The following is a 64273-nucleotide window of genomic DNA, read 5'->3' on the forward strand; positions in this document are numbered from 1 at the left end:
TGGAAAGGACCTTAGAAACCAAACATTGCATATGGTGGTGAAGAAGTCTGGGCTGATACCAATGACCCAGTCTGGAATGCCTGGCTGAGTGCTGCTGTCCCTGTGAGGAACTTCCCAAGCAGGAGGGTGACATGCTTGGGTGGAAATGAAGCTGGAGTCTCTGGTGGTAAGGCAGGAAGTTGTGTATGATTCATGGTCAGGACACAGGAGACAGAGTCCTTGCGCTGAGGGGTAGAAGTCAGTGTATACATGCAGTGTAGAGGAACCACTCTCATGAAAGGTCTGGCAGTAGTAAGCACTTGTGTAAGTCCCTCACAGCATTGGTTTGGCTATGGTATAGGCAGGGCTTATGGGGTGGGGGGTGGGAGTGCTGAAGTGTTAAGATGGAGGTGTTCTTTTAGTCCCCAAACTTAGCGGTGGGGAGAGGCAGCAGAGGAGTGAAATGACCAGACTCCTCAAATCCTGAACCAGGCAACACTGAATCCCAGATCCATATCCATTGTGCCAAGATCGCCAAGATCACAAACAGATGATTCTGTGTCTCTGTGCTTCCTCTCTAGAAAGGGTCCATTTGATGCAGAGATTCTTTGCACCTTCTAACAACCAGTCCATCCTAAAGGACATCAGTCCTGGGTGTTCATTGGAAGGACTGATGTTGAAGCTGAAATTCCAATACTTTGGCCACCTGATGCGAAGAGCTGACTCATTGGAAAAGACCTTGATGCTGGGAAAGATTGAGGGCAGGAGGAGAAGGGGATGACAGAGGATGAGATGGTTGGATGGCATCACCGACTCAATGGACACGGGTTTGGGTGAACTCCAGGAGTTGGTGATGGACAGGGAGGCCTGGAGTGCTGCGATTCATGGAGTCACAAAGAGCAGGACACGACTGAGTGACTGAACTGAACTGAACAGCCTTAAACTCCTTCAAAGTCACAGCCAGCCATATTTGGGACATTCATAAGGTTCTTTCTCCAATGTGAAATCTCTGATGAACAAAGAGACTGGATTTACTAATAAAAGATTTCCTGCATTCACTGCATTCATAAGGCCTTTCTCCAGTGTGAACTCTCTGATGACAATGAAGATTTGAACTACCAATAAGACATTTCCCACATTCACTGCACTCGTAAATTTCTTCAAGATGGATTTTCCTATGGAAACTGAGGTGGTGGATTTGGTAAAGGATGTCCTAAATTCTCCAGGCTTATATAGCCTTTCTCCCCTGTAAATGCCCTGATGATAATGAAAACCAGGCAGAAAAGTGTATGATTTCCCACATACTTTACACTCATAAGGCCTTTCTCCAGTATGAGTTCTCTGATGTTCAATGAAAGAGTACTTACTGGAAAAGATTTATCATATTTCTTGAACTGATATGGCTTTTCTGCAGTGTGGATTTTCCTATGGTTACTGAGCTCCCAGCTTTGGTAAAATGTGCTTCAACTAAAAGATACTAAGTGTCACAACTAAGACCTAGCACAGCCAAATAAAAAAATATATATTTTTTTTAATGTGGGTCTGCCCATATCATATTGGCAGGATTTCTCCCCAACATGCTGCTTCTGGTGCTGCTGAATGTTGGCAGTGAAACAGAATTGTTTCCCACATACACATACAGCAGTTTTCTGCCTGCTGTTTGTTCCTTGTTTTTCAGCCAAATGCAAAATGTCTCTCAAGACTAGAATGCACATCTTACAAAGCTGGACCTTCTCAGGAGACAAACCTGTGCTGGATGTCCTCATCTGTGAGACTCCTTCTGCAATTCACTCTGTTCAAAAGGTGTCTCCTTATCCTGAACTTCATGCCAAGAACCTGAAAACAAAGAAGTGGTAAAGAAGTCCTTGTTGACTTTTTTGGATGGAGGGATGGCATCACAAATCCATGTCGGACACGTGAAAGAACCACTGCCCAGGAGTATGTTCGGAAATAGGCTTGGAGACAAATTGAGGAAGCGCCTGCAAGAATCGTAGGCTGCAGTGAAACTGGGAAAACTGGGAAGTAGTAGAAATGACAAATTGGCAAAAGGTCAAGAATAGACAAAGATGAGAGAAATGATTTGTAGCCACTGACAATGGCACCATGACGCTTGTCCAAAGGAAGAAAGTCATTCTTTCTGGTATGACTTGAACACAGACCTGATATCAAGCCCTCACCCAGCTGCCGTTTATTTCCCCAGGGTACCTCTGAGCACTTTATGTTGAGACCAGAATGATGTCCATACCATGAAGCCCCAAGGACTCTCCATTGCAAGCTGAAAGGCTACATAGGACACAAACGATACAACTTCTAACTCAGTCAAGATGGGTGAATGGTAACACTGGCCCAGAGGAACTCAGTAACACAATATACGGCATTTAAATATTACATTAAAAAAATCCAGTGGATCCAGGGAAAGGGATGGACAGTGGATAGAATTTAGGAATTTTAGGAATCTATCTCCACCAAAACGTATTAATAATTGTACTGCTGCTGCTAAGTCGCTTCAGTCGTGTCTGACTCTGTGCGACCCCAGAGACGGCGGCCCACCAGTCTCCCCCATCCCTGGGATTCTCCAGGCAAGAACACTGGAGTGGGTTGCCATTTCCTTCTCCAATGCATGAAAGTGAAAAGTGAAAGTGAAGTTGCTCAGTCGTATCCGGCTCCTAGCGACCCCATGGACTGCAGCCTACCAGGCTCCTCCGTCCATGGGATTTTCCAGGCGAGAGTACTGGAGTGGGTTGCCATTGCCTTCTCCGAATAATTGTACTAATAGAGTCTAATTTATCTAACACTTTTGCAACTATGGAGCCTACTGAATATCTGCAGTGTCCCACGAAACAGAGTTTGAAGAGATAAAGATTCACAACCAGAATCAGATATCACATGGAGGTTAAGATGATCACATTGGGAATATAAAATAATTATGAATAAGCTAATTAACCTCTGCTAAAGAATAAAGAAAACAGCATACAATACCAGAAGGACCATGTAAGTTGAGAAATGAGAATTCTAACAGAGGACCAAAAAACAAAGCTACAGTCAAGTACACTGTAACTGAAATGAAGAAGGACTGTGATGCACATATTATTCATAGGCTGAACACAACTGAGAAAAGGATATTTAAGCTTGATTTTCTCTTAGTAGAAACTTCCAAAATTAAAAAGCAAACAACAACAACAAAAAACATGACAGAAAATAAAATGAAAAACAGCAGAACATTCAAGACCTGTGGGAAAACTGCAAAAGGTTTAACATACACATACAGAAACATGTCAAAGAGAAAAAGAAAAAAGAACAGAAGAAATTATTGAGGCAATAATGATGAAGAAATTTTAATCAAATTAATGTTAGATACCAACCCATAGATCCACAAAGCTCACAAACCACCAGACAGATTGAAAAAAAAAAAAAAAAAAACCAACTACAGGTAAGTATATCACATTCAAATGCAGGAAATAAAAAAGAATCCTCAAGGAAGCCACAGGAATAAATGGCTTTTAGAGAAGCAACAAAAATAATGACATTTGAATTCTCCTCAGAAATCAGGCAAATAAGAATGGAATGGAGTTAAAATATTTAAAGTACAGTGGGTGTGGTGATTATGATGGGGTTTGGGGGGGTGGACATCCCCAATCTAGAGTTTAATATCCATAACATTAATCTTTAAGAGTGATGGTGAAATACTTTCTTAGACACAGAAAAATTGTGGGAATATAGTAAAGGAAATCCTTTAGACAGATGAAAAATGACATCAATTAAAAATCTGGGTTTCAGACTTCCCTGGTGGTCCAATGGCTAAGACTCCATGTTCCCAATGCAAGGGGCCTGGGGTCAATCCCTGCCTGGTCAGGGAACTAGATCCCACATATTTCAACTAAGACCCTGCGCAGCCAAAATAAATAAAAATAAATACTTAAAAAAAAAAATCTGGGTCTCATAGAGAAAGTAAGAGCCTCAGAGAATTAAAAAATTTCACTGACATATAACTGCAATGGAACACTGTATATCTTCAAACTGTATAACATGATTTGATCTTGGCTTCCCTGGTGGCTCAGATGGTAAAGAATCTGCCTGCAATGCAAGAGACCTGGGTTCAATCCCTAAGTCAGGAAGATCTACTGGAGAAGGGAATGGCTACCTACTCCAGTATTCTTGCCTGGAGAATTCCATGGACAGAGGAGCCTGGCAGGCTACTGTCCTTCGGGTCACAAAGAGTTGGACACAACTGAGGGACTAAGCACTGCATATATACTGCACTAACTAACAAATTAACTTTAGTTACCAGAGTTACAACTTTTTTCCCATGATGACAACTTTTAAGAACCACTCTCTTAGAAACTTCTGAATATACAGTATAGTTTTTGGACTTTCCTGGCGGTCCAGTGGTTAGGACTCTACACTTACACTACAGAGGATGAGGATTCGATCCTTTGTCAGGGAACTAGATCCCACAAGCAACCCATCTAAATGAATAATTAATTAATTAAATATAAGATACAGTTTTGTTAATGAGTCATCATGCTGTGCATTACATTAAAAAATGCATTCATCTTATAAGTAGAAATATATAATTTCTCACGCCCTTCACTTATTTTATCAATGGACCTTCCCCCTCTTTGGCAAGCATCAATTGTTAGTCTGTATCTAAGTTTGGTGTTGTTGATATTATTTTAAATATTCAACATGTTAGAATAATCATGCTGCTACTGCTGCTAAGTCGCTTCAGTCGTGTCCGACTCTATGCGACCCCATAGACGGCAGCCCACCAAGCTCCCCCGTCCCTGGGATTCTCCAGGCAAGAACACTGGAGTGGGTTGCCATTGCCTTCTCCAATGCATGAAAGTGAAAAGTGAAAGTGAAGTTGCTCAGTCGTATTCGACTCTTAGCGACCCCATGGACTGCAGCCTACCAGGCTCCTCCATCCATGGGATTTTCCAGGCAAGAATACTGGAGTGGGGTGCCATTGCCTTCTCCTAGAATAATCATACAGTACAATTAATCCTGGATCTAACTGGGTTAGAACTGCTTGGATCCACTGATATATGGATTTTTTTTAACATGGATATTTTTCAATAAATACAGATGACTATAGGATCTATACTTGGAAGAATCATAAATGCAAAAACTTCAGAATCGGAGAGCTGACTATGGGACTTTAGCATCCAATGATTTCAGTATAGGCAGGGGCTCCTGGAGCCAATCCTCTGTGAAAGCAGAGGGACAATTGAGAAAAATAATAAAAAGGAAGAGCGAAAGCAATTAGGAGTTTTAAAAATTATAAGGTATTCAAATCACCCAGGAAGCCACAGAGTGTTACATGATAGTGGATTTCAGTTCAGTTGCTCAGTTGTGTTTAATGTAACTGGATATATGGACACCTATAGACTACTAGTTTACTCCATCCAAAAACAACACGTAGTCCTCTCATGCTGCCATATATAACATTCACAAGACAGACCACATCCTAACCCAGAAAACGTACCTTTAACAACTTTGAAACAACAGAAATCATAGAATGTCTTTTCTCAGAGCACAGAGGAATTAACACTAGAAATCAGTAACACAAAGATAGCTGGAAAAAAATCCCAAAATACTGAGAATTAAACAATATACTTTCAAATAAAACATGAGTCAAAGAGACATTCCCCAAAGAAGAAATTTTGAGATAAATTTTTAAGTATTTCAACACTTCAAAATACATGAATACAGTGAAAGCAGTGTTGATAAGGCAATTTATCTATTTTTTTTCTTCTTTTTTCTCAATATATATATAATTTAACCACTGGACCAGCAGTGAATTCCCAAAAACATTGTAAGTACAGTTGACTTACAATGTTTCAAGCATGCAGCAAGATGATTCAGTTATAGATATATACATACATTATTTTTGCAATTATTTTCCATTATAAGTTATTATAAGCTATTGACTATAGTTCCCTGTGCTATACAGTAAACCTTAGTCACTTGTTGCATATCTATTTTTTAAATTAGAAATCTAGCATTCCAGCAATTTATAGCACTGAATGCAGATATCAGAAAAGATCCAAAATCAATTAGCTGTGCTTCTACCTTATGAAATCACAATAGGAGAAAACTAAATCCAAAGGAAGAAGAAAAAAAAAATACTTAAAAATCAACACAGAAAAATCAACAAAGCCTCCCAAAAGTTGGTTCTTTAATATGACTGACAAAATTAAAAAATTCTATTCACTGTAAACATGAAAACAAGACAGGATGCAAACTACTAATGAAGAAGGAATTCACAGGGCCTGGACTCCATCTTAGGCCTGTTCATGCTGATCATGCTTGGCCACCTTTCCAATGGACTCTGAACTCTGTGTTTAGTGCCTATGGAAACAACAACAGAAGGATAAGACCCCCCTCCAGACAGGGGAACCTTGAAGATCGTATCTAGGTTACTCATCGCCTAAGAGAAAACATGCACTAATCACCCCTTCCTCCAGACAGGCCATAAATTTTTCTGTATCTATCAGAGTGTAACCTCAGGTTTATTGATTATTGGCTAAATTGTTTGAGCACATGAGCACATAGCACGTGAATGATGGGGTTATTGGGATTGTATTTTCCTTGGTTTATGTAAGTCTCAAGGAATTTGGAGTGGTGGGTTCAGACAAGTACACATGGGGTATAAAAGATTTTCACAAATGCTGGTCGGGGTCCTTGGCTAAGAGGAGACTCTGCCTTGGGCCCGCCGGTGTAATAAACTGCACTCCACTATCTGCATTGTCCTTCTGAGTGAGTTTCTTTCCCGGAATGCGTGGCTACAACATTTGGTGCTTGGGCTGGGAAACTCCTCACTTTGAGAAGACAGGTCTCATTTGAGGCCACCCTGAGGCTTTGTGGCTTGAATCTCCTAGAGGAGGGAAGGCCCCTCGCCCCCCAGAAGAATTCAGCCTTTCAACGCCCGGTTTCTTCTCTTTGGCAGGTAGTGAAAGGCATCAAGGGAACTGAGCGCTCAGGTGAGGAGGAACCCACCTGGCAGGGTGGAAGATGGGGCCTGATCACCCCCCTGGGAGGGACTAGAAGGGGCACGGACCCACAGGGGCCTGGAATAGGCAGGAAGCAGCGATCGCTTGGTACACAGGTCAACGAGCGTGCTACGGTTTAGGAAGGAAATTTGTGAAGGTCATCTAGGAGTTGTGTCCACGCTGTCTCAGGGACAATTATTACCAGCGATCGCCAGGGGATTTTTAGGATAGGAAACTGGTCCTTGTATGCTCGTATTCTGCCCTCCCCCAGGAGGTGTCCCGTCTGCTGTGAAATCCTTGACCCCCTCGGAATTGTTAGGCTACAAGGAGGGGGATACATAAGTGAGTATGAATTGGCTTTCCCAGAGATGGCCTGGGACATGGGATATTTAACCCATCTGTGTTTACATCCGCACCTGATCAAGCCCACCAAGGCAGAACGGACTTTAAGGGAGAAACAGTCTTGGACTACGTGGTGGTGTTCTGGTTCGGCTGTCCTGACCGGCAGGTGAAGGCATGCCTATCCCCCTTCTCCTTCTGGGATCTGGCAGGTAAGGCCCTTCTCACCCCAATTAGGAAGGAGGCAGAATGGCAATTTAAGTGTCATTGAGTGGAAATATCGGAAGTGCATAGGGTACTGAGAACTTCGTAGACAGAACGAAAAGGAAAAGTAGAAGAAGGTCTGTGAAGGTAAGCAAGATGGGAGGAAGTGAATCTAAGGCAACTGTATTGGAGCGCATGATTAAAAATTTAAAGAAGGGATTAGGAGGAGACTACGGGGTAAAGATGAAGCCTAACCGCTTCCACATACTCTGTGAGGTCGAATGGCCCCCTATGGGAGTAGGATGGACGCCAGAGAACACCATGAACTTAAAAATAGTGGAAGCAGCCTATACAGGAGTCACAGGAGAGCCAGGACACTTGGATCAATATCCATATATTGACTCATGGCTAGGGTTAGCTCAAGACCCTCCTACTTGGACAAGGTTCTGTATCCAGAAGGGAAAGGGAAAAATATTAATGGCACAAAAATTGACTGATAATAAAAAAGGAAATTCTACAGGATTTGGACGGGGACGACCTGATCCCTTCCCCATACTGGATAATGATGCGCCTGCCTTTCAGTGCTCCACCAGGACCGGAGGCCGCCTTAATGCCCAATCCAGGGCCAGGTGAAGTCCTGCAGCAGCCGCTGCTCCTCTGCCAGCTCTCCCCGAGGTCGTAGAGCCGCCACCTCGGCAGGCTCCGATCCCAGTGACAGAAGCCTCTGGCCAACACTTCCAGGATCCGGCTCCAGCCAAACCGCCCAAGCTATACCCGCCTCTCCCGGTGAGTACTGACAAGAAGAGGAGGGAGAAGTTGGAATTAAGCAGAGACTGCGCTCTGCCAGAGAGCCTGAGGGAACGAAAGAGAACACACAAGAGATTTGCATTGCTAGCTGCTGCTTTGGGAAAGTCTATCTCGGGCCCTCCCGAAAACCTCCTCTGCCCCAGGGACAGGACGGTCCTTCAACCGATCCCAACGGAGGTCTTGGGTCTCGTTACAGCCAAACCAGTGTGCCTGGTGCCAAGCTTTTGGCCACTGGAAGAATGAATGCCCTAAGGCAAGGAAGGAAGAGGAAGCTCCCGCAGTTGTGGGGCTTGCTCACTTGGAAATTAAATAGGGCTGCCAGAGGTCAGAGATATCAGGTCCCCAAGAATCCATGGCAACCTTAAAAGTGGGGGACCGAAACATTGACTTCATGGTGGATACAGGAGCAGAACTGTCGGTAGTAACAAAACCTGCGGCACCACTGTCCAAAAAGACTACCGCTGTAACTGGGGCATCGGGAGAAGACATGATTAAATCTTTTTGCCAGCCCAGAAAATGTCAGATGGGGGTGGGGGGGACACCAAGTGATTCATGAATTCCTCTACATTCCTGAGTGCCCAGTACCCCTGTTGGGAAGAGACTTGCTCTCCAAACTAGGAGTACAAGTGACTTTCTCCCCTGAGGAGAGGCCCACCTTCCAGATGGACACTATGACTTATTTGCTCTCTCTCTCAATATCACCCCAAGATAAGTGGAGGTTGCATGAGCCTCTGAAGGAAGAACTGGTGGACCGGAAGAGCATAAGAGCGAGCTAATTCAATTATTCCCTGAGGTCTAGGCGGAAGACAATCCCCACCTCCTCCCTCCAGGCTGGCTAAACATCAAGCCCCAGTGATAATAGAAATCAAACCAGGCACCATCCCTGTTAGAAAATGCCAGAACCCGATACCGATAGAGGCCTGGGCCAGCATACTGCCCCACATCAATAGATTGAAACAAGCGGGCATTCTATTAGAGCCAGTCGTCTTGGAATATGCTGATCCTGCCAGTCAAAAAGGAAGGAGGACAGGACTAGAGGCCTGTACAGGATCTCAGGCTAGTCAACCAGGCTACTGTGACTTTACACCCCACTGTTCCAAACCCCTATACCTTACTTAGCCTCCTCCCGCAGAGGACTAAAGTTTATACTCGCCTAGATCTCAAGGATGCCTTCTTCTGCGTACGCCTCGCCCCAGCGTCACAGCCCTTCTTTGCCTTTGAATGGGAAGATCCAGTCAGGGCACCAAGCAACAGCTCATCTGGACTCCCCCACAAGGGTTTAAGAACTCCCCAGCTGTCTTTGGGGAAGCCTTGGCTTCTGACCTGAACTTATTCCATCCAGAATAGTATGGATGTTGGCTCCTACAGTATGGGGATGACCTGCTGCTGGCTGCCGAGACCGAGGAAAAATGCTGGAAAGGGACAAACGCACTGCTCCAGCTGCTGATGGAAGCAGGTTACCGGGTGCCGAAGAAGAAGGCACAGGTCTGCAAGGAGGAGGTAAGGTATCTGGGGTTTGTTTTAAAGCAGGACACAAGGTTCCGGACCCTAGTTGGGTCCTATATACTGATGGCACTAGCCTGATAAAACAAGGACAATGGCTGTCAGGTTAGCCAAAGCGGAAGGGGCCATCAAGACTGAAAAGGGATGGCGGGAATTGCCAAGTGGCAAATTATTGGTACCGGAGGAGCTGGCACACAATCTGGTAAGCCAAACACACCAAGTGACCCACCTAGGCCATGCTGCCTGCTCACAGGTTAATGCTGCCTCTCGGGTATTCAGACAGAAACCTCTAGGTATTTAGCTGAAAGGCACGCTGCCCTTTGAACACCTGGGAGTGGACTTCACTGAAATGAAACCTCACCGACACTACCGTTACCTGCTGGTCATGGTCTGTACGTTCTCGGGATGGGTAGAAGTTTTCCTACCTGGACTGAAAGAGCATCAGAAGTAGCCTGGTGCCTGCTTAGGGAAATAGTTTCCAGATTTGAACTTCCTACCAGCATTGGTTCAGACAATGACCCAGCTTTTGTAGCTGATTTAGTACAACAAGTAAGCAAAACTTTAAACATCAAATGGAAACTGCACACTGCCTATAGGCCCAGAGTTCTGAGATGGTAGAATGAACCAACCGGACATTAAAGAGACTCTCCAAGTGGATCATAGAGACTGACTGCTCCTGGGTGGACTTGCTTCTGACGGCTCTGCTCAGACTCAGTGGGATGACCCCACAGTCCCATGGCTCTTCTCCATAGGAAATTGTGTATGGGAGGCCCTCTCCCATAATAAAACAGGTGTCAACAAATTTGCCTCAGGTAAGGGGGAATACTATTCATGGGGTTCTCAAGGCAAGAATACTGAAGTGGTTTGCCATTCCCTTCTCCAGTGGACCACATTCTGTTAGATCTCTCTACCATGACCCGCCCGTCTTGGGTTGCCCCACGGGCATGGCTTAGTTTCACTGAGTTAGACAAGGCTGTGGTCCTAGTGTGATCAGATTGACTAGTTTTCTGTGAGTATGGCTTCAGTGTGTTTGCCCTCTGATGCCCTCTTGCAACATCTACTGTCTTACTTGGGTTTCTCTTACCTTGGGCGTGGGGTATCTCTCCACGGCTGTTCCAGCAAAGTGCAGCCATTGCTCCTTACCTTGGAAGAGGGGTATCTCCTCACCTCCCCCCTTCCTGACCTTCAACGTGGGATAGCTCCTCTAGGCCCTCCTGCGCGCGCGCAGCCACGGCTCCTTGGACATGGGGTTGGTCCTCCCGGCCACCGCCCCCGGCCTCGGGTGTGGGGTTGCTCCTCCTGGCCGCCACCCCTAACCCAGATAATCACGATGGTGTGATCACTGACCTAGAGCCAGACATCCTGGAATGGGAAGTCAAGTGGGCCTTAGAAAGCATCACTATGAACAAAGCTAGTGGAGGTGATAGAATTCCAGTTGAGCTATTCCAAATCCTGAAAGATGATGCAGTGAAAGTGCTGCACTCAATATGCCAGCAAATTTGGAAAACTCAGCAGTGGCCACAGGACTGCAAAAGGTCAGTTTTCATTCCAATCCCAAAGAAAGGCAATGCCAAAGAATGCTCAAACTACCACACAATTGCACTCATCTCACACGCTAGTAAAGTAATGCTCAAAATTCTCCAAGCCAGGCTTAAGCAATATATGAACCGTGAACTTCCAGATGTTCAAGCTGGTTTTAGAAAAGGCAGAGGAACCAGAGATCAAATTGCCAACATCCGCTGGATCATGGAAAAAGCAAGAGAGTTCCAGAAAAACATCTATTTCTTCTTCATTGACTATGCCAAAGCCTTTGACTGTGTGGATCACAAGAAATTGTGGAAAATTCTGAAAGAGATGGGAATACCAGATCACCTGACCTGCCTCTTGAGAAATTTGTATGCAGGTCAGGAAGTAACAGTTAGAACTGGACATGGACCAACAGACTGGTTCCAAATAGGAAAAGGAGTTTGTCAAGGCTGTATATTGTCACCCTGTTTATTTAACTTATATGCAGAGTACATCATGAGAAACGCTGGACTGGAAGAAACACAAGCTGGAATCAAGATTGCTGGGAGAAATATCAATAAGCTCAGATATGCAGATGACACCACCCTTATGGCAGAAAGTGAAGAGGAACTAAAAAGCCTCTTGATGAAAGTGAAAGAGGAGAGTGAAAAAGTTGGCTTAAAGCTCAACATTCAGAAAACTAAGATCATGGCTTCCGGTCCCATTACTTCATGGGAAATAGATGGGGAAACAGTGGAAACAGTGTCAGATTTTATTTTTATGGGCTCCAAAATCACTGCAGATGGTGACTGCAGCCATGAAATTAAAAGACGCTTATACCTTGGAAGGAAAGTTATGACCAACCTAGATAGCATATTGAAAAGCAGAGACATTACTTTGCCAACAAAGGTCCATCTAGTCAAGGATATGATTTTTCCAGTGGTCATGTACGGATGTGAGAGTTGGACCGTGAAGAAGGCTAAGCACCGAAGAATTGATGCTTTTGAACTGTGGTGTTGGAGAAGACTCTTGAGAGTCCCTTGGACTGCAAAGAGATCCAACCAGTCCATTCTGAAGGAGATCAGCCCTGGGATTTCTTTGGAAGGAATGATGCTAAAGCTGAAACTCCAGTACTTTGGCCACCTCATGCCAACAGTTGACTCATTGGAAAAGACTCTGATGCTGGGAGGGATTGCGGGCAAGAGGAGAAGGGGACGACAGAGGATGAGATGGCTGGTTGGCATCACTGACTCGATGGACGTGAGTCTGAGTGAACTCTGGGAGTTGGTGATGGACAGGGAGGCCTGGCGTGCTGCGATTCATGGGGTCGCAAAGAGTTGGACACGACTGAGTGACTGATCTGATTTGATCTGAAGGGGGAATAGGATTTCACAGCAGATGGAACTGAGTAAGGTAATAAATTGAGTAACTAAGTTTGTACAAGAAAGGGTGCCGTTCCCCCTTGAGGAAGAGATTCATGAGTTTACGCTTGGTGACCAAGTATGGGTCAAAGATTGGAAACATGATTTGCTAGCCCCTCGGTGAAAGGACCCTTATGTTATTCTAACTACCCCTACTGCAGTTAAAGTTGCAGGTATTGTCCTTTGGATCCATCATACAAGGGTGAAGAGAACATACCATGCAGACCCAAAAACGCTGAGTGGACTGCACAGAGGGACCCCGCTGACCCTCGAGAGACTAAGACCATCCTTAAGAACAAGGAAAAGAAGATCACACCACCGAATACACCACCCCAATTTCCTTGAAACGTACATAAAACAAAGGAAGGATAAATACAATCACAATAACCCCATTATTCAAGTGTTATCAAGTGTTAGGTGTTCAAACAGTTAATAATCCACAAGCCTGCGGTTACACTCCCATAGATACAGAAAGAATTTATGACCTGTCCGGAGGCAGGGGTGGTTAGATTAGAGTATGTTTTCTCTTCAGTTCAGTTCAGTTCATTCACTCAGTCGTGTCCGACTCTGCGACCCCATGAATCGCAGCACGCCAGGACTCCCTGTCCATCACCAACTCCCGGAGTTCACCCAGACTCACGTCCATCGAGTCAGTGATGCCATCCAGCCATCTCATCTTCTGTCGTCCCCTTCTCCTTCTGCCCCCAATCCCTCCCAGCATCAGAGTCTTTTCCAATGAGTCAACTCTTCGCATGAGGTGGCCAAAGTACTGGAGTTTCAGCTTTAGCATCATTCCTTCCAAAGAAATCCCAGGGCTATGTGATCTTCAGGATTCCTCTGTCCAGAGCGGGTCTTACCCTTCTATTGTAGTTTCCAGATCTGATCTGATCTATATAGTTACTAGCAGCCTGCTAACTAAAGAAAGGAAATGTCTCAAAACTCAGAGAATGCCACCAGGCCCCTCACCCACAACATGCATTTTGAGATAATGTGGGCACCAGGTGAGTCATCCCGGGCCACAAAACGATGGATATGAATCTTGAAGAAAGGCAGATTTCCATACATATATAAGTTTCATTAACATAGATTAGGAGAACAATGTATGAGTATAACATGATGGCTTGTCAAGTTGGTTCAGAGCCTTTGGGGGAACCGACTTGAAGACAGAGTCTAGGGTAAATACACAGTACATTATCATAGCTTAAGACAAACATTTCCATAAGAAAAATGCTTTGGTTAGCTCAAGGTTTGAGAAAAGTTAAGTTCAGGTGGACCCAGGTGTCATTCTGGCAACACAGAATTTTAAGAGAAACCTTTTTTCAAATTTGTATAGAGAAGGAGAAAAAATATAACACTGGTTTGCTTCCTCCTGCCGCTTAAAAGAGATTAAAAATGTCTGCCACTTGCAGCCTATTTCCTCCGTTTGGAGCTCCCTGGCTGCCTGTTACCCTCTCAGTAGGGATGCAACTCCATAGCCATACTAACCCCAGTACATAAGTCAGCTCTTAAGAAAATGGTGCCCATGGTCCAGATGTGAGAAGGATGGAACTGCCCTTGGGGAAAAGGAGAAAGGCAGAGCCCAGCTCAGAGGACAGAGGTAGGTGTGCAGATTGTATGCAACATATATACAAGTGTAAGTTTTTCCAGAATGACATCAAGGTACAGGTGTTTCTAAGCCTCATCAAGAAGACACCATTCTTCCCAGGAGAAGTACATGGCCCATCCTCAAAGGTCACACTGCCCTGACATAACAGGAACAAATAAAACTATGAACAGTCTCACTTCTGAAAATCCACCTTCCATCTTCCAGTACATCTCCTCTACTGCCCTACCAGATCAGTTCAGTTCAGGCGCTCAGTCGTGTCCGACTCTTCGGGACCCCATGAATCGCAGCACGCCAGGCCTCCCTGTCCATCACCATCTCCCAGAGTTCACTCAGACTCACGTCCATCGAGTCAGTGATGCCATCCAGCCATCTCATCCTCTGTCGTCCCCTTCTCTTCCTGCCCCCAATCCCTCCCAGCATCAGAGTCTTTTCCAATGAGTCAACTTTTCTCATGAGGTAGCCAAAATACTAGAGTTTCAGCTTTAGCATCATTCTTTCCAAAGAAATCCCAGGGCTGATCTCCTTCAGAATGGACTGGTTGGATCTCTTTGCAGTCCAAGGGACTCTCAAGAGTCTTCTCCAACACCACAGTTCAAAAGCATCAATTCTTCGGTGCTTAGCCTTCTTCACGGTCCAACTCTCACATCCATACATGACCAATGGAAAAACCATAGCCTTGACTAGACGAACCTTTGTTGGCAAAGTAACGTCTCTGCTTTTGAATATGCTATCTAGGTTGGTCATAACTTTCCTTCCAAGGAGTAAGCGTCTTTTAATTTCATGGCTGCAATCACCATCTGCAGTGATTTTTGGAGCCCCCCAAAATAAAGTCTGACACGGTTTCCACTGTTTCCGCATCTATTTCCCATGAAGTGATGGGACCGGAAGCCATGATCTTAGTTTTCTGAATGTTGAGCTTTAAGCCAACTTTTTCACTCTCCTCTTTCATTTTCATCAAGAGGCTTTTGAGTTCCTCTTCACTTTCTGCCATAAGGGTGGTGTCATCTGCATATCTGAGGTTATTGATATTTCTCCCAGCTATCTTGATTCCAGCTTGTGCTTCTTCCAGCCCAGAGTTTCTCATGATGTACTCTGCATATAAGTTAAATAAACAGGGTGACAATATGCAGCCTTGATGTACTCCTTTTCCTATTTGGAACCAGTCTGTTGTTCCATGTCCAGTTCTGTTGCTTCCTGACATGCATTCAAATTTCTCAAGAGGCAGATTAGGTGGTCTGGTATTCCCATCTCTTTCAGAATTTTCCACAGTTTATTGTGATCCCCACAGTCAAAGGCTTTGACATAGTCAATAAAGCAGAAATAGATGTTTTTCTGGAACTTTCTTCCTTTTTCCATGATCCAATGCATATTGGCAATTTGATCTCTGGTTCCTCTGCCTTTTCTAAAACCAGGTTGAACATCAGGAAGTTCACGGTTCACATATTGCGGAAGCCTGGCTTGGAGAATTTTGAGCATTACTTTACTAGCGTGTGAGATGAGTGCAATTGTGTGGTGGTTTGAGCATTCTTTGGCATTGCTTTTCTTTGGGATTGGAATGAACACCGACCTTTTCCAGTCCTGTGGCCACTGCTGAGTTTTCCAAATTTGCTAGCATATTGAGTGCAGCACTTTCACAGGATCATCTTTCAGGATTTGGAATAGCTCAACTGGAATTCCATCACCTCCACTAGCTTTGTTCATAGTGATGCTTTCTAAGGCCCACTTGACTTCACATTCCAGGATGCCTTACCAGATGGAGCCTCTTAAAACCTGGGGTGAGAAACCTCCCTCCTCTGAGCTGTAGCTCCCAATGCCTCCAGAATACACAGGTAATCATTTCAAGCATAAATCCTGCTCTTCCCTGCTGTTTTTCTTCCACCAGAAGAAAAAAAAAAAAGAGCAAGAAAGAGAGACCTTCACTTACCTAAACCAGCTAACTGTCACCTTAAAATGGGATATACTGTTACTGATTCCACACTTCCTGCCAGTGGTGGTGGAACTGGCAACAACCTGGCCTGCACTCAATCAAGACCCTTATCATGTGGTTCTCCAAGGGTCTGGGAGAATGCCAGGTGAAGAGCCCCAAGACCCTTCTCAAATATAGAGAATGTGTGAATGGGGGTGAGAACAAGTGAGGTACTGGGACACCCTCCACCTATCAAAGGTGTTTCTCCACTCCTGGGAGTGTGTGGGAACAGGCAAGCCATGGAAGAAAGTGACCAGGGTCATGCTCCAGGGACTAGGACTTGCTGGGACCGCTGCCTGACACCAGAGCCAGGTAACCTTGATGCTGAGAAGGGCCCTGTGGGACTCCTGGGCACAGAGGCCTTTTTGTCCTCCATTTCTTATAGCCTAGACTCCAGTCTCCATGACCTTCTCTCATTTCCATATAACAGAACAGTTGCTAATCAAAAGAGGAACAGCAAAGAAACCACTTGAAACAAGATTAAAGAACCAGAGAATCTCATCAAGATTAGGAGACTGGATCACCTAAGATCCTATACACATCCTAATCCTGTCAGCAACCCTACTACCCTTTTGAAACTTTGTGGAAGAAAGAATACAAGACTGTTACTGCCTTGATCCTTACTACATATACCTGCCTGACTACATGCGTGCATGCTCAATCACATCCGACTCTTTGTGACCTCATGGACTGTAGCATGTTAAGCCCCTCTGTCCATGGGATTTTCCAGTCAAGAATACTGGAATGGATTGCTATTTCCTTCTCCAGGGGATCTTCCCAACCCAGGGATTGAACCTGTGTCTCTTGCATCCCCTGCATTGGCAGGTGGATTCTTTACCACTGTGCCTCCTGGGAAGCCCATCTGACTACATAACCTTTCTCTACTCACCAGGAAGCAGGGGCACACAGTTCTTTAAGTGCTAGGTACTGTGTTCCCCTTTTGCCTGGAAAAGTAATAAAGCCACTCTTTCTCCTCCATGAACTAAAAAGATGCACAATGTTGAGAGTCACACGTTAAACTTTATTTGGGGGCAAAATGAGGACTGCAGCCTTGGAAACAGCGCTTCAAATAGCCCTGAGAGAATGCTCCAAAAAGGCAGTGGCAGAAGGTCAATATATAAGATTTTGGTGAAGGGTGAGTTCCATACAATCTGGCACTTAAGAAAGGTTTTCTGCTAGTCATGAGGAACTGATGTCACCATGAAGGGATTTAGTGTTTTTCTAGATATGAAGAGATGCTAGGATTGGGATCATGAAATCAGTTCCACAAAATATCCAGCTATCTAAAAGACCTGTTCCACCAGTTTCCCTGGAGCACAAAGTGCCTCACTGTCTACCCTGAATTCCCCTCAGGGGGTGTTGAAGCTGGGCAGTTAGAGCAGCACAGGGTTCAGTCTCTGCAGAGGCAGAAGACAAATGCTTTTGTTGTTGCTGTTCAATCACTGGCAAATGCTCTTGTGCATGCAAGCTAAGTCGCTATAGTCGTGTCTGATTCTTTGTGATCCTATGGACCATAGTCTGCCAGACTTGTCTGTCCATGGGATTTTCTGGCCAAGAATACTTGAATGGGTTGCCATTTCCTCCTCTAGGGAATCTTCCTCACCCAGGGACCAAACGCTTGTCCTTTGCATCTCCTGCATTGGCCAGCAGGTTCTTTACCACTAGCACCACCGCTGAAGCCCACCAAATGCTCTTGCAAGTGCCAATTTGTAGCTGACGCTGCCATAACTCAGTATTCCTGTTTGGCATTGGTGCCCAGAGCCAAGATTCTGGCAACAACCTCAGGTCGACTGGCTACCCTCTCCTCTATGTCTCCGTCCTCAGTGCTATTGCTTATCAGTTGTGACCTTGAAAAAGCCACAACTTCCCTCTCCCTCAAATTCTTATAGACTTTTCTTCCGCTGAACAGGTTTTCCAGAGTTTTTAAACACCTAACTTAGATTGTGTTCTTCCTCTACTCAAAATTCTCCTCCACTCCCATGGCCCTGAGAAAAAAGTACAACCTCTCATCTGCCACTCCATGTGCAGCCTGGCCTCAAATGTGACTTGCAGAAGCAGGATGGACTCAGGATTCCAGATGTTCCTGCTGCAGTTCCATCTCCAAGCCTCACCCACACAGCACAGTGGTGCTCAGAAATAGGGACACCATTCCTGAAGGCCTCACTGTCCTGGGCCAATAAAGCAATGTGAGCAGGCGCCTCTCACTCGAGGCATTCATATTATGGTGCTGACGCAGGCAGGGGAGAACCCTGAGCACGCAGCATTTACCTGTGGTGGGGGCGTCAGCGCAACTGCTGCCATGGGAGCCTCTGCAGGGACCCGAGTGGTGACATTAGGGCGACCAGGTCGGATTCCGCATGGTTATTCCCCGCCAATGGCGAAGTCTAAAACCTTGTGCAGTACGAACAAAACCTCCACTTCCGCCTTTGGCCCCTCACCTACCTCCCAACATCTCACTGCAGAGTTTCTGACCAGATCCACAGTTTCAACAACAATCAAATCTGTGCCTAACGACAAAAAGGCTACATGTTCTAATGGTTCCCCCTCTCCCTTAGGAAGGATGAATTCCTTCTCCAGCCCTAGAGGTCACTTCTCAGCTCTCCTGGCAATTCATCTTGGCATTTTCTGCCCCAGTGTTTCAGGTGTGGACCATGCTTCCTTGAGGCCTTGGAACTACATTACCCAGAAGTGTTGCGTGGTGGAGCAGTGACGTTTATCCAATGAAAATACAGAAAAGGAGCGTTTCCGGGGAGGGGCTTCAGGTGTCTTCCTGGCGGACATTTTGATTCCTCTCAAGTCTGTGGAGCAGGACGGAAGGTCTGAGCGTGCAGCGTTGGGAGGCCTGTTGCAGGCCGAGAGAGCGCAAGGGGCGTCTTCGAAGGCACCGCATAGGGGACGGCGTAAGAGCTGGGGACACTGCCGCCTGCAGGGTGTGTCCGCGCCAAGTCCGACCTGACGAGGTGGAGGGTCGCCGCACCGCTCTGTGGAAAGAAGCTCTGATGGCGGTGCCTGCCCTGAAGGACCCCGGTCAGGTAAGTGCAGTGAGTTCCGGGTTCTTCGCTGCCCGTTTCCCCACCAGAATGTGAACACCCCAGGTGAGCAGCTTCCCTTAAAAAACGTACAGCTCAGAAGTTGAGTTGTGTTTTATTCCGTGGGGATTTTTAGGATTTCCAGCCCAAGAAACATCTCAAGGAACCCTGGGAGGTGAAGGGAGAAACTGTTACAGGAATGGGGACCCCCTCCAGGACCCGAAAGTGGGCTCTAACACTGGGAAGTGAATTGTTCGAGGACACACTTGTGCAGGCAAAGCAAGAGATTTTATTGGGAAGGGGCTCTGGGGCGGACAGCAGTAGGGTAGGGGAACCCAGGAGAGCTGCTCTGCCACGTGGGTTGCAGTCTGGAGTTCTATGGTGACGGGATTAGCTTTGGTTGTCTTTAGCCAATCTTTCTGACTCAAGAGTCCTTCCGGGTGGTGCACACCTTGTTCAGCCAAGATGGATGCCAGTGAGGATGATTCTGGGAGGTGTTTGGACACCTGGTGTCACTTTTTTACCTTTCCTGAACTCTCTGTTGGTGTGGCTTATTAGTTCCAGTGTTCCTTACCAGGACCTCCTGTTGTAAAACAACGCATGCAAATAGTTACTATGGTACCTGGCCAGGGCAGGCGGTTTCAGTGTGCTCCCCTAACAAAGCCAGCGTATATATAAGTTTTGCAACAAAGGGCAAGTGTTTGAACATCAATAGATTATTGTTAAGGAAAGTCAGATAACCCAAGTTAAGGAATTAAGCACTTTTCTGTGTATGGAAAGATGTGAGTCTGGGCTCACTGAAATCATTTCTGTCGTGGCAGTCTGAGCTGTAGTTGAAAAATAATTGCCAGACACAAAGCATTTTAGACTAGAGCGAATTTATTGAGAACAAAGGGGAGAGGTAGAGAGGGGTGCTGCAAAGACAGAGGGCGGACTCCCTAACTGACCAGGGAGAGCCACCAGGAGACTGTTAGAACAGCGGGTGGCTCAAGGGCTTGCCGACTATTTTTATAGCCTCAAGGAAAAGGAAATTCCTGTGGAGAGGGGTGATGTTAGGTCAATAGTCAGGATTCTGTATATTATGTCATATGGAGGCTGGAGCTGGCTGGTTAGGAACAGAATGAACATGACAGTGGTTGCCCTGGAGCTTGGCTAATCATGGAGATATTGTCCTATCATCTCGGTATAGGGCTCCACAACTCCTTTGATATGCACCTCGGCTATCTGGGGCCAGTATCCTGTGTTTTCATATCCTGAGGTTCTCGGGATTCAGCACAGGAGTGACTGTAGTCTGCTGGCTGCTAAATGGCAAGTATTCTCCTTCCGGAATTCCTAGGGCTCGCTGGCTCACACTGGAGGGCTGCAATCGCTGATCACTGTGACATCTTTTTTGTTTACCTATATGGCAGGAGGTGTCCCATTTTTCACACTTTATCTCATGTGCCGGCCCAACCGCAGTGAGGCCTTCACGGGTGGTGTCCCTCTTTCTGACCACAGGTGTAATGTGGTGTGGGTGAGGCTTGGAGATGCAACTGAACCAGGAACATTGGGGAACCTGGAGTCCATCGTGTTTCTTCAAAAAACAAAGTTTGAAGCCAGGCTGCACGTGGAGTGGCAGATGAGAGGTTGTACCTTTCTTCTTAGGGCACTGGGAACGCTGGAGAGTTTTGAGTAAAGGAAGCATATGATCTGTGGGCTTTTAAAAGTTCTCCAAAATAAATAAATAAAAGCTCTCCAAGGCCTGTTCAGTGGAAGAAAAGTCTGTAGGGGTTGATGAGGACTTGAGCAATGGAAAGTATGGCTTCTCAGAGCTCACAGCTGATAAAAGGTAGTACTGAGGATCTAGTCATACAGTAGATGTTAGCCAGTCAGCCTGAGGTTATCGGGCTATGGTACCAGGCAGCTGCCCTGGCAAGTCCTGAGCCCCTGGAGCACTGCCCTGGTCACTTTCCTCTGTGGTCTGCATGTTCCCACAGATTCCCACAGCTGCAGAAGAACATTTAGTAAATGGAGGTTGTCCCAGTCCCTTGTTCACACTCTCACGCACACATTTTCTGTATTTGAGGAGGGTCTTGGGGCTCTTAACCTGCTATTCTCCCAACATTTCGGTTTGGGGACCTTGGCAACCCTGTGCCTGGGGTAGTGAGTGCACACTGGTTCTATGGAGGAATTATGGAACATTGAAACCCATACCAGTATGTTGAAGTGCTTTGAGGTAAGGCTAAGCTGGTTAAGGTAAGTGGGGGTCTTTTTTTTCTGGTGGGAGTAAACAACAGGGAAGAGCAGAATTTCAGCTTGAAATTAAATGCCTGTGTGTTCCAGAGGCAACAGGAAGTTCAGATCAGAGGAGGGAGTTTTTCTTCCCCAGGTATCAGGAGACTCCATCAGGTTGGACAGTAGAGGAGATGTGTGAGAAGATGGAAAGTGTGAGACTGTTCATGATTTTATTTGTCCCTGTTACACCAGAGCCATGTGACCTTTGAGGATGTGGCCGTGTACTTCTCCCAGGAAGAATGGTGTCTTCTTGATGAGGCTCAGATACAACTGTACCTTGATGTCATGTTGGAAAACTTTGCACTTGTATGCATGCTGGGTAAGGCCCCACTCCCTCCTCTATCCTCTTGAGCTAGGCTCTGCCTTTCTTCTTTTCCCCAGGGACAGCTCTGTCTTTCTTACATGTGGACCATGGTTACCATGTATCTGATATTTATTTTGCCTGTCTGTACAGAAGAGTGTTGTCACTGACATGGGCACTACTAAACAGATGGTGAGCTATTCTTCCCACAACCTTTTTCAAGGTTCCTACATGTATGTAGTTTCCCTACATACATACCTGCAGCTTTATTTTTTGTCTTTTGATGACTACCATCTAATGGATGTGTAGTGGTATATTTTTACCATTTCCATTGCATTTACCTTATGGTGTGCTTATTGGCCATTTGTATATCTTTTTTTTTTTTTTTGGTCCAAGCCATGTTGACTTCTGGGATCTTAGTTCTCCGACCAGGGATTGAACCTGGGCCTAATGGCTGTGAATATGTAGAGTCTTAACCACTCTACTGTCAGGGAATTCCTGTGTATATCTTTCAAAAATATCTATTCAGGTCCTTTTCCTATTTTTTTCATCAGATTGGTTTTTTTTTAGTTGTTGAGTTCTAGACTTCATCCATATATTCTGGATATTAATTCCTTGTTGTACTCTGTGGTTGCCTTTTTACTATGTTTATAGTTCCCTGTGATGTACAATAGGTCAGTTTTTTCCTTTTCCCCTATACCTTTCTTGAGGTATAATTGACAGATGACATTAAGTTAAAGGTATGAAACAAACAAAAAAAAAAGTTCTTTTTTTTTTTTTTTTTAGGTTCAGTATCTCATTTATTCTTTTGTCGCTTGTGCTTTTGTTGTCATAGACAAGAAATCATGCCCAAATCCAACATGTTGAAGCTTTTGCCTTTTGTACATGTCTTGGTAGATTTATAACTAAATGTCACTTTCTTTTTCTCTTTTTTTGTACTAATGTACATGGTATTTAGTTTTTAGCCTCAAATTTCAGTTTTTTGTGGGGCTGGTATGTAGGTCAGTGATTGGTTTTTATATTGTAACTTTGTATCCTGAAAACTTGGTTGCTTTTTAGTGAAAGCAGGCTTATTTAGAGAGATACACCCAGAATGTGGGCCATCTCAGAAGGCAAGAGTGGCCTGTAATTACTTTTTGTTCTAGGATATTTTTGGCAGGGTGTCTATATTGGGGTTTCTAACCTACCTGATCATGTCATCTGAGAGTGAAGACAATTTTCCTTCCTTCCCAATAAGTATACCTTTTCCTAATTAAACTAAAAAGCTTCTAAACAGCAAAAGAAACTATCAACAAAATCAAAGGGTAACCTGCCTAATGGGAGAAAATATTTGCAAGCCATATATTTAAGGAGTAAATATTCCAAAATATAAGAACTTATATAACTGGATACCAATCAATATATATTTTAAGTATTGATAGGTATTATGTTAACTGACTTTCAAATGTTAAACCAGTTTCACTTGCCCAGTTGGTCATGGTATATAATTCTTTTTATATAGTTTTTTAATCGATTTTTAAAAGTTGTTAAATTTTTTGTGTCTGTGTTCATGAGAGATATTATTCTATAGTTTTCTTTTAATGTTTTTGGTTTGGTATTAAAGTAATACTGGCCTCAAATAATGAGTTGGGAGCTATTTCCTTTGTTTCTGTTTTCTGAAAGAGATTGTAGAGAATTGTATAATACATTCTCTCATTACATGTTTGGAAGAATTTTCTTTTTGGCCACACTGCATAGCTTGAAAAATCTTAGGCCCTGACCAAGAATTGAATGCATGCCCCATGCAGTGGAAGCACAGAGCTTAACCACTGGAACCCCAGTGAGGCCCCCTGATTCATCTTCTTTAATTGATGCAGACCTATTCAGATTATCTATTGTGTGGGATTTGGTAGACTGTCTTTCAGGAAATTGATCCCTTGCATCTAGGAGATGCAAGATGGAGAAGGAAATGGCAACCCACTCCAGTATTCTTGCCTGGAGAATCCCAGGGATGGGGGAGCCTAGTGGGCTGCAGTCTATGGGATCGCACAGAGTCGGACACGACTGAAGCGACTTAGCAGCAGCTTAGCAGCATCTAGGTGATCAAATTCATGGGGTTAGAGATTACTCATATTTTTCATTATTATTCTTTTAATCTCCGTGGTATCCACAGTGATGTTTTATTTTGAATTTTTTGTTTGTGTTATTAATTTGTGTTCTCTGTTTTTATCCTCATGAGCTTGACTCGACTGCTGTGAACATAGGAGTCTATATCTTTTTGAATTAAAATTTTTGGCTGGATATATGCCCAGGAGTTAAACTGCTGGATCATAATGGCAACATTACTTTTAACTTTTTGAGGAACATCTATACTGTTTTTCATAATGGCTGCCCAACAGCATTTGTTATTTGTAGACTTTTGTTTTTAATATGTGTGTATGTAAGTATTTATTTGGCTATTCTGGGTCTTAATTGGGACACCTGGGAGCTTTTAGGTGCTACATGCGAACTCTTATCTCGAGCTTGTGGAATCTTAATTCCCTGACCAGGGATAGGATCTGGGCCCCCTTCATTGGGAGCATGAAGTTTTCTTTTCTGTTTTTTTTTTTTTTTTTTTTTGGTAAGCAGGGGAGCATGGAGTCTTAGCCATTGGACCACCAGGGAAGCCCCTGTAGACTTCTTAATAATGGCATTCTGCCTGGTATGAGGTGGTACCTCACTGTAGTTTTGATTTGCATTTCTTTCTTTCATTTTTCTCTTTGCTTTTCAGTTTTGGAAGTTTCTACACATCAAGCACAGAGATTCTTTCCTCAGCTGTGTCCAGTGTATCAATAAGCCCATCATATTCATTCTTCATGTCTGTTACAGTCTTTTTGACTTCTAGACTTTTGAGTTATTTCTTTGAATTTCCATTTCTCAAATGTCCAACTCTTTGAGACCCTGTGGACTGCAGCATGCCAGACTTCTTGTCCATCACAAACTCCCAACTCTACCAAACATTAATCAGCATATATATCATACTTGTTTTGTATTTCCAGTGTGATAATTACAACATCCTTGTGATAGCTGATTCTGGTTTTGAAGTTTCCTTTGTCTCTTCAGATTGCTTTTCACTATTTAGTATGCTGTGTAATTTTTTCTTGATAACTGGCATGATGTATGGAGTAAAAGGAACCACTATAAATAGGCCTTTATTCATGTGTTGGTAAGATGTGGAGAAGGGAAGCCTCCACAGTACTGGAAGGATTCATAGTATGTTTACTTATCAGTCTTTTAATGAGCTTGTGTGTCTGGACTATGAACTTCACAAGTTACTTTCAATTTATTTTCCTCCCATTAGGTGGGACAGCCATGTGTAGAGAGGGCTGGAATTGAGCACTTGTTTTTCTTGTCAGTTACCTTATTAAGAACAGAATGTTCTGGCTATTTTATTTGTCTGATCTATATCATTTCCTTTTTCAGAATGCTTTGTCTATTTAATATGTGTGGGGTTTTTTTTTTTTTAGTTCATCAATTTGTAAAGATTATGATATTTCTTTTTTTAATATGAGCATTTATTGCTGTAAATGTTCTCCTTAGTACTGCCTTTGCTGCATCCTGTAGTTTTAGTATGTGGTGTTTTGTTTACATTGGTCTATTAAATATTTTCTGATTTCCCTTGTGATTATTTTCTTGAACCTATTTATTTCCAGAATTTTGTAGATATTTCAGTTTTCCATATGTTATGTTATGGATGTTCATTCTGTTGTGGTTAGAGAGGATAGTTGGTATAAACTTTATCTAATTAAATCTATTGTTCCTATCCATTACTGAGAGTAGAGTATGGAAATTTCCAAATATTAAGGTAGAACTGTCTGTTTCTCCTCTTGATTGTCAGTTTTTGCTTCGTGTATTTCAGTGATCTACTATTGAGTGTGTGACTATTTATACTTACTGCATCATCTTACATTGAATCTTCCCAAAATATATGTCCTTCGTAGTCTTTTTAGATTTAAAATCCTTATTGTTTGGTATGATTTATAGCTACTCCTGTGTGCTTTTTGTTACTATTTGCCTGAAATATCTTTATCTACCTTTCAACTTGTGTTTTGTCGACAGCATACAGTTGTTGTTGTCTTGGATTGTGCCACACAGCCTGTGAATTCTTCCTTCTGTGACCAGGGATTGAACCCATGCCCTCAGCAGTGAAACTGCTGAATCCTAACCACTGGACTGCCAGGGAGTTTCCTGGATCGTTTTTTTGAATCTATTCTGCCAGTCTGTGTTTTGCTCTGAGAGGTTAATCTATTCATGTTATAGCAGTTATTGATGAGAGGTTATTTTTTTCATCTTGCTCTTTGTTTTCTATATACGCCTTGGAGCTTTGTCATTCCTTTTTGTTATTTTCTCCTTTGGTATTTAGTTGATTTTTTGTTGTTGTTTTGTGTGTTTTTTTGGTAGTGAAATATCTTAATTCCCTTTTCATTTCCTTTGTGTACATAATAAAACTTCTTCTTTATTTTTTTGTATTTACCATGGGGATTACATTTATTATCCTAAAGCTAGAGCATACTAATTTTAATTTATACCAGTTTACCATCAGTAACATTACAAAATTTTCTGGGAATTCCCTAGTGGTCCAGTGGTTAGGACTCTGCAGTCTCACTGCCATGGGCCTGGGTTCAGTCCCTGGTCTGGAACTAAAATACTGAGAGCCGTGCTGGCAGGCCAAAAAAAAATTTTTTTTTCTGCTTCTATACAGCTTTATCTGTATCATTTTACTCATTAGTGTCTTTTCGGTTCAACCTGAAGGACTCCCTTTAGCATTTCTTGAACTTCCTCATCTTTTATTTACCTAGGTATACTAATTTCTAATTTACCTAAATATGCTAATTTCTCCTTCATTTTTGAAAGAATCTTGGTTGGCAGGTTTTTTTCCTTCAGCCATCTGAACATATCAGCCCACCGTCTTCTGGTTTTCTCAGGTTTCCCATAAGAAATCTGCTAATGATATTGTTTGAGACCCCTTGTCTGTGATGAGTCACTTCTCTCACTGATTTCAAGATTCTCTGAGTTTCCGCAGTTTGATTATAATGTGCCATGATGTGGGTCTTCTCGTTTATTCTGCTTGAAGTTCATTTATGTTCTTGGATGTTTACATTCATATCTTGCCTCAAATCTGGGATGTTTTTCTGCATTGGATTTCTCTAGGGATTTTTTTTTTTTTTTCGCTTCAGCAATTGTACTTTTCAGCTCCCAAATTTCTTTTTTTTAAAATACTATCAAAAAAAAAAAAAAACAACAAAGCAAAACAACTTGCTGTATCTTTTATTGTTAGTTCCATTTTGTTGAGGCAGCTTTTTAAAATTTCTTTTGGTTCATTTGTTTACCAATTTGAACATCTTTTTCAGACAAATCTTTTTCTAGTCCCTATGGGCTCTACTGGTGGCCCAGACAGTAACGAATCCACCTGCAATGTGGGAGACCTGGGTTTGATCCCTGGGTTGAAAAGATTCCCTGGAGGAGAGCATGGCAACCCACTCCAGTATTCTTGCCTGGAGAATCCCCATGGACATAGGGTTGCAAAGAGCTGGACATGAGTGAGCAACTAAGTATGGTTACCATCTATTCTTTTTGTACCTTTTCATAAGGTACAGCAGCTGTTGATTGTTATTGTCCTTTCCTTCTTTGTATGCCTTGTGAGTTTTGTTGTTGACAACTGAACATTGGCATCTTATGGTTGTAATTCTGAAGATACTGTGCTTGCCATTAACCAGGGTTTGCGGGGTGGGGGGTTCTGGTTTTTGATGTTTTTAGAGTGTCTCTTTCCTGTATATTGACATGAGATGTAAACTGACAGGCTTTTCAGTGTGCCTTTCCTTGGAGGTGCACCATGACTTAAAATTCCACAATATAAGCAGTTGTCTTTTATGATTTTTTTAATTATTATTCATTTATTGTTTGTGCGGGGTCTTTGTTGATACATACTTTTCTCTAGTTGTTGTGAGCAGGGGCTATGCTCTAGTAGTGCATGGGCTTCTCATTGCTCTGGCTTCTTTTGTTGCAGAGCACGGGCTCAAGGGTATGTGAGCTTCAGTAATTGTGGCACATGGGCTCAGTAGTTGTGGCTCCCAGGCTCTAGAGCACAGGCTCAGTAGTTGTGGCACATGCACATAGTTGCTCCAAAACGTGTGGGATCTTCCCAGACGGGAGGTTAAACCTGTGTCTCCTGCATTGACAGGCAGATTCTTCACCACTGAGTCACCAGGGAAGCCCAGTGTTTGCTTTTGATTGCCTTAGTCCTCAAATGTCTCACTCTCAAAAGGGAAAAACAAAAAAATGAAGAGCAGGAGGTGAGATGCTGGCCCTTAAAATCTTCAGCCAGAGGGGGAGGAGATTTGTGTATCGGTGGTACCATTTACAGCAATGGGTGTACACCTCTGTATTACTCACATGCATTCAGGAACAGCAGTCAGGCTATAGAGCACTGACATTTGGAGGACTAACTAGGTCCTTATTTTCCATGCTGGCTCATGAAAAGTATGTGCAGTCTGCTCTAGAAACATGTACATAGTAGCCTGCCATGGGACTTTGGGTTGGGGAATGGACAGCTCCAGAGGCTAAGAACTGAACTTGCCTGAAATAAATTTAACTTGGGAAACTGCAGATCTTCAGTAGATTCGAGTTCCAAGAGCTACCGTTGGATTCTGTCAGCACAGTTATTGTTAAGGCTAGGAGATGGAATCCTAACATTTTGTATTCCATCTGCTGCACATCCTTTCATCTGGTTCCATCAGAGCTTCTTTTTGCAGTATTTAAATATTGTCCCTTTTTGTGTGCTGAGTTCTTCTGGGCTGGTGTTGGCCACTCACCTGACCTGCTCTTCTATTAAGAGTTATATCATTTGCCTTCCATGTAGTTGTTGAACTGAGAGTGGACAGTCCTTCATGATTCGCAGGGTGGACATGACGCTGGTCTCAGCACAAAGCACTCTCAGGTAGTCTGGCCAAGTTGAATGGCAGCTGGGATAGCTTCATGTCAGGTTTATGTTCAAGTCATTCCAGGAACCTATCATGTTTGACTAGTGCTTTTAGTGTGATTGCCAGTGGCCACAAGTCATTTCTATAGTCTTTTCTCCATTCTTCACACTACCAACTTACACTTTCTTCTACTTCTCATTATTTATTTATCCATTAATTTTATTTTTGGCTGGATCTTCATTGCTTTGCAAGGGCTTTCTATAGTTGTGGCGAGTTGGGGCTACTCTTTGTTGTGGTATGCGGGCTTCTCATTGTGGTAGCTTCTCTCATTGCAGAGCATGGGCTCTAGGCCTGCAAGCTTCAGTAGTTGTAGCACACAGACTCAGTAGCTGTGCATGGTATTGGTTGCTCCACAGCATGTGAAATCGTTGTAGACCCAGCCTCGAATCCATGTCCCCTCCATTGGCAGGTGGATTCTTACCCACTGTGGCACCAGGGAAGTCCTACTTCTCATTTTTATTCTGACTCCAGCCTGGGATTAATTCCCTACCACCTCTCTAAACCGTTTATCTCATTGGTCTTCACAGTGTTTCCTCCAGAGTATTTTCTGACACTGTTTATGTCCTGAAACACAGGAGTATCCCTTAATATTCCTTAAGCACTAGGTACCTGTCCAGTCAGATTCTCTGAGGCCTGGACATACAGTTCTGCAGAGAAAAGGTCACCAGCAGTTGTGGTCCAGGCAGAAGCTATCGATAAGAGTGAACTGTAGAAAAGGCGTTTCACCCTTGCTCCATACCCAGTCCTTGTGTCCTGTGTTTGCTGAGACCTCATCTGTTCTGTAACCTTAAAGCCCTGTAACACAGAGCAGCTGCTTCCTCAGTCTGACCCTAACTGGACTTGTTCTTTCAAGTGTCAGATGTACAGTTTTAACAGTGGCATTTCCCTGTACTAAACTCAATATGGACTTCACTATTGTTTTCAGGTTCTTGGCCTGGAGTTGGGGATGAAGAGATACCTTTTGAACAGAGCAAATCTGCAGGAGTGTCACAGATTGGGAGTCCCAGGACAGATTCATCTGCTGAGAAGGTCCAGCCCTGTAAGATATGCATCCTGGTCTTGAGAAACATTTTGCACTTGACTGAAGAGCAGGGAACAAATAGTGGACAGAAAGCAAACACATGTGGGGCACATGGAAAACGGTTCTGTTTCACTGCAGACATTCAGCAGCACCAGAAGCAGCACACGAGAGAGACTCTTTTACAATATATTATGGGGAAACTCTCATTTTTGAAGAGCTGCACAATTCATGCATCAGGAAGTCTCTCCCCATACAATGAGATTGAGAAGGAATTCGTGGCCAACCTTGGAGTTCAGCCACAGGCCAAAAACACCAGGAATCAACAAAACAACAGTAAGGAGTGTGAAGTTGTTTTTCACAGTGGAAAAAGTCATCAGCGCTCGGGAGAAGGCAAGAAAGCCTCCAGCCGCACAGACATACTTGTTCAAGATGAGAGAATCCTCACTAGTGAACAGTCTTGTGAGTTCAAAGGCGGCACTCACCAAAGTAACCATGTTCAGCACCAGAAAGGTCACATTAGAGAAAGGTCTTCTGAGTGCACTGAATGTGGGAAATCCTTTGGCCAAAGAAAGTATCTCAGGATTCATAGGCGAATCCACACTGGAGAAAGGCCTTATCAGTGCAAGGAATGTGATAAATCTTTTACCTATAAGAACCGTTTCGTTGGACATCAGAGAATTCATACCGGAGAAAGGCCATATGAATGCACTCAATGTGGAAAATGTTTTACCCATCAATCCTCTTTCTATGTACATCAAAGAATTCACACTGGAGAAAGGCCTTATAAGTGCAATGAATGTGGGAAATCTTTTATCAACAACTCCAATTTCCATAGACATCAGAGAATTCACAAAGGAGAAAGGCCTTATACCTGTAATGTATGTGGGAAATCTTTTATAACTCTGGCTGGCATCCGATATCATCAGAAAGTTCACAACAGGGAAGTGCTGTATAAAGGCAGTGACTGTGGGACATCCTTTAATCAAATGCACCACCTCAGTTCCAGTAGGAAAATCCACACTGGAAAAAAGCCCTATGAGTGCAGTGAATGTGGGAAATCTTTTACTGCTAGCTCTAGCCTTTGGTATCATCAGAGAATTCACAGTGGAGAAAGGCCTCATGAGTGCAGTGAATGTGGGAAATCTTTCATTGTTAGGTTGAGCCTTCGCAATCATCAGAGAGTTCATACTGAAGAAAGGCCTTATAAGTGCAGTGAATGTGGAAAATGTTTTACTAGCAGTTCGAGCCTTCTTCGTCATCAGAGAGTTCACAACGGAGAAAGGCCTTATGAGTGCAGTGAATGTGGGAAATCTTTTACTGCTAGCTATGGCCTTCGGTATCACCAGAGAGTTCACAGTGGAGAAAAACCTTATGAGTGCAGTGAATGTGGGAAATCTTTTACTGCTAGCTCTAGCCTTCGGTATCACCAGAGAGTTCACAGTGGAGAAAAACCTTATGAGTGCAGTGAATGTGGGAAATCTTTTACTGCTAGCTATGGCCTTCAGTATCATCAAAGAGTTCACCATTGAGAAAACCTTTATGAGTTCAGTGAATGCAGGAAGTCTTTTATTAATAAGTTCAGTCTTCTTAATCATCAGAGAATTCACACTGGAGAAAGGCCTTTTGAGTGCAGTGAATGTGGGGAATCTTAATAGTAGATCAGGTCTATTTGGTTATCGAGAGTTCACACTGGAGAAGGGGCCTCACGAATGCAGCTAATGAGGAGAGCACTAGCGTTGGAGTTGGGATAGTAACGGCGTGGGAGGACATAAGTACAGTCACCAGGCAGCAAATGGACCATTTCTAGGGAGGGATTTGAGGCACAGAGGGTGTGTTTTCTAATTATCTCCCAGCAATGGACAGGTATTTGGAATTCAGTGTCAGGTTGCCTGTTTTCAGGACAAGGGGAGTCTGGTCACTGTGATCCTCTTTCCCTTCCAACCCAGCTTTGGGAACTCAAAGAATACCTAATCCATCCTCTGTCCCTGCACCCCTCCTCAAGAGTCTTGCTCATACACTGCACTCCATGCTCAGTGGTCATGACTATCCACTGGAAAGCAGCATTCGTGGTTTTCCTGTAAATAAATGATCCTGTTATCTACCTGGTAATGCTCTGTTCCCAGCACCTCCGTGCCACAGCATTGCACTGGGTTTAGGGCAGCCAAGAGTGGAGAAGAGACTTGTATGATACTGTATGATATCTCTTATGTGCAACTTAAAAACAATACAAAAGAATACACGTGCAAAACAGAAACAAACAAGCAAAAAAAAAAAAGAAAAAAGGTTTAGGGGCTTCACTGGCGGCTCACTGATAAAGAGCCTGCCTGCCAGTGCAGGGGGTGTGGGTTCAATCCTGGCTCAGGATGACCCTCTGCAGGAGGAAGTGGCACCCCACTCCAGTATTCTTGCCTGGAGAATCCCATGGACAGCGGAGCCTGGCAGGCTACAGTCCATGGGGTCTCAAAGAGCTGGACATGACTTAGCAACTACACAGATACAGAAAACAAACTAATAGTTATCAAAGGAGAGACAGAAGTGTGATGGGACAAATTATGTGTATGGGATTAAGAAATTAAAAATCATTTATAAAACAGCAACAAATTTATATTGTATCAGATAAAGAATTATAGCCATCATTGTATAATAACATTTGGTAGAGTATAATCTGTAAAATACTGAATCACTGTGCTGTACACCTGAAACTAGTAGAATATTGTAAAGCTACTGCAATTAAAAATTAAAAAAGGTGAATTTTCCACAGAATTGTTAAGATTGTATTTTCTGGATGGTACAAACCACCAGATGTTTAATAAAGGGAGTATCTATGAAAGTGATTTGTATTATTTATGAAAATGGTCAGTCAGGTGTGGCTACAAGAAAAAAGGAAAACAGTGATGCTCACAAATCCTGGAAACACATGGGAAAGTTATCAGGGTAGTCATGAGACAAGGCAGGAGTGGGGAGTGTTCAGAACACTGTCTGTGTTGCGGTTCTGTGGGAAAGGCCTGGCAGAGTGGGGTAAACAACTAGGATTGCTTGCTTTGAATAATTTTGGACTTCATGCTATAGGGGTGGCCTCTAGTTGCTTGGTGCTTGGTGCTGTGATGATGAAGAAAGAGAAACATTGCCTCCAGGGGTGTTCAGCCATGTGGAGGATGTGTGGCTCTTGATTGTTCAGTTTGCTTTCACACAGAAGCAGGACACATTTGAGTATCACATGAGAAGCTAGTATATTTTGCTATATGAGAAAGAAATAGTCACTTGCCTGCTTAACCACATCTGCCATGTCACTTTGGCCATGACCTCTCTGGCCATTGATATGGGCCTGGGGACTAGAAATAAAAATGTCAGTAAGGGCTTGCAGGCTTGTAGCTATTATGAACCAGTGGCCTACCTGAGATGAATTCCCTTCATTTCATAAACATTCCTGAACAGGAGGTGTCTGGTGGGGGAGCAAAGCGGATCGTGTCCCTGTGGTGCAAACAAGCACGTGGTAACAAACTGTACCTCTCAGTTTAATGTTTCTTTCCATTTTGCCAGGGCATCCTACTAGATGATGAAGCATAATTAGGTTAATTAATTACCGTATAACTTGTTTTTCTCTTAGCAATTGAAGGCAGGGATATACTTACCATTTTACCCCAGGATGTAGCAGAATATATTGCACATGATAGTTACCTATTTTAAAAGAATAAAAATTAATTTTAAAAAGCAAAAAAAAAAAAAAAAGTGAGTGATCCAAATGCCAAAATGAGAGAAAACTTACAGATGTTTAACAAAAGTAGGAAAAGCATTTTTCTCTGGTGCAGAAGACAAAGAACTTAGAGAAACAAGTGTCACTGCACAAAGGAGCTGGAAGCTGGGAAACATGAAGGAAGCTAGTAACACAGCGTCTATCAGTCACTGGCCTGGATTTACAATCATAGCAACAGAAAGAGTAGAAATGGAAGAGAGAGTTAAAAGTCGAAGAAGCTCACCAGGATCAGGATGACGTGTGTGGCTCTGGCATCATGGGAAGGTCTGGGGAAATTCCGTTGCTGTGAATGTGTTGGACCTGCTGCTTGTGCCTGTGAAGGACACAGATCGTGTACCCACTAGTCCAGATCATGACACCCAAACAATAGCATCCAGTTAAGAAAATCCACATAACATCTGCATCTAATATCTGACAGAGTATCTGTCAGACATGACTGAGGAACTGTATCCAAAATTTTCTGAATGGAGCCCTCCAGAGAGCTCCATCACATGTACACATGTACTGGTGGCATTACTGTAAATAAAGTGTGCGATCTCCCATTGTTAACTTGTTTAGTCACCAAGTCATTTTCCACTCTTTGCCATCCCATGCCAGCTTCCTCTGTCCTCCACGATCTCCCAGTTTGCTCAAATTCATATTCATCGAGTTGGTGATGCTATCTAACCATCTCATTCTCTGCACCCCCCATTCTCCTGCCTTCAATCTTTCCCAGCATGAGGGTCTTTTCCAGTGAGTCAGCTCTTTGCATCAAATGGCCAAAGTATTGGAGCTTCAGCATCAGCCCTTCCAGTGAATATTCAGGGTTCATTTCCTTTAGGATTGACTGGTTTGATCTCTTTGCAGTCCAAAGGACTCCCAAGAGTCTTCTGGTTGATCCCAAGTGTATGCCCAAGTAGCCAAGCATCAAGGAGAGGACTGCTGTCCTTCAGTACTGTGACCTTTGGCAAGAGACTGAGGACCAAGGCCACCTCTTCCTGCAAGTGGGAAACACCAGAGCTTCAGGAACAGCTCTGTCATGTATCAAGGCCTTGCTGTCCCACTGAGTTTCCTGGGTGTTGTGTTGCTTTAATAACCGAGGAAATAAGGTAACTGGGTAGAGTGTCACAGGTTCAGGTCCTGTGAAAGTCTTCCTTTACAAGAGGGTTGAGTAAGCATCCAGCAGTTGTTGCTCACATGGCATGTCATGACGTTGAAACAGACAACACTTTGTACCAGAAGACCATGGGTAGCTTACTGCCATCATGGGCCCAGAGACTACAGAGCATAGGAGATGTGTGCAGAGCTTCGACCAAGGAGTCTCCAGGAGGCACCAAAATAAGTGCCTATTAGGAATTTTCCTCACGGTCCAGAGGTTAAGACTCCATGTACCCAATGGAGGGAGCACAAGTTTGATCCCTGGTCGAAGGAACGAAGATCCTGCATGCTGTGTGGCACAGCCAAAAAAAAGTATCTGTTGAATGGTTGGCCATCTGAACTGACTAGGACTTTTCTCTCATAAAGGCCCCAAAAGTGGGATGATTTTTGAGTGATTGCATAAATAAGCCTTAGTCATCAATGCAGAATATATTGCCTCTAAAAGAAAGATCCAATAGGTTTGGCCCCTCTGAGACTGATGGAAACTGACAAAATCAGAAGTTGCCCTTTAATCACATCAGCAATAGAGTAGCCCGTACAAACACTGGATGGAGCTAAGAAATTTACTGTGCTGGCATGACGCTGAAATGTGTGGGGCCGTAGCCCATCTGTTGTCTGTAAGCACAACGATGAATGTTTGTCTTGCACAAGTGTCTTGCAAATCCCCTCACAAGGGTATGTCGTCAATGAAGCTCCATACTTGGGTGCCTGAGCACAGATGGGTCCAGTAAAGTTCTTGTCCAGTGAGGTTGTATGTGATACCTGAACTTTTGAGGTATCCCATGGGCAACTAAGTAAAGGTGTATTGTACTGAGTTCCTATGTAGGTGAAGGAGAAGCTCTTGAAATAGGCATATGAAGATTGAATAGCACGTTCATTTCAATTATGAGTGAGCTATAGGGATCTCAATGGATGGAACCAGGGAGATGCTGGTCACCATGCTAAGTCACCATGAGATGCTGTTCCTCCTAGGACACTTAATATCTATCTATGATAGTGTCTCAGATGTAAACAAAATTGGTTACTTCTCACTTCAAGGTAATGAACATGATTTGTATGTTAAACATATATTTTGAAAAAACATTCAATCTTGGCTGTGTTGGGTTCTGTTGTGGCACACGGGATCTTCCTTGGGGGATTCAGGCTCCAGAGCACGTGTGGGCTCTAGTTTGCAGCACTATAGTTGAGGTGGGTGGGGGCATAGTTGTGCCACGGCATGTAGGATCTTAGTTCTCCTCCCACGAATTGAACCTACATCCTCTACATTGAAGGCAGATTCTAACCATGGACCACCAGGAAAGTCCCAACATATCTTTTTGATACATCTTCAAAATTACTTCTGGCCTTTCGGTTTTCTCATTTAATTAATTAAATTATTACTATTTTGCTGACTAGTTATTTCCTGTTCATGTACATACATGTGAAAGTGTTAAGTCACTCAGTTGTATCCAACTCTTTGTGACCCCATGGACTATAGCCTGCCAGGCTCTTCTATCCATGGAATTCTCCAGGCAAGAATAGATACGAGGATAAATTTAACACAAACAGTTTCCAACCCACTTGTGTAAATCTGGAAGAAAACACATTTATGGCTGTAGATCCTTCCAGAAACATTCAGATTCACTTAATTACATACGTCTTTTCTTTTACATACGTCTTTTCTCACTCCATCGATTTGAACTCCTGGATGTTTGATTCATTCCCATAGTGCAGTTTTAGCCCCTGCCAGATGCCTGCAAAAATTGGTGGTTCAGTGATTAAGATTCCAAGCTCCCAGAGCAGGGGTCACAGTGTGGTCAGGAAAAAAAGTCTAACCCTAGAACTGTGAATAATGGGCAGCTATTTTCTTCCCAAAACTTTAGTGCTACGGACATGTTGTTATAGAATGTATGAAATACGGAATCTGAAATGTGACAGAAAACAGTCCTAGTTTAAATGTACTGGATAACTACAAATTATGGGATAAAATTTGCTCCTCTTAAATACAGATGATAATACTGAGAATGCTAGAGCATAACAAACTGTAAGTATGCTCCTTTGTTTTCAAATTTATTGAAATTCCCAAACACAGAGCTCTAATCATTATAAATTATGGTTTACTCATGAATTTTCTGTCAACAAAGAACAAAGACACAAACTTCCAGAGCATTCACACTGAAAAGAGTATAGTTTTGACTCCAAAATAAACTGCTGGAAACTGCATCTCAATTTTTTTTTAATTAACTAATTTTATTTGGCAGTGCTCGGTCTTAGTTGTGGCATATGGGATCTAGTTCCCTGTTCAGGGATTGAACCTGGGTCCTCTACATTGGAAGCATGGCATCCCAGCCCCTGGACCACCAGGGAAATTCCTGCATCTCAATTTTTAATTAATGTGCATTCTTTTGATCCTTTCTGAGGAAAACATCCTCAAAGTTCAGTTGTTTCCCCCTCCTCAAGAATTGCCTTTATTTTAAATATCTTTCTTGCTCTGTTTATGTTTTAAAGCATTGAAGTATTTAAATTAACCGAGTAAGGGCATTATAGATTATCTTTTGTTTCCAATGAAAATAATGATTTTCTGGGTAAAAGTATGTATTAAAATATAAAAATGTACATCCTAAATACATGCACTCTGCATGTTCAGTCAGGTATACCTTATGTGTGTGTTCAGTCGTATCCAACTCTTTACAAGCCCCTGGATGGTAGCCTGCCAGACTCCTCTGTCCACAGGATTTTTCAGGCAAGAATACTGGAGTGGGTTGCCATTTCCTCCACCCAGGGGTTACACCTTACACAAATGTTCAGAACTTGTCACTTCATAGTAATTTTACTATGTTTTTTGGGGAAGGATGGTTAAAATATTTTAGTTGAAGGATAATTGCTTTACGGTGTTGTGTTAGATTCTGCTGTTATCAAGTTTCATTATCATTTGTATCATTTGTTGCTGCTAGATCAGTATGATTGAGTTGGAATGATGTACCTCTATCAACTTTTCCCAACTCCATGTTCAGTGACACCATGTTGTTAGTTTGAAATTGGCCATGCTAAGAATATTTGTATTCAGAAAACTGGAAAACACTACAAACCTGGACTTCGTTATATTATTGAAAGTCTAGATTTAAAAATATGTGGATAGTGCAGATTAAATTTAAACTACACGGTATAAGTGGTAATTACATTGTATATAGCACACACAAAAAATGAGGATAAAAAGGAGCTATTTATTTGTTAATGAAAAGAAAAATAGGTGAAAGATATAAACAGATATTTTACCAAGAAGACATACAGATGGCAAATAATCCATGTGGAAAAAGAAAGATCAACATCATAATTCTTTGCTGCTGCTGCTGCTGCTAAGTCGCTTCAGTCGTGTCCGACTCTGTGCGACCCCAGAGACGATTCTCCAGGCAAGAACACTGGAGTGGGTTGCCATTTCCTTCTCCAATGCATGAAAGTGAAAAGTGAAAGCGAAGTCGTTCAGTCGTGTCCAACTCTTTGCGACCCCATGGACTGCAGCCTACCAGGCTCCTCCATCCATGGGATTTTCCAGGCAAGAGTACTGGAGTGGGGTGCCATTGCCTTCTCCGTATGATTCCTTAGGGAGATGTAATTAAAACGACTACTTCCTTAAATTAAAAATTTAAGGAAATTCAAAAGACTGACCATACCAAGTATTGGCCAGAATGTGGAAGCATTTTACATGCTCCTGGTGGGTATGTAAAAACAATCTATAAATGTAGGTCATAGTTTGTCAGTTTCATAAGTTAAACATTCACCTATTCTATGACTCAGGCTTTATACTTGGAATTACTAACACAGTGTAACTGAAAACCCATACATACATACATACAGAATTACATATAAACGTTCTAGCACCTTTATTTACAATAACCCACAGTAGAAATAACCCAAATGACCATAACCAGATGAATGGATGAACAAACAACATAACTATAGAAACGATACTACTCAGCAATAAAGAATGAACTACTTATATATTATCACTTAAGAATCTCAAAATATTTAGATTCTGCACTTCAAATAGATACACTATATCATATGTCAACTACACCTGAATAAAAATTTACAAAATGACTCAAAAAATCTAGGTCTGTCACACTTTTTAGGAAATCAGATATTGAGAAATCCCTAGTGGTCCAGTGGCTAGGAATTGGCACTTTCACTGCCATGGCCCAGGGTTCAGTCACTGGTGAGGGAACTATGATCCTGGAAGCCTCAAAGAACAAGCAAAACCAAAATGAAAACTCCTCATGTCTCACAATCCTATATTGCCTCTCTTCTGATGACCTTGGAGAAGCACCCTTTTCTTAGTGGCAGCAAATACTGATGAGAATAGATTTCTTCCCACCTGAGTTAACAGGAATGCTGGCTGATCACAGAACCACACTGTGGATGAAGGGATCTTTCTCTGTTTGGTTATCTGCCTCTGTGGCAATGGCCTTTGGCTGAACATTCTAGATGTTCAAGCATCTGTGCACACTGATACTGCACAGGCACAGTCACTGGAGCCTCTGCTGATGCAATGTTAGGACATATCCACCTACTTCACTGCAATCTCCTCCGCTCCAGGGTTACTTGACGAACATGGTTCCCTCCAGCCCTGTAGTCTTACAGTGGAACTATCTAGTGAATTCTGGGGATCAGGACATGTGGTTCTTTTATAGGTTAACTGCTGAGCATTATGTGATCATTCACTGTGAATAACAATTCATGTTTCCAGAAGCACTGGAGGTTGTCACAACTTCATGACTCCTCATGTTTTCTGAGCCCACAAAAAAACCCTGATACACAGTCCACAAATCAGGACCCCAAAGCCTTGCAGTCTTTCTGAGGAGACCTTGAGCAACAATGTATTTACATTAGGCCAACCCCACAAAGAGAGCTACATTCTTCAGTCATACTGAGGTGAGGCACACAAAGCACAGGACCCCCATGAAAGCTGTGCCATCATTAATGCTGCTAGAGCCCCATTTTCTTCCCATCTCCTCATATAAAATGAATAGAAGCCCCAGACCAAAGAGGGCTGAAACATTAATGCCTTTATTATTGCCAAATGCAAAGGAATGCAAGGCATGAAGTTCTCAGCTTGGTGACTTGGAAGCTGGGGAAACCAGAAGTGTCACCAGAAACTAACATGTCCCTGAAAATGTAGTCCTTGCTGGCAAGTCACCAACAGAACTGAAACTGGGTCCACTGGGCCCAAACTGAGTGAGGTCCATGCCCTACTTTAGAAATGAGAAAGGAATGAGGATGCCATAAGAGCTAAGACTACTCATTACTTCCCTCCACAGAAAGGGATGGGACAGAAGTCAGCTTCCCTGAGCATATTGGGAGGTAATTTCCACACTGTGTGAAGCTGCCAGGTGATAGGAATGAAACTGGCAGTGGCATAAAGCTGGAAAGGGCCTGGCAGGTAATTGAGCCACAAGGGAAGCCCCTAATAAAGTAAAGCACAGTTTCTTAAAGATTCCTACATACCTGAAACTTAAGGGGAATCTCCCCAGTGTAGATTTTCAGATGCATCAGATGGCTCAGTCACAACTTTTCCAGTGCAAATATACTAGAAGGAAAATGCACATCCCAGCATATCTAAGGCCTTTCACTGGTGTGACATCTCTGGGGTTGAATGAGGTCATATTTGTAGCTGAAAAGTTTTTTCCAACATTCACTGCACTCAGGACCTTTTTCCAATGTGAACTCTCTGGTGCTGAATGAGGCTGGAACTTTGGCTAAATGATTTTCCACATTCCCCACACTCATAAGGCCTTTCTCCAGTGTGAACTCTCAGGTGTTTAACAAGGTTAGATTTACAGCTAAATGATTTCCCACATTCACTGCACTCAACAGGCCTTTCTCCAGTGTGAACCCTCCAGTGATTCTTGAGGTTGGAGCTATGGCTAAATGATTTTCCGCAGTCCCCACACTCATAAGGCCTTTCTCCTGTGTGGACTTTCCGATGTGAGCTAAAGCTGGAGCTTTGCTTAAAGGATTTCCCGCATTTACTGCACTCATAAGGCCTCTCTCCAGTATGAAGTCTTCTGTGGTGAATGAGGCTAGAGCTTCGGCTAAAGGATTTTCCACATTCACTGCACTGATGAGGCCTTTCTCCAGTGTGAACTCTCCGGTGGTAAATGAGGCTAAAGTTTTGGCTAAAAGATTTCCCACATTCACTGCACTCATAAGGCCTTTCTCCAGTGTGAACTCTCTGATGCTGAATGAGATTAGATCTTTGACTAAAAGACTTCCCACATTCCCTGCACTCATAAGGTTTTTCTCCTGTGTGAACTTTCCTATGGCTGTTGAGGCTATAGCTTTGGCTAAAAGATTTCCCACATTCGCTGCATTCATAAGGTCTTTCTCCACTGTGAACCCTCTGGTGTATAATGAAACTGGAGAGGTAGGTAAACAATTTTCCACATTCATGGCATTCATAAGGCCGTTCTCCAGTGTGGACTTTCTGGTGCTGAATGAGGTTACATCTTCGAGTACAGGCTTTTCCACATTTGCTGCACTCATAAAGTCCTTCTCTAGTGAGGACTCGTTGGTCCTCAACAAGTGTATCTGTGCAGTTGAGGGCTTTGTTGCCTTCTCCCCAGTTCTCATGCCTTTTTCCACTGTGAGAGACAGCTTCACACTCATTACTATTGTTTGGCTTCTCCTCAGTGTGATGGAAAAATCCCACATTGACTAAGAAGTCGTTCCCAATCTCCCCATCGACAGTGGGTTTCCCTGACACATGGGTTGTGCAGCTGTTTATAATCAAGGCTGTGTCCACAGAACTTCTGATGGGTATCTCTCCAATGTGTTGCTCCTGGTATTGCTGAAGGTTGGCAGAGATATAGAATCGATTTCCACATGTGTATGGTTTCTGCCCAAGATGTGTTTCCTGGTGCTCAGGAAAGTGCAAAATGTCTCTCAAGACTGGGCCACACATCTTAAAGGGCTGGCCCTTGTGGGGAGATGAATCTACCTTGAGAGTCCTGATCTGTGACACTCCTATACAAATGCTTTGTTCAGAAGGTGCTTCCTTATCTTCTACTCCATGCCAACAGCCTGAAATTAAAGAAGTGATGGTGAAGTACATGTTAACCTTATTGAGAAGAGGCAAAACCATCACAAATGTAACTCAACACATCAAAGGATCAGTTCATGAAATTGCTTCCAGGAAAACTCAGCTTGAGGAAGCAACTGCTGTGCACCACTGAGTCCCTAAGGTCACGGAATGGTGCAGGTCTCACTGGGCACAGGACATGAGGAAAGGCCTATCAGAAAGGTTTGTGCTGTAACTCATTTTTCTGTCAGCAGCTTTTCTTTTTTTGCGGCCGTGCCACCTGGCATGAGATGAGAGTTCCCCAAACAGGGATTGAAACAGTGCCCTCTGCAGTGCAACCACAGAGTCTTAACAACTGGACCACTGAGGAAGATCTGTCAATAGATTTTAGCAGGATTATATCTGCTGATGACATGTGATGCTGTGCAGAAGTCCAGTCCAGTCCCAGAAAAATCTGACTGGAACAAAGGTAACAGTATTTAAGGATTATTAGATACCTGCACTCTTTAGAACATGACAAAGTCTGAGTAGGGAACAGTGTGAGGAATGAGTGAGGTGAGCAGTGTAGAGAGGTGGAGAATAGCTCTCAGCTGGAATCAGAGTAGAAATGACTAATAGAAATGACAAGTCTGCAAAGAGTCGAGAATTGAGAAGGGAAAGGAGTGAGGTGTGGCTACTGGCAACGGCACCAATACAGAAGTAAAACAGGATAGGTTCCTGGTATGATTTCAACCAAGACCTAAAGTCATGTCCTCTGTCAACTTCCATTCATCTGGGTCAGGCCTGCTATGAGCCCATCTTGTTGAGAATGGAGTCATGTCCATTCTGTGAAGCTCAGAGGACTTTTTCTGTAGCCCCACCTGAAGATCTGCATGTACCCAAAAGAACTAAAATCATAAGGGAATGACAGGACAAGTCAGTAGCCAAAACAGGCCCAGACAACTCAGAACACAGGAGACCACCAGAAAGCTATTAAATATTACCAAAAAATTCCTAAGGCCATAGCTGAAGGGAAGATAGCACAGTAGTAAGAACCAGGAATCTGACTTCCCTTCTGGACAACTACACCAGTAGAATTAGTCTAATGCAACTCTTTGGCAATGCTCAACTGCTTTAGTTTTGTCCCTTTCAGCTCTTAGCATGGTAATAGTATTCATCTTTCCACTCCCTACCTCTGAGCCCTTGGGGTGGGGACCTTGTACATGTTTCAAGAATAGCTTCTAGGAGTCAGGATGGGCAATAAGGAGTCTGTCCTCCAAACGTCAGAAATACTCCAAGATCAGAAACAGGAAAATGATGCCAGCTTCTACCACTAGGATTCATCATAGTATTGGAAGTTCTACACGGAGCCTTAAGAAAAAAGACAAAAGGCATCCACAGCTCATGAAATTGTGAAGATTGCACCACAAAACTTCTAGAATAAATGAATTCAGCAAATGAAGAGGATACAAATTAAATATCTGTGGGAATTCCCTGGTGGTCCAGTGGTCAAGGCATGCTGCGGTTGGGGAACTAAGTTTTGAGGGCAGCAGTGTGGCAAAAAAAAAGAAACTGGTAAATGTTTTGTATACATGTCCCAAGTGAAGTAAGGCAAAAAGAACCTTAACTAAGAGTCTGTCAATAACATCTGTGTAAGCAGTGACTGTGGAAATGACTACACTTCCAGCACAGTCAGAAACGAATGTGAGCCCCGGAATGAAGGGCGTTACACTAGGGCGCCACGGTGCTCGAGTCACGCAGGGAGGCCTAGGCAAGACACGGGGTCCTTTAGGCTGGCAAACAACAGTGATACCGAACTCGGCCCTGGGAGGCTTTGGGGCAGCAGGTGCTGTGTTGACACAGATGAGAAGGAGGCGAGCGCTCAGCCCAGCCCTTGTGAACACAGCACAAATCCAGGCAACTAGGGACACACCTGCCCCTGGAGAAAAGAGAAGCACAGAGCTGGGCCCAGGGCACAGGGGCAGGTAGAAGAGCTTACCCAGTGAGCATGTAAGTGCAAAGTTCTCCAGCATCACATCGTGGTACAGGCATCTCTGAGCCTCATCAAGGAGAGCCCATTCCTCCCAGGAGAAGTACACAGCCACATCCTCAAAGGTCACACTGCCCTGCCAGGACACAGACAGATGAGACCATCAACTGCCTCACTCCTGAAGACCCACAATCCACCTCCTCGCACATCTACGCCGTCTCCATCTTCCTCCTAAGAGCTCAGAAGAGATTCCCGACCTTGGTGCCATAGCTGCCTGCTCTCTCCTCCCTCTCCCACTAACTGCTCTGTTCACGCTGCTGTCCACTCTGCAACCAGTGGAGCCTGTAAAGACCCAGAAGAAATCACCGCCCTGATTGATCAGATCAGTCATCTGATCCACACCTCCCACTGCCTCCAGAATAGATGCCCGACTTCACAGACAGTCATTCCAGCTCGGACTGCTGCTCCCCACAGCCAGTTTATTCTTGCCAGGAAGGAAGGAGACCTGCAATTCCCTGAACCAACTTAGCCTCACCTCCAAGCACTTCCTGTTTTTGTGACAAGCTTCCACATCTCTTTCTATTGGTGGCCTGAAAGGGGAACCCTTTCATATAACACTTAGACTGGACTTAGGACTGAGCTAGGATTCTCCAAGGTCCGCGCACCCACGGGCTGGGAAAATGCCAGGTGACACGTTTCATAACAACCAAAATTTGGAGAAAATTAGAAGGCTTCCCTGGTGGCTCAGATGGTAAAGAATCTGCCTCTCATGCAGGAGACTTGGGTTTGATCCCCAGGTTGGGAAGATCCCCTGGAGAAGAGAATGGCATCCACTCCAGTATTCTTGCCTGGAGAAATCCATGGACAGAGGAGCCTGGCAGGCTATAGTCCATGGGGTTGCAAACACGACTGAGAGACTAACACAGGGTTGCGACTAGTGAGGGTAATCTCGACTTACCCGATTAGATTCGAAAAGCACCTTCGCAGCCATGGAAACCTGTGGGAAGTGCTAAGTCTTAGAGGGATGTGATCCTGGCAATTTTCCAGGGACTGAGACCTTCCCTGCACACCTGGTGGCATCTGAACCAGGTTCCATGAGTGTCTAACCTCTATTCACTCTCAGCAATTGTGTGTCCTTGGAAAAAAAAGCCTAAACTCCATCTGCTTCGGTGTCCTCAGCATCCCTACAATTAGTTCTTTCATTGAACAGACTTTGGTGATTTTGCAAACCTAACACGTCACGTTTCTTTGCCTCACAATTTTCTATGGCTCCAAATTTGCTGTATGACTCAGGAAACTCAAACAGGGGCTCTGTATCAACCTGGAGAGGTGGGATGGAGAGGGAGGTTCAAAGGGGACGGAATATATGTATCAGTTCAATTCAGTTCAGTCGCTCAGTCATACCCGACTCTTTGCGACCCCATGGACTGCAGCACACCAGGCTTCCCTGTCCATCACCAACTCCCCGAGTTTACTCAAACTCATGTCCATTGAGCCAGTGATGCCATCCAACCATCTCATCCTCTGTCGTCCCCTTTCCTGCCGCCTTCAATCTTTCCCAGCATCAGGGTCTTTTCAAATGAGTCAGTTCTTCATATCAGGTGTATATCTATGGCTGATTCATGCTGAGGTTTGACAGAAAACAACAAAATTCTGTAAAGCAATTATCCTCCAATTAAAAAAATTTTTTTTAATTTTCCATGGCTTCAAAGGCCTCAAGAAGGAAGGTACAACTCCTCAGTCCGCCACTGCAGATGCGACAGCATACACACACTGTTCCCTGCAGCCATCAGATGGACCCCAGTTTCCCCGAATTCTCCTGCCTCAGTCGGACCGCCACATCTCTGCGCCTGCGCATCCCTCCGCCCATCACCCTCTACCAGGCGCCACCATAGTATCTGTCAAATAGAAGGCCCCACCCACCACCGCATCACTGTCCTGGATACCCGAGTCTGAGCTGCGGGCACCTGAGCAGGCGTTCGGGGCTTTAGCGTCTGTTAGGATGAAGCCGATGAGGGCCGGACGGATCAGCGTTTACCTGAGGAGTGTCCTTCAGCGCCGCCGCCTCCGCCACCGCCATCGGACTTAGTGCGCGGAGAGGGGCTAACCCAGCACCAACGTCTCCAGGCCGCCCTCTAGGTAGCGATGTGCCCGACTGTAGGACCGCCTCTAGTCCCTGGGGACAAAGCGTCTTCTCCCGCCTCCTCTGTCACCTCAACCCCGATCCTTCGGACCTCGAAAACCGCTCAAAGAGCCGCTATGAAGACACAGGAAGTCCCACCTTCACCCAGTGAGCCCGCCCACCCGCCGGAAATGTCGAAATTCTGGATGTTCATTGGGTGGGCCCCGCTGCTGCTCAACGCTTGGCTTTGTGGATAATGGAGTTCGGGCAGGCGCAAGCCTGCCGCCTGAGAGATTCTGCTTGAATCTCCCAGGGTCGGGCGATCCTCTAGGCTGCTCAAAACTGACCTCCCTGTTCTTCCAGGTAGGCTAGAAGCTTCGTTTCCTCTTCAAGGGGCTAAGGACAATTTCTGGGGAATTCGAAGAGCATTTAGAAAGCCTTCAAAGCTATTGATCTCCGAAGTGTTTGGATAATAATTTATGTTACATGCAGCTGTCTGTAGTGAACATGCCCTGATAGATGACAGCGATGATATACTGTCATACTGTCCTTTAAATGTACTCAGACTGAGGCGTGTAAGTCATTTTTGTGAACTTTAGTGAGTTTTGTCTGGGACTTTGAAGGAAAAAAAATCACTTGTACCATAGGAGACAAGATAGAGGAGGCATATTGGGCAACTCTGACAAAGATGGACGTGGTGGGATCTGGGCCTCGCCTTCCTCTTAGTCAGCGATTGTGCTGAACTCAGAAACATCGTTTTATCCATTAAACATGAAATTATTGTATCTTAAGAAACGCGAATCTTTTATACATGCACATTCTTTTTTTAATATACAGTTGCCAGTTTCTCATGAAATATCACCTTTGCTATTGTTTATTAAGGAGTACTACTCTCTGTACATCTATAAAATAGAAAGTTGTTGAAAAACAAAATTCAACTGAGTATGTGTTAAAAATCTAAATGATTTGGACTTCCCTGGTGGTGCAATGGTCAAGAATCCACCTTCCAGGGCAGGGGACATGGGTTCCCTTGCTGGTCTGATAAGATTCCATATGCCGGGGGCAACTGAGCCCCTGTCCAGTAGCTACTGAAGACTTCCAACCTAGGGCCCGTGCACCATAACAAAAGAAGCCACTACGATAAGCAGCCCTCACCCCACAGCTAGAGTGTTACACCACCCCCTACCCCTCTGCCGCCCCGCAGCAACTAAACTACAGAAAGCCTAGGCACAGCAAGGAAGAACCAGTGGAACCAAAAATAAATAAATAAAATTTCTAAATGGCTTTATTAAATGATTCATGAATCTGAAAGTGTCAGTCAAGCAAGTTCAGAGGAGCTCCAAAGTGCCACAGAAACAGAAATGTTTCTTTAAGGCAGCACAAAGACATCATAAAACTTGTGGACATGGGAAGAGGGGAGGAGATGGTGAGATGGATGAAATGAATAACAAGGAAACTTACATTCAGTTAAGTTCAGTCGCTCAGTCGTGTCCAACTCTTTGCGACCCCATGAATCGCAGCAAACCAGGCCTCCCTTTCCATCACCAACTCTCGGAGTTTACCCAAACTCATGTCCATCGAAACGGTGATGCCATCCAGCCATCTCATCCTCTGTCGTCCCCTTCTCCTCCTGCCCCAACACTTCCGAGCATCAGAGTCTTTTCCAATGAGTCAACTCTTCGCATGAGGTGGCCAAAGTATTGGAGTTTCAGCTTCAGCATCAGTCCTTCCAATGAACACCCAGGACTAAAGTCCTTTAGGATGGACTGGTTGGATCTCCTTGCAGTCCAAGGGACTCTCAAGAGTCTTCTCCAACACCACAGTTCAAAAGCATCCATTCTTCAGGGCTCAGCTTTCTTCACAGCCCAACTCTCACAATCATACATAACCACTGGAAAAACCATAGCCTTGACTAGACAGACCCTTGTTGGCAAAGTAACGTCTCTGCTTTTGAATATGCTATTTAGGTTGGTCATAACTTTCCTTCCAAGGAGTAAGCGTCTTCTAATTTCATGGCTGCAGTCACCATCTGCAGTGATTTTGGAGCCCCCAAAAATAAAGTCTGACACTGTTTCCACTGTGTCCCCATTTATTTCGCATGAAGTGATGGGACCAGATGCCATAATCTTCGTTTTCTGAATGTTGAGCTTTAAGCCAACTTTTTCACTCTCCACTTTCACTTTCATCAAGAGGCTTTTGAGTTCCTCTTCACTTTCTGCCATAAGGGTGGTGTCATCTGCATATCTGAGGTTATTGATATTTCTCCTGGCAATCTTGATTCCAGCTTGTGATTCTTCCAGCCCAGCGTTTCTCACGATGTACTCTGCATATAAGCGAAATAAGCAAGGTGACAATATACAGCCTTGACGTACTCCTTTTCCTATTTGGAACCAGTCTGTTGTTCCATGTCCAGTTCTAACTGTTGCTTCCTGACCTGCATATAGGTCTCTCCAAGGCAGGTCAGGTGCTCTGGTATTCCCATCTCTTTCAGAATTTTCCACAGGTTATTGTGATGCACAGAGTCAAAGGTTTTGGCATAGTCAATAAAGCAGAAGTAGATGTTTTTCTGGAACTCTCTTGCTTTTTCCATGATCCAGCGGATGTTGGCAAATTGATCTCTGGTTCCTCTGCCTTTTCTAAAGCCAGCTTGAACATCTGGAAGTTCACATATTGCTGAAGCCTGGCTTGGAGAATTTTGAGCATTACTTTACTAGCATGTGAGATGAGTGCAATTGTGCAGTAGTTTGAGCATTCTTTGGCATTGACTTTCTTTGGGATTGGAATGAAAACTGACCTTTTCCAGTCCTGTGGCCACTGCTGAGTTTTCCAAATTTGCTGGCATATTGAGTGCAGCACTTTCACAGCATCATCTTTCAGGATTTGAAATAGCTCAACTGGAATTCCATCACCTCCACTAGCTTTGTTCGTAGTGATGCTTTCTAAGGCCCACTTGACTTCACATTCCGGGATGTCTGGCTCTAGATGAGTGATCACACCATCATGATTATCTGGGTCGCGAAGATCTTTTTTGTACAGTTCTTCTGTGTATTCTTGCCACCTCTTCTTAATATCTTCTGCTTCTGTTAGGTCCATACCATTTCTGTCCTTTATCAAACCCATCTTTGGATGAAATGTATTTCTAATTTTCTTGAAGAGATCTCTAGTCTTTCCCATTCTGTAGTTTTCCTCTATTTCTTTGCATTGATCGCTGAGGAAGGCTTTCTTATCTCTTCTTGCTATTCTTTGGAACTCTGCATTCAGATGCTTATATCTTTCCTTTTCTCCTTTGCTTTATGCTTCTCTTCTTTTCACAGCTATCTGTAAGGCCTCCTCAGCCAGCCATTTTGCTTTTTTTGCATTTCTTTTCCATGGGGATGGTTTTGATCCCTGTCTCCTGTACAATGTCACGAACCTCCATCCATAGTTCATCAGGCACTCTGTCTATCAGATCTAGTCCCATAAATCTATTTCTCACTTCCACTGTATAATCATAAGGGATTGATTTAGGTTATATATAAATGGTCTAGTGGTTTTCCCTACTTTCTTCAATTTAAGTCTGAATTGGACAATAAGGAGTTCATGATCTGAGCCACAGTCAGCTCCTGGTCTTGTTTTTGCTGACTGTATAGAGCTTCTCCATCTTTGGCTGCAAAGAATATCTGATTTCGGTGTTGACCATCTGGTGATGTCCATGTGTAGCATATGTGAAATAGATAGCCAAGGGGAATTTGCTGTTTGGCTAAGAAACAAAGGGGCTCTGTATTGGCCTAGAGCGCTGGGATGGGGAGGGAGATTTGAGGGAAGTTCAAAAGGGACATTCAAAAGGATATATGTACACCTATGACTGATTCAGGTTGAGGTTTGACAGAAAGCAACAAGATTCTGTAAAGCAATTATCCTTCAATAAAAAAATAAATTAAATAAGTCATAAATAGGAAAAGGAACTATTTCACATGTTATCTCCCTTTGGAGAAAAGTTCTTTTTAGATAGGTTACCATATCTTCCTTTGAGGAATCAAGAGGGTCCACATGACAGATGATCCCATTGGTACTGACCAGAAAATTCCTTGCTAATGCTGTATGATTACATTTCTGGGGAAGGTTGTAGCTGCAGTTATGATACAGATCAAGTCTTGGTTTTAACACGAATGACTCTGCTTAGAGGCTGTTGTTTCTTGTTTAACAAAGTGAAAAATCTGATTATTCTATCTTATGAAAAAAAAAAAGCAATGTTTATGCAATGGTAACTTTTTAAAAATTCTGTCTACACATAGACACATCTATCTGAGTTTGCCTGTGTGTGTGTGTGTGTGTGTGTGTATATACACACACATAATATATATATATATATATACATTGTGTGTTTATTTCTTAAAAAGTAATTTGTAATTTGGGTATAGAGTTGTTTGCTCACTTAACAAGAGTATTTTTTATTTACCATTATATCAGTAATTCTAGAAGAATAATTTTCACAGTTAATTATCTAATTTAAAAAGTTAAAAATACAAATTGATAATTGATCTAACAGAAGAAATGAGTATAGTTATAGCTGGTAAGCTAGGTTAGGGAATTTTTTTTTCACTCGTATAGAGATCAAGGAAGAACTTAGAGACACGAGTGTCACTGCTAATGAACACAAAGGTGCTGAAAGCAGGGAAACATGATGGTGTTAACACAGTGGTGTCCATCAGCCACTGATTTGGATTCACAATCAGTGTATTGCAAAGAGTCAAAATGGAAGAGGGACAATAAAGAAGACAAAGGTGCTTACTAGGATCAGGATAGTACCTGAGGCTCTGGCCTCATGGGAAAATCTGGGTGAGAGTCTGCTGCTTGTGCCTGTGTAGGGTAAGGACCATGTTCCTATTAGTCCAGCTCATGAAGCCCAAACATACAACATCAGTGGAAGATAATATAACTGCATGTAAGAAGCTGATAAATTTGTCTGGTGTGAGTGAGGAACAATATCCATAATCGTTTTTACACTTATTGTTTTGCTGTTTCTTGGGCCACCTACTCTAATAGGAATGCAGATGTATACCAAGAGTATCCAGAAAAGGAAACTACAGAAATCAGTGCACTTTGGAGACTGAATTCCGAAGTCCACCTACAAAGTTGTTCTAGGGCAAAATGTCATGGCCTGGAAGCCACTCAGAAGACAGGGAGTGCTGAGAGAAACCCCTCTGGCCACTCTGTGAAAATAGAAGAAAAGTTTACATCCACCATCATCAAGTAATTATTTCCATCCAAAAGCTGTCATCGTCTGGGTGACCTCTCTGAAAAAGAGAGCCAAGTTGTTGCCTAAGGCCAGTTGGTTGATAGTCTGATCTGTGGGTCTCAACTTGTGTCCAGTTAACAAAGTGAAGTTATAAAGACAGAGGAGAGAGGAGTTCCCCAGGATCCCAGCTCCAATCTGAGTGAGGAAGATAATTTCCATATCCTGCTTGGCATGTCCTTCACTTTCACATCTGAAATATCTAGGAGATACTGATTTTAATTTGAGATAGAAATAAATGAAGAAATCCTAGAAAGATAAGTGAACTCAAATGTGTCACTTCCTTCTGCTTGGCTGTATCTACTGCTGAACAGATCACAAGACTTTCTTTTGGTAGCACATTTTCTTACTTTAGTCGCTAAATCATGTCTGACTCTTTTGGGACCCCGTGGACTGTAGCCTGCCAGGCTCCTCTGTCCATGGGATTTCCCAGGCAAGAATACTGGAGCAAGTACCAGTTCCTTCTGCAGGGGATCTTCCTGACCCAGGGATTGAACCCGAATCTCTCGTGTCTCCTGATTTGGCAGACAGAATCTTTACCCCTGAGCCACCATGGAAGCCCTATAATAATGCCCCTATTCAAGTCAGAGTATTTTACTTTAACTGGATTTAAGAGTATGTGGTTATTAATGAAGGTCTTCTGGTGGACTCCATCCAAGTGTTCATATAAGGGAGTATTTGAATAAACAATGCACCATTCACATGACATTTCTTCCCAAAGCCATGAATTGAATGAAGATCATTTCATCGATGTATAAAGTCACCTTCAGTATATGTATATATATATTTTTGGCCACTCCACGTGGCTCTCAGGATCTTAGTTCCCCAATTAGGTATCAAACTCCTACCCCTGTACTGGAAGCACAGAATCTTAACCACTGGACCAGAGGGAAGTCATCTTTAAGAAATATATATAGTTATTCTAAAAACTCAAAGATAGATGGAAATATGAGTAGTTTCTCCTGTTCTTCCAGTACAGACCACTTCAGGGTAATCAAATTGAGGAGAGAGAAAAAAAATTTTTAATTCAAAATATTTTTTTAATAAGCACCAAATAGAATAGTTCCTAAACTTTTCACTGAGAACTTCTTCATTACTGAAAGAATGTCTGAAACATAATCATTTAAGTTAGGCTTTTAGTCAAGATATCTCAAGCTGCCAATTGGCTTCCCTGGTGGCCCAGATGGTAAAGAATCCACCTGCAATGCAGGCATACAGGTTTGATCCCTGGGTTGGGAAGATCCCCTGGAGAAGGGAATGGCTACCCACTCCAGTGTTCTTGCCTGGAGTATTCCATAAACAGAGGAGCCTTGTGGGCAGCAGTCCATGGGGTCACAAAGAGTCAGACTCAACTGAGTGAATACCACTCACCCATTCACTCAAAGCTGCCAATCAGAGCTTCTGATAACCAGGTTAATGACCTTGGAATCAGATAAACAACTTTTAAAATCTTTAACTGTTTACTCTGTTAAATGGAAACAGTGACTGACTTTTATTTTCTTGGGTCCCAAAATCACTGCAGATGGTGACTGCAGCCATGAAATTAAAAGATGCTTGCTCCTTGGAAGAAAAGCGATGACCAACCTGGACACCATATTAAAAAGCAGAGAGATTACTTTGCCGACAAAAATCCATCTAGCCAAAGCTATGGTTTGCCTGGTAGTCAAGTATGGATATTAGAGTTATAAAGACTCTCATGTGAGAGACTATAAAAACTGAGCACTGAAGAATCAGTGCTTTTGAACTGTGGTGTTGGAGAAGACCCTTGAGAGTTCCCTTGGACTGTAAGATCAAACCAGTCTATCCTAAAGGAAATCAGTCCTGAATATTCATTGGAAGGACTGATGCTGAAGCTGAAGCTCCAATGCTTTCACCACCTGATGTGAAGAACTGCCTTATTAGAAAAGACCCTGTCCTGGGAAAGATTGAAGGCAGGAGGAGAAGGGGAAGACAGAGGATGAGATGGTTAGATGGCATCACTGACTCAATGAACATGAGTCTGAGCAAGTTCTGGGAGATGGACCATAAAGAAAGCTTAGCACCAACGTATTGATACTCTTAACTGTGGTGTTTCAGAAAACTCTTGAGAGTCCCTTGGACTGCAAAGAGATCAAAGGAGTCAATCCTAAAGGAAATCAGTCCTGAATATTCATTGGAAGGACTGATGCTGAAGCTGAAACTCCAATACTATGGCCACCTGATGCGAAGAACTGACTCATTGGAAAAGACCCTAATGCTGAGAAAGATTGAAGGCAGGAGGAGAAGGGGATTATAGAGGGTAAGATGGTTGGATTGCATCACTGACTCAATGAACATGAGTCTGAGCAAGCTCCGGGAGTTTGTGATAGACAGGGAAGCTTGGCGTGCTGCAGTCCACGGGGTTGCAAAGAGTCAGACACAACTGAGCAACTGAACTGAACTGAACTGATACACTGGATACTGAAAAAGGAAACAGACTACTGCTAACAATTCAATTTTAAATACATATTTACATACATACATATTTAAATACATACTAAATACATATTTTTAGTACATAAGTAAGTCAAATGGTAACATAGCTCATATTTCTTCAGTAATATCAAGGTAATATTTAAAAGCTAAAACTTTAAATGATGTAATGAAGAAAATTAGTCCTCACAATGATAAAACAGATATTAGCCCTCACAAAATAAAAGCAACAGCTTTTACTTATTATAAATCTGTTAGTTCATTGAAATGTAGCAGGATGTTTACAGAAACATGTACACACAATCACACACTAACATATATACACATAAAGTTAATTAATGTGAAATACTTGGGAAAATAATTGTATATATAACATTAAGATTTTTGAAACTTCATTGATAAAGTGAAGGTAAACATTGGCCTGACACATTAAGAGCTTTAAAAACCTAAAAAAAAAAAAAACAAACTAAAAATAAGTGGCAGCAAATACCCTAACTCAAATAATCGTGCCTATTTTACATATTTATGGATAAGAAGGGAATAATGACTACATATGGCACAGATGACAGGTCATTTTATTTTGTGAAAATGAAACTAAAATTAAACCAGAACAAAGTATGTAAAAACATGGAATGTAAAAAACTTTTGATAATTACTCAGTACTAAGATTTATCAGTTGCAAAGATGATGTAAAAATACTAGCTATGAAGACTCAATAGTCAGAAAAAGTGAAAGTTTATCAAATATATTTGTTTCACAAATTATCACAAATATAATTAAATTGAAACGATATTCTGTTATTTTTAACTATAGCATATTTTAAGTTACCCAAATTTTATTGTTGGTCAAATTCCTCTGGTAGGAGTTTTACATTCTCACCCTCCCTATCATAAGCCATAATTAACCAAACTATAAATAACCTAAAAATTGATAGTTCTTCATAACAGTCTGAACATTTAAAATTGTTCAAAATTTAAACAAAGAATACTCAGATTTTATATATTTACACTTGTATAATTTATCACCCACTTTACTTCAGTGACATTTCTTAAGAATCTTCAATTTTCCTTTAAAGGAATTTAATAGACATTTATGCTGCTGCTAAGTCGCTTCAGTCGTGTCCGACTCTGTGCAACCCCATAGACGGCAGCCCACCAGTCTCCCTCGCCCCTGGGATTCTCCAGGCAAGAACACTGGAGTGGATTGCCATTTCCTTCTCCAATGCATGAAAGTGAAAAGTGAAAGGGAAGTCGCTCTGTTGTGTCCGACCCTCAGCGACCCCATGGACTGCAGCCTTCCAGGCTCCTCCATCCATGGGATTTCCTGGGCAAGAGTACTGGAGTGGGGTGCCATTGCCTTCTCCGAGACATTTATAGAAACAAGAATTTATTTTGTGTTATCTATTTCAGTACTTACCATTACATTATCATTTATGTATCTGAAATAAAGAAGACATTCAGCATCAATATTCAGCAGGCAGAAACTGACTCTTCATGAACATTCACACATCGGTCATGAGAAGTTTCAGTGTTAAACAGTAATCCAGTCAAATTTTTCAAATAAAAATAGATCTCATTTTTGGACAAGTAAAAATGTTGACCCCAGTAGCAATAAACCTGTGTGGTCCTTGTATGTGGAATATCAGATATAACAAAAATTAAGTCATAGAACTGGACATAAAAGCAAGAGAAAGGGCAAGGGCAAAGACTTAGGAATCCTTTTGAAGACAAATCATAAAATGAACCTAAATTACAGAACAGGTCAGTAGACATGGTGACGGAGAAGGCAATGGCACCCCACTCCAGTACTCTTGCCTGGAAAATCCCAGGGATGGAGGAGCCTGGAAGGCTGCAGTCCATCGGGTCGCTGAGGGTCGGACACGACTGAGGGACTTCACTTTCACTTTTCACTTTCATGCATTGGAGAAGAAAATGGCAACCCACTCCAGTGCTCTTGCCTGGAGAATCCCAGGGACGGGGGATCCTGGTGGGCTGCTGTCCATTGGGTCACACAGAGTCAGACACGATTGAAGTGACTTAGCAGCAGCAGCAGCAGCAGACATGGTGAGGGAATTAATGGTTTCCTTAAGCCACAGGTGGCTCTAATGGTAAAGAGTCTACCTGCAAAGAAGGAGGGTTCCATCTCTGGGTTGGGAAGATCCCCTGGAGAAGGAAATGGCAACCCACTCCAGTATGCTTGCTTGGGAAATTCCAAGGACAGAGAATCCTAGTGGACTATGGTCTATGGGTTCACTAAGAGTTGGATGCAACTTGGCGACTGAATGTGTGTGCACGTGCACACACACACACACTCACACATACACACACTAGATAAATGTGGGGGCAGTAAGAGGGAGGGAGGAAGGGTGAGAGAGAGAAAATGTGTTGCCTGGCAAGATTTAGAAGTTTATAAGGCTGAATGACAACAGCAAGGCATTTAAAAATATAATCAACTGATAAGCCAACTTTATATTTTAATTTTTTTAATTCCTTGATTATTAATTTGCATTGTTGTTTAGTGGCTCAATTTTTTCCACTCTTTGCAACCCCATGGATCGTAGTCCACGGGATTCTCCATGCATGTATCCATGGGATACTCTGGCATCTCCTGATATCGGAGTGGTTTGCGATTTCCCACAGCAGGATTCCTTTGCATAATCTGTAGCAATATTTGCTTTTATAAATGAATTAAATGCCTGTCAATGAGAAAGAAAGGCTCTGGTTTCTCCAAATGACAAAATAATATAAACAGGCTCTGTTGATGAAAGAAAGGCAAAGACTTTATTACTACAGACTTCCTTCAGCTCAATATCCTTTCCCACCGTAAGAAATGCATATACGAACACCTGCCATTCAGACATCAGGTGCCTGCTTAGTGTCTGGGAGATCACCTTCATCTTACTGCTCTTCACGTGCCGGTGGTGGGAAGCTGTTCAAGTGAAGCCGGTTCAGGGTGTGTGTTCAGGGAAAAGGGGAGAGAGGATTACAAAGAGATGAAACAGGGGCTTCCCTGGTGTTCCAATGGGTAGGGTGCTGAACTTCCACTGCAGCGGGCGTGGATTCGATCCCTGGTCGAGGAGGTAAGATCCCACATGCTGTGGTGAACAGTCAAGAAATTAAAAAAAAAAACACTCAAAGATGATATAACTGGTAGGAGAAAGAGATGTTGTGCGTCGCCAGCGTTGGAGAACCAGGTTGAAAATCTGTCTCTAGTTCTCTCAGAAAACATCTTGCCTAAATATGTAAGATACACGTGTGCTGTGACCCCAGAAAACAAAACTATTTTACAGAAAAGAGTATGATCTTAGGGAGACAGCAGTGTGCGGTCCTGAAGAGAGATCTTACTTCCCTGCCCAGGAATTGAACCTGGGTAGCCTGGATGAAAGCCAGACTACCAGGGGCTACAGGCTAGAATCAAAGTATCCCTGTTTCTTCCCCCTCCCCGCAACCCCCCCCCCCCCCCCCCCGCCCCCCGCCGCCCGCCTTTGAAATGAGGAATGTTTCAAGGAGGCAAAATCTATTAAAAAAAAAAAAAAACAGGAATAAAATTTATTATTAGAGACACAACATAATGTATGGAAGAGCACATAGAGAAGCAATTTATTTGAGTCAGAAGCAAGGCAGAAATACACAGCCAGGGAGGAGTACCAAGAGGTGATTTAAATCCATTATATAGGACAGTCCTTCTGAGTCTTTGTGTGTTTTTGCTGCCATGTCCTACTCTTTTCGACCCCATAGACTGTAGACTGCCAAAGGTCTTTGTTTACTTTTGGCCAATCAACTTGTTTCCTTTTTCAGACCTGACCAGTCTTAGGACCGCCCCCTCAACATAGGTGCAAAACTTTTTGTTAAGATGGATCCCACTACAGAGACCTGTGGATACATGTCCTCACTTATGGGGTTCAGCCCTCCCTTTTTGACCTTTTTTAAGGAGCATTACTGTGCACATGGAGACAAGGAAGTTTTCCTTGACTTCTGGAAAGGGCACCTTATCTCTCTTGTATTTAATTCTTTTTATTTTTTAAATTATGAAAATATAACACATTTACAGGAGACTTGAAAAATACAGAACAAGCTTACATATAGTTGCACTATATATTACAATTTTTTAATAGATACATTAAGATTTTTAGTTGGAGTTTCAATATCAAACTCTCAAAAGTTAGTAGAATGAATATACAGAGAGCTCAGCTTCTGCCACTAGCTTTGTCCATCTCCCTTTCTGTGCTTCTTTTCTCATATTTTCCATGCCTACACCTTCAGGTTCACTCATCTTTTGTTACATACTGTCTCAACTGTTGTTTTTCCCATGTAGCATATTTTATGCTTTATATATACACGTATGTAGGAGGCACAAGAGTTTGATCCCTGGGATGGGAAGATCCCCTGGAGTAAGAAGTGGCACTCCACTCCAGTATTCTTGCCTGGGAAATCCCATGGATAGAGGAGCCTGGAGAACTACAGTCCATGGGGTTGCAGAGTCAGACATAACTGAGCACATGCACATATACACATATCCATGTATAAATTGATAATATACAAATATATTTTAATTTCTCTAGCAAGAAAGTATATGGCACTGCTTCTGAACTATCCTTGAAAATAAACTGAACTTGAATTTCATCAAATTTCTAGTGTAAATGCACATTTACTGGAAAAATTTTAGAAGGGTAAGAGAAAGAATCTCACTGGAATGCCAAAAACTAATAGATGATGGGAAGTTACCTTAACAAATGATCTGGTTTTTCTTCATAAGAACAATTGGAATTATAATCTGTGGGTACTCTAATCTGTTTGGACCCTTTTTAAAGAAAATCTAGTATAAAATTTGTATGTAGTAATTAGAAAACCTGTATCCTTTCTGAATATTTAATAAGTGTGAATTATACATCTTGTGCATATGTGATAAAAATATTCAGTTCCCATAGTCAAATGATATCTATGTTTTGAAGATACAGACTGAATTGTGTGTGCATGAAATTATACATTTGACATTTGCTGTGAAATAATTCAGGAGAAATAGAGAGGACCATCTTATATGGACAGGCTTGATGCTCTTGCACTGATAATCAGTTGTTGAGCCTGCATCTTTTTATTCTATGTAATGTCATATATATTTGAAAATATTCATTAGAGAAGGTTTGAAAAACATATCTTTAATAAAAATTAGTGCTCTTTTGATTGAAGAATGTATCTTCACTCAAGAAAAATACACTTTATTTGCTTTTAGTTTCTATCATTTAAGAGTTGTTTCAGTTCATTTCAGTTCAGTCGCTCAGTTGTCCAACTCTTTTAGGCCCAATGGACTGCAGCATACCAGGCTTCCCTGTCCATCACCAACTCCTGGAGCTTGTTCAAACTCATGTCCATAGAGTCAGTGATGCCATCCAACCATCTCATCCTCTGTCATCCCCTTCTCCTCCTGCCTTCAATCTTTCCCAGCATCAGGGTCTTTTCCAGTGAGTCAGTTCTTCGCATAAGGTGGCCAAAGTTTTGGAGCTTAAGCTTCAGCATCAGTCCTTCCAATGAATACTCAGGACTGATTTCCTTTAGGATGGACTGGCTGGATCTCCTTGCAGTCCAAGGGGCTCTCAAGAGTCTTCACCACCACAGTTCAAAAGCATCAACTCTTTGCCTCTCAGCTTTCTTTATGGTCCAACTCTCACATCCATACATGACTACTGGGAAAACCATAGCTATGACTAGATGGACCTTTGTTGGCAAAGTAATGTCTCTGCTTTTTAATATACTGTCTAGATTGGTCATCGCTTTTCTTCCAAGGAGTAAGCGTCTTTCAATTTCATGGCTGCAGTCACCATCTGCAGTGATTTTGGAGCCCAAGAAAATAAAGTCTATCACCATTTCCATAGTTTCCCCATCTACTTACCATGATTTAATGGGACCAGATGCCATGATCTTCATTTTTTGAGTGTTGAAAGTGTTGTTTACTTCATATTTTTCATTGCTTTTCAAAATGCAGGATTCGTAGGGGAAATCCCTTGTAGTCCAGAGGTTAGGGCTCCGGGCTTCCACCACAGGGAGTTTGGGTTCAATGCCTAATTGAGGAACTAAAATGCTGTGTGGTGTGGCCAAAAAGTAAAATAAATAAGTAGGATTGTTCTAGACATACTTGTATATATGCTGAGTCACTCAGTCGTGTCCGACTCTTTTGTGATCCCACTGAACTGTAGCCCACCAGGCTCCTCTATCCATGGAATTCCCCAGGCAAGCATACTGGAGTGGGTTGCCATTTCCTTCTGCAGGGGATCTTCCCAACCCAGAGATGGAAACCTTCTGCATGGCAGGCAGATTCTTTTTGGTCTGAGCCACTAGAGAAGCTGAAGTGAACCCGATATAAAAAAGAAAAAATTTTTTAAAGATTAAATAACTTTTTCAAAATTTTAGGATTTATAAATTCAAATGGATTCACTACCCAGCACAGCAAGATAAGTGATGGAAATCAGCCCAGTGTGCAAGTTGCAAACCAGAGGAAGAAAAATCATCTCCATGAAATGACTTTAACATCCAGTGAATTACTGCGGCAGCAGTGGTAAAGGACCTGCTTGGCACTGCAGGAGAAGTAAGAGGCATGGGTCGATCCCCTGGGAAAGGAAATGGCGACCCACTCCAGTATTGTTGCCTGGAGAATCTCATGAACCAAGGGGCCTGGTGGGCTTACAGTTCATAGGGTCTCAAAGAGCCCAACATGACTGAGCCACATAACACCCAAGCGCACACGAATGTTACCAGATTATCACATTTTTGAGAACAAAAGAGGCATATAGGTTATCACAAGGCATCTCCTAATTTTTTTGGTAATTTATCGAGGTAAAATTCACATAATATTAAATTAACCTTTCTAAAATAAACAGTTTGTTACCAAAGTAACAAATACACAGATGTCAAAACAAATCCCGGAGACAGAGTTCTGGGTGAATTAGAAAAGGATAGGCTTCTTTCTCGAAAAACTATGTGTCTCAACTCCAGAGAACTTGATGAGGGTTTTTCCAACGGTGAATCAAGTTGGGGTCTTTGACAAAACTAGAGTGTGGGCAGGGTCTCAGGTGGAGAGATTATCAAGAGACAATTTTTTTTAAATTGGAGGATAATGGCTTTACAATGTTGTGTTGGTTTTTGCTGTACAAGGACTTGGATCATCCATAAGTATACATATATCCCCTCCTTCTTGAGCCTTCCTCCCATCCCCCATCCCACCTCACCCCTCTAAGCTGCATGGAGCACCGGGCTGAGATCCCTGTCTTATACAGCAACTTCTCACTGGCTATCCGTTTTACATATGATAATGTATATGTTTCAGTTCTCTCTCAATTTGTCCCACCCTCTCCTTCCCCTGCTGTGTCCACAAGTCTGTTTTCTACATCTGCTTCTCTATTCCTGCCCTGCAGATACATTCACCAGTACATTTTTCTAGATCCCATATATATATTTTAATGACTCACTGGAAAAGACCCTGATGCTGGGAAAGATTGGAGGCAGGAGGAGAAGGGGGTGACAGAGGATGAGATGGTTGGATGGCATCACTGACTCTACGGACATGAGTTTTTAGCAAACTCCTTCAGGAGTTGGTGATGGACAGGGAAGCCTCGCGTGCTGCAGTCCATGGGGTCGCAAAGAGTCGCAAACGACTGAGCGACTGAACTGAACTGATAGCCAATTAACTATGTTGTGACAGTTTCTGGTGAGCAGTTAAAGGACTTAGTCATTCATATACATGTATCCATTCTACCCCAAACTCCCCTCCCATCCAGGCTGCCTCATAACATGGAGCAGAGTTCCCTGTGCTCTACAGTAGATCCTTGTTGGTTCTCCGTTTTAAATACAGGTATACATGTCCATCCCACACTCCCTGACTCTACCTTCTCCTAATCTTGATGAGCTTCTCTGATCCCCTTAATCTTGCCTCAGGTGATTTCTTGGCTGTTGTTTTTCAGTCACTAAGTTCTGTCCAACTCTCTTCGACTCCATGGACTGCAGCACCCCAGGCTCTGCTGTCTTTCACTATCTCCCAGAGTTTGCTGAAACTCATGTCCATTGAGTCAGTGATGCTATCTAATCATCTTATCTTCTGCCACCCTCTTCTGTTGCCTTCAATCTTGGCTGCTCCTCCCTTATTAGCAACTGTTTGGAACCACCGTCTGGAACTCAGTGAACATCATAATGGCTGGAGTCTTGCCTACAAGAAATGGGGGACAGAAAGGCCTCTGTGTCTGGGAGCCCCAGAGTCCCACTTGGTTTCAGATTCAGTGGCTTTAGGTGCATGCACAATGTGGTGCAACAACCACCTCTACGAAGTTCAAAACACTTCCACCACTCCAAAGTAAAACCTCTTACCCATTAAAGTTTCTCTCAATTACTCTCACACCCACCCTACCCACTGGCAACCAACAATCTGCATTCTGTCTCTAGAGATTTATGTATTCCAGATTTGTCATTGTTGTTGTTGTTGTTCAGCCACCAAATTGTGTCCAACTTTTTGTGATCTCATGGACTACAGCATGCCAGGCTCCTCTGTCCTCCACTATCTCCCACAGTTTGCTCAAATTCATGTTCATTGAATTTGGTGATGCTAGCTAACCATCTCATCCTCTGCCACCTCTTCTCCTTTTGCCTTCAGTCTTTATCAGCATGAGGGTTTTTCCAGTGAGTCAGCTCTTGGCATCGGGTGGCCAAAGTGTTGGAGCTTCAACTCAAGCATCAGTCTTTCCAATGAGTATTCAGGGTTGGTTTTCTTTAGGATTGACTAGTTTGATCTCCTGGCAGTCCTAGGGATTCTTAAGAGTCTTCTCCAGCACCACAATTTGAAAGCATCAGCTCTTCAGCCCTCAGCCTTCTTTGTGGTCCAGCTCTCACATCTGTATGTGACTCCTGGAAAAACCATAGCTTTGACTATAAGGGCCTTTGTTGGCAAAATGATGTCTCTGCTTTTTAACATGCTGTCTAGGTTTGTCATAGCTTTTCTTCCAGGGAGCAAGCATCTTTTAATTTCATGGTGGCAGTCACCATCCACAGTGATTTTGGACCCCAAGAAAATAAAATTGGTCGCTGCTTCCACTTCTTCCCCTTCTGTTTGCCATGAAGTGATGGGATTCGTGCCATCCATGATCTTAGTTTTTTTGAATGCTGAGTTTCAAGCCAGCTTTTTCATGCTTCTCTTTCACCCTCATATAGAGGCTCTTTAGTTCCTCTTCACTTTCTGACCTTAGAGTGATATCATCTGCATGTCTAAGGTTATTGATATTTCTCCCAGAAGTCTTGATTCCAGCTTGTGATTTTTTATATTTGAATGCATTGCACAAAGATCACAATATGTCTAGTTAATGTATATCATAGTATATGTTTACAATTTTTTTCTTTTTTTATTCATTTATTTATTTGGCTGCGTCAGATCTTACTTGTGACATGTGTGATCTTTAGTTACAGCATTCGAACTCTTGGTTGTGGCGTGTGAGATCTAGTTCCTTAACCAGGGATCCAACCCAGGCCCCTGCATTGGGAGGGCAGTGTCTTAACCTCTGGACCACCAGAGAAGTCCCCACAACTTTTTCCTTGTAATGAGAAAGTTTAAGACCTACTCTCTAAGCACTTTCAAATACACAATACTTTTTTTTTTTTGGCTGCACTGGGTCTTCGTTGCTTTACATAGACTTTCTCTAGTCGCAGTGAGCAGGGGCTACTCTCTAGTTTCGGTGCACAGGTTTCTCACTGCTGTGGCTTCTCTTGTTTCCGAGCACAGGTTTCAGTAGTTGTGGTACAAAGGCTTGGCAGCATGATGAGTCTTCCTGGACCAGGGGTCGAACCCTGGCCGCCTGGATTGGCAGGCAGAACCTTTACCACTGTGCCACCAGGGAAGCCCAATACATTGTTATTAATTATACTCACCATGCTGTACATTACATCCCATGACTTTGAGTCAATATCAAGAAAAAATAACACGAGGAAAATATGTAATTGTTTCAATCAATGGGAAGTTGATTGGATTAATTATGGTGTATCTTCTTGATGGGACACTTGTCAGCTGTGGATGAGTTTGTGCCGCATTCTCTCTATCGATATAGGTCCAGAAAGTACTGATACTGTTTAGTAAAGAGTAGCAGAATGTTAAGTGAGGTTATCTTTCTTTTTCTGAGTGAGAGGAAGGAAAAAAAAAAATATATATATATATATATATTTATATACACCTATGGGCTTCCCTCATGGCTCAGATGGAAAAGAATCTGCCTGCAATGAGGAGACCTGGGTTCGATCCCTGGGTTGGGAAGATACCCTGGAGAAGAGAATGGCTACTCACTCCAATATTCTTGCCTAGGGAAAAGGAGTGGGCAGAATACAGTTTATGGGGTCACAGAGAGTCAGATATGACTGAGGGACTAACACTTTTGTGCATGTATATACATGTAATCATACACATTCATATATACACATGAACTGGTGAGTTTTAAAATAAAAATATATGTGTTAATTTTGTATGTTTACATGTATATGTCTGTACGTTGACATGTATGTATGAATTGAAATTACACATTAAAAATGTTTATGAAAAATGAG

At 43.0% G+C, this 64273-nt stretch overlaps 2 protein-coding genes and 1 long non-coding RNA gene across 3 annotated transcripts; 2 read left to right on the top strand and 1 right to left on the bottom strand.

The window, feature by feature from the left end:
* Window positions 1-19084: 19084 nt before the first annotated feature.
* LOC102409332 (zinc finger protein 211) lies at window positions 19085-34249 on the top strand. Its single transcript, XM_025270383.3, is given in 3 exon segments — window positions 19085-19355; window positions 21819-21945; window positions 29851-34249. Coding segments are annotated over 3 exon segments (1908 nt in total). The 5' UTR covers window positions 19085-19322; the 3' UTR covers window positions 31599-34249.
* Window positions 34250-38682: 4433 nt separating this feature from the next.
* Window positions 38683-45258, bottom strand: ZNF211 (zinc finger protein 211). Its single transcript, XM_045163401.1, has 3 exons — window positions 44819-45258; window positions 43870-43991; window positions 38683-41893 (listed from the first exon to the last, which is right to left on the bottom strand). The coding sequence occupies exons 1-3, from the start codon at window positions 44938-44940 to the stop codon at window positions 40515-40517; spliced, it is 1623 nt and encodes a 540-aa protein (XP_045019336.1). The 5' UTR covers window positions 44941-45258; the 3' UTR covers window positions 38683-40514.
* Window positions 45259-45428: 170 nt separating this feature from the next.
* LOC123465134 lies at window positions 45429-46524 on the top strand. The gene is made up of 2 exons (XR_006640221.1): window positions 45429-45490; window positions 45904-46524. It is a non-coding gene; the product is annotated as an uncharacterized LOC123465134 (long non-coding RNA).
* Window positions 46525-64273: the final 17749 nt, after the last annotated feature.

The sequence above is a fragment of the Bubalus bubalis genome, chromosome 18, assembly GCF_019923935.1.
Source record: "Bubalus bubalis isolate 160015118507 breed Murrah chromosome 18, NDDB_SH_1, whole genome shotgun sequence".
Classification (NCBI taxonomy): Eukaryota; Metazoa; Chordata; class Mammalia; order Artiodactyla; family Bovidae; genus Bubalus; species Bubalus bubalis.

What these genes read in the sequence shown, in the direction of transcription:
- ZNF211 (XM_045163401.1), bottom strand. Translation starts at nt 44,940, where the DNA reads ATGCCACCAGGTGTGCAGGGAAGGTCTCAGTCCCTGGAAAATTGCCAG. An exon ending in TGCTTTTCGAATCTAATCGG is followed by an intron (nt 43,992 to 44,818) that starts GTAAGTCGAGAT and finishes CTGGCAGGGCAG; the next exon opens with TGTGACCTTTGAGGATGTGG. An exon ending in TGCACTTACATGCTCACTGG is followed by an intron (nt 41,894 to 43,869) that starts GTAAGCTCTTCT and finishes CTTTAATTTCAG; the next exon opens with GCTGTTGGCATGGAGTAGAA.